Source organism: Lathyrus oleraceus, chromosome 5 (assembly GCF_024323335.1).
Source record: "Lathyrus oleraceus cultivar Zhongwan6 chromosome 5, CAAS_Psat_ZW6_1.0, whole genome shotgun sequence".
Lineage (NCBI taxonomy): Eukaryota > Viridiplantae > Streptophyta > Magnoliopsida > Fabales > Fabaceae > Lathyrus > Lathyrus oleraceus.
In genome coordinates this window covers 258629646-258701734 of record NC_066583.1, presented here as the reverse complement: position 1 = coordinate 258701734, position 72089 = coordinate 258629646, and the positions used below count along the sequence as shown (strand labels likewise).

The 72089-nt window shown below is 36.3% G+C and overlaps 3 protein-coding genes across 7 annotated transcripts; 2 read left to right on the top strand and 1 right to left on the bottom strand.

Annotated features, from left to right (window-relative positions):
- Window positions 1-25119: 25119 nt before the first annotated feature.
- LOC127080081 (secreted RxLR effector protein 161-like) lies at window positions 25120-25698 on the top strand. The gene has a single exon (XM_051020410.1). The coding sequence runs from the start codon at window positions 25120-25122 to the stop codon at window positions 25696-25698; it is 579 nt and encodes a 192-aa protein (XP_050876367.1).
- Window positions 25699-40330: 14632 nt separating this feature from the next.
- On the top strand, window positions 40331-43760 carry LOC127083673 (uncharacterized). 5 transcript variants are annotated; one of them, XM_051024005.1, is made up of 10 exons: window positions 40337-40654; window positions 40781-40883; window positions 40980-41136; window positions 41210-41309; window positions 41393-41514; window positions 41599-41790; window positions 42120-42392; window positions 42558-42778; window positions 43038-43253; window positions 43406-43760. In XM_051024005.1, the coding sequence occupies exons 1-10, from the start codon at window positions 40572-40574 to the stop codon at window positions 43520-43522; spliced, it is 1584 nt and encodes a 527-aa protein (XP_050879962.1). In that variant the 5' UTR covers window positions 40337-40571; the 3' UTR covers window positions 43523-43760. The 5 variants fall into 5 exon arrangements, with proteins under 5 accessions (XP_050879965.1, XP_050879962.1, XP_050879961.1 ...); XM_051024004.1 differs by having other exon boundaries at window positions 40339-40654; window positions 40778-40883; XM_051024006.1 differs by having other exon boundaries at window positions 40341-40654; window positions 40778-40883; window positions 41252-41309.
- A 6598-nt stretch (window positions 43761-50358) lies between these two features.
- On the bottom strand, window positions 50359-56898 carry LOC127083672 (FKBP12-interacting protein of 37 kDa). Its single transcript, XM_051024003.1, has 14 exons — window positions 56622-56898; window positions 56506-56545; window positions 56345-56412; window positions 55520-55587; window positions 55376-55412; window positions 55043-55130; window positions 54836-54900; window positions 54664-54741; window positions 53818-53865; window positions 52706-52759; window positions 51940-52101; window positions 51666-51735; window positions 51149-51204; window positions 50359-50655 (listed from the first exon to the last, which is right to left on the bottom strand). Exons 1-14 carry the CDS (start codon window positions 56646-56648, stop codon window positions 50482-50484), a joined length of 1035 nt encoding a protein of 344 aa, XP_050879960.1. The 5' UTR covers window positions 56649-56898; the 3' UTR covers window positions 50359-50481.
- Window positions 56899-72089: the final 15191 nt, after the last annotated feature.

The following is a 72089-nucleotide window of genomic DNA, read 5'->3' as shown; positions in this document are numbered from 1 at the left end:
CCAAGTATTTCTCAAGTTGGACCATTTTGCCCTTGGATTTTAATTAGTGCACTTGAAAATTGACCTTTTGCATTGACCATTTTTGATGAATTTTGATTATGCACCATGAAAGTACATGTGAAATGGAGTTTGCTCATAAAAAGATCACTCATTTTGGACACTCCATGTGAAAGTTATGCCACTTTGATTATAGGTTTTTTTTGAAATTGAATGGACCATAACTTGCCAACCATACATGGGAATTTCAAGTTCTTGGACTTTTTGGAAAGGTGAGACCAAGATCTACAACTTTCATGTTGAACAAATTTTCATTTGAAGCTTTTTTGGACATGTAATTTTGTGGTCAAAAACTTTCCATTTTTGGAAACTTCCATTACAAGTCACTTTCTATTTTTGGCAATTTTTGTCCTGACTTTATTTCCTCCATTCTTGAGCTTTGACATGTCAAATAACACTTGTTCCAACATGAATGAAGTGTCTCTTGCCCTCTCCCACCTCCAAATCCATAAAATCAAGCACAGTTGACCACAGTTGACTTTTTCAGCTGATAGATGAATTTGGCTATGCACTGATCAATCTGAGCCCCAATTCTCTGAAGAAATGGCTCAAGGGTGAAACCCTAGCCTCAATAAGCTCCATAAAATCATGGAATGATCCCCATATCCATCATAGACCCCATCTCCTTACCATGCCCTGATTGGCCCAATGCAACTGATTAGGGTTGACCAGTGGTCAAAACCCTAATCTCAAGGTATCTGATCAATCTTCTTGAATCTTCTGGATAATACAAGACCATGATGATGATGATGTATCACTTCAACCAAGATGAAGACCAATCCCCTTGAGAATCATGAAACCCTAATTTGGACCTCCACATCCTCAGATGATTAATGACCAGTCCAATGAAACCCTAGCTTGCACACAACCTCTTATCTCCTGATCAAGACTTATGAGGATGATTTGCACAATGTAACCACATGATATGCAATATGAAATGCCTAATGACCTAAAAAATGTTATGCAATATGTTATGCTAGTCCCAAGAGAGGAGGGCAAATTTTGAGGTGTTACAACATGCTGCAGTGGGTAACTGGAAGACGGTTTGTGCCTTGATTGCTTTGAGCATTTATGGTGTCATCATGTTTCCTAATCAGAAGAGCTTTGTGGACCATAATGCCATCAGATTGTTTATACAGGGGAACCCTATTCCTACTCTGATCGGAGATGTCTATTACTCGGTTCATAACAGGAACGAGAAGCGGCGTGGGGGTTTGATTTGGTGCTGTGCTCAGTTGCTATTCCGGTGGTTTATGGGATATTTGCCTTCCCGAGGTGCTTTTGCTCATATTGATCCTACGGTCAAGTGGTCTGTCAGATTGATGGGTTTGCGGGCTGATGACATTGCTTGGACTCATAATGGTATGGCTGGACGGGATTTCATATATAGCTGTGGGAGATTTCCCAATGTGCCTCTCATAGGGGTTCAGGGTTGCATTAATTACAACCCGACGCTTCTTAGGAGACAGATGGGGTTTGCCATGGAGGTTCCTCCTCTCGAGCGAGAGATTCAGAAGTCCTTTTACTTCTCAGCTGAGGGCGATCAGGCCAAGTTGATGCAAGTGTCTGGGTCATGGCGTAACATTCAGAGAAAGGGCAAGGTCCCGTTTGGCAAGGTCAACAGCCGGTCTTTTCCTCTATTTGATGATTGGTTGCGGAAGAGGATAGAGCTCACACTTCTACCATTTCCGGGAGGTGATCCTTGGTGTCCTATGATTGAGGGTCCGCGTTCTTCAGTCAGTATGGAAGAATTCCTCGAGATGAAGAGGGCCAGAGATCAGTTGCTTACAGAGAAAGCTGAATTGGAAATGAGTGTTGCTCAAATTCAGACGGCCAACCAGGAGATCAAAGTGAAGATGGAAGATCAAGACAAGCGACATGCCATGAAAGCAAAGCACTTTGAGATGGATACTGCCTATTATGGGAAGATCAGCCAAGCCTTGGCATCTTCAACAAAGGAGCATGACATCACCAAAGAGAGATTGGCTAGAGCTTCAAAGGTCATTGAAGATCAGAAGAGGAGGCAAATCCTCGTGAGAGATCAGAGGGACGACAGAGTCCGAGTTCTCATCGCTGAGTGGGAGTCAAAATTGAAGACCAAGGAAGCAGAGAATGTGAAGATCGTCGCAGAGAGAGATCATTACATGGCAGAGAGAGATCATTACTTCAGGCAGGTGAAGATTCATCAGAAAGAGGTGGGGAGATTACAGCAGGAGAAGACCGAGCTCAGGTTCGCCGCAGAGTTCGCGAAGATGGTTGATGAGATAGGGCCATCTGGGGGACCCTCATCAGGCTAGCCTGTCATTTGTGTGGATTACCGTCAGGCTTGTTGACGGAATTCTTTTGCTTGTATTTCTTTCCCGATTCTGGAGATTTGTATCTGACTTGATGTATGACTATGGCACTTATTGTGCAGTTTGCTATGAGATGGTTATTTTCATTCAGTGATTGATCCTCAAGCTTTATTTGCTTTACCGTATGCACTCACACAAGCACACACATGGTTGAGGGTATTTTGCTGAATCATATATTTCTGATCTGTATGATGAAATCAAATGCTGAATATCAGAATATTGTTGCCGGATTATTATTTGTCTCGATGAAGCCAGGATCAAGAGACGAAGTGTTCCTCATGGGGATGGACATTGCATTCATGCATAAACCATAATAACTTGTCTTTTGTTTTGCAGGTGTCAGTTTCTAACTTGTTTGATTGACACAGGAATGATGAATCCGCCCAACACAGACATTCTCGAGCTGAAAGAGAAGATGGGAGAGCTGATCAATGTCATGCAAGAGTTCGCCTTAGGGCAGAAAGCGATTGCCGAGAAGGTGGGGAGGATTGAAGACTGGCTGAAGATGGGGAACATACAAGGAAACACTTCGTCGTCTGGACCGAAGAAATCCTTTGGTGATGGTCAGCCTAAGAAGGAGGATGGCGCGAGTGCTGTGTCTGTGCATGCCCAGAGAGGACGTGGTAGGGATCGTTACTACCAGCACACTGCTGCGGTAACCATCCCTGCTGGTAAGCAGTCAGTCCGACAGCAACCTCAGCCAACTCCATAGAAAGCACAGGGAGTTGGGAGCCAAGTGAGAGGAAAGGGGGTCGATCGCCATTTTGACAAGCCACCTATGCCATATGTTGTTCTGTTTAAAAGGTTGGTGGATCTTGGGTTGGTTCGGCCAAGGATGTTAGCTCCATTGAGATCAGACCAGAGGCCACCTAACTATAATGAGAACGCCAGGTGTGAATTCCATTCTGGTGCGCCGGGACATAACATTGAGGGTTGTAGAGCCTTTAAGCATACTGTCCAAGACCTGGTGGATTCCAAGGCCCTCAGTTTTACACTATCATGGAATGTTAATGCCGATCCCATGTCGGTACAGGGTCAGGTGATGGGGGGTGTAATCGCTGAAAAATCAGATCGCGCCTATGCGGTGGGGGAAGAGACTGACAGTGACTGTGAACTGGAGTCGTGGATAAAAGCGTGCGTACCAGGGAACTGGAAGGCTTAGAAAAATCAGCACTGTCACTCATCCTGAAGAGTAATAATTTCTTGTTTTCAGTTTTATCTGCATGAAAGCCATACGTGTTGCCCGACGCGTAATGGTCCATTGTAAGGGCCACCTCATGTTTCATTTTGCAACATTTCTGCATTATTAATAAATGGATGTTTTTCAGTTAAAAGCGGTGTTCCCTGTTTTTCATTTATTTTGGCAGTTTTAAAACAAATAAAAATGGCAATGTTTGTTTTCTTTCTTTTTCCCTTGTGATTTGTCGCGTTCCGACTTCGAAAAGTAATTCTCCGGATCTCATTGATAACAATTCGGTTACACCTCTGTATGATTTCGACAATCTGATCTATCATGCCAAAGAAGAAGGCGAAGAAGATTGTGATCTGCTGGAATTAGCCAGGTTGTTTAAACAGGAGGAGAAGGTGATTAAGCCGCATGAAGAGCGTTTGAGATCGTGAACCGGGGTACCGCCGAGGTTAGAAAGAAAATGAAAATGGGAGCCGCTTCAGAGGCGAGTCGAAGGTGGAATGGTAGCCCTGTTAAAGGAGCATGTCGGTACCTTCACCTGGTCATGTCAGGATATGCCAGAGTCGGATACCGATATCGTTGGGCACAAGCTACCATGGAGAGAAGACTGTCCTCTAGAGAAGCAGAATGATGATGTCACGTATCAGAGTGACTTTGTTTCATGATATGATTCATCGTGAGATGGAAGGATATGTTGATGACATGATAGCAAAGTCCCAAACCGGAAGAGGGGCATCTGGCAGACTGGGGCAAGCTGTTGGACCGATTAAGACAATTCAAACTGAGGTTGGATTCAGATAAGTGCACTATCAGAGTGCGGTCTGGTTAGTTACTGGGGTTTATTGTAAGCGGGAAAGAGGAATCGAGGTTGATCCTGCTAAAAAAAAAGTGCCTGAACCGAGAACAGAAAAGAGAGGTTCGTGGTTTCTTAGATAGATTGAACTACATTTCATGGTTCACATCTCGTCTAACAGCCACGTGTGAACCTATATTCAAGATGTTGAAAAAAAAAGATCAAACGGTCAGGTGAAATAATGATTGCCAAGGGGCATGGAAAGAATAAAAGAATAAGCTGCAGGAACCTCCGATTCTGATGCCTCCTGTGAAGGGAAGACTGTTAATCTGGTACTTGACGGCCTTCGAAGGGTCTACGAGGTGTATTGGGTCAGCATGACGAGTCTTGTCGAAAAGAGCATGCAATTTACCTAAGCAAAAAGTTTATCGACCGTGAAACAATACATTCACGGCTCGAGGAAACTTGCTGTACTTTGGCATAGGCTGCTCGCCGGTTGAGACAGTATATGCTGGTTCATACCACTTTGTGGATTTCCAAGATGGATCCGATCGAGTATGTGTTTGAGAAGCCAGCATTGGCCGGACGGGTTGTGAAAGTGCAAAAGAATGTTGACTGATTTGTGATGCTCTCAGGAAGCAATCAAGGGGTGTATTGCCTGATTACATCTCTCTGCAACCCATTGAGGATTATCAACCGATGAAGTTTGAGTTCCCTGATGAGGACATCTCGAGGTGCTCTAATCGAAGGATTGAGAGTAGCCAATCCCGGAGGAGGGGCCTGACCCCGAGTCCGAACGGATTCTGATGTCTGATGGGGTTAATGCGAAGGAGTTGGTGCTGCTTTGGTGATGCCGAAAGGATCCCATGTTCCTTTTGTTGCCCGGATAACATTTGAATGCACCAACAATGGTGGCTGAGTACGAAGATCGTATCCTGGGTATTGATCGTCGGTGCGTACATCTACTAGGGCAACTCCTTTCTCATTGGTATATGGAATGGAAGCCGTGCTACCTGTTGAGGTTCAGATTCCCTCTTTGAGAGTCCTGATGGACGTGAAGTTGCAAGAGGCTGAATGGGTAAGGACCCGGTACGAAGAGTTGAGCCTGATTGAAGAAAAGAGGCTGGCGGCCATCTGTCATGGGCAGTTGTACCAGCAAAGGATGAAGCGTGCTTTTGATAAGAAGGTACGAACTCGGGTATATCACGTAGGTGATATGGTGCTGAAAAGGATCCTTCCTCCTCAAAACGATCGAAGGGGCAAATGGACACCCAATTATGAAGGTCCATTCGTGGTCAAGAAGGTTTTCTTTGGCGGAGCCTTGTTGTTAACGACCATGGATGGCGAGGATTTTCCATCCCCTGTGAATGCGGACGCAGTTAAAAAATACTTCGTATAATTGACCTGCTGGACGAAAAGAATAAAATAGTCCAGGCAAAAATGGGCATCCCGGCGAACCAAAAACAGAAAGAAAGGTTCGGGCAAAAATTAGGGATAAAAATGAAAAAATTGTACACCCGGCAAGTCGAAAACCTGAAGAGGCGACTTGGGCAAAAAGGGGTATCCCGGTGGACTGAAAACCCGAAAGGGCGGTCCAGGCAAAAGAGGGATTGAAACGAACAACTGCGTCTAGCATGATCGTTTGCGCTTTGGTTAAAGCATCATGGATAATACCCGGTAGGGATCAATCAGAAACGTCTTGTTCAGAAGGCAGAAAGCACGGAGAGTCTGAGGACATATGGGGTGTAATTGAGTTGGAACTCGATGAGATCACAGGTTTCACATTGCCATTAGGATAGATTTTTCCTTTTGTGCAGTTACCTCTTTTCAGGAATTGCTTCCTTTGTATTGCTCAATTTGAGCCACACTTTTCCAATCAATAAAATGCATATTCAGTCAAATAATTTTGTTTTTTGTTTTCATTGCCGCTTGGATTGCAAAAACATCTGATTATTTTGATAAAGAATTTTGCATTTTAAGACATACAGGTCCCTTCCAATGCATGTTTATAAGATTGAAAGCTTGAAATCTTATTTGGAAGGTTGAGTGACCCAAGTGTTAAAATCTTTGACACGCCTGGGGCACGATTTTATCTAACGGTCTGTTTTGCAGGTGCTGTTAGGTATTTTCACTCACTTGCAGGTTGTGATGGAAAACAATCCCCATGGAGTCCAATCAGGGACGAATGAATATGAAGGGATGACGAAGAGACGTTGAGACGTACGACGACCCTTGGATGATAATCAAGAAGACTCTTCAAAATCGGAAGATTGGAAAGTCTGTAGAAATTCCCCATGGGGTCCAATCAGGGACGAATGAATGGGTAGAGAAGCGATGAGAAGACGTCGAGACGTACGACGACCTTGAGTATTAATCAAGAAGACTCTTCAAAGTCTGAAGATTGAAAATCTGTATAAATCCCCAGGAGTTCGCTTTTCGTCGAGCGTGGAGCTATTGGGAATACAAGATGATGGAGCAGAAAAGGTCCAGACGAGTCGGGATGTATATCCCCAAGCAGAGTCATGAGGACCAAATTCCCAGCAGATCCAAGGTCTGTGTTTTCCCTAGCAGGGTCAGAATCTTTATCCCCAGCGGGTGTCAGATCCATGTTTCCCCGGTCTCCAGGTCTGGAGGTTGCTGTTTCCCCAGCAGAGCTATCTGTGAGCATTTCCCCAGTGAAGCTGGAGCAGGTATCTGTGGGGGTTTCCCAAGGCAGAGTTGGGATTGATATCCCCAGCAAGTCGAAGACTGTAGCTCCCCACAGAGCAGTGGTGGTTCGTATCCCCAGCAATTCCCCAAGCGGATTGGGTGCAAAGGAGGTTCTTCCCCAGCAAGGGTTACCTTTTCCCAGCAGCAGTGTTATTCCCCAGCGGGGTGGAGATCGAAGTATTGTCGAGTTCCTCGGCAGAGTGTCTCGAGCTCCTCAGAAGAGTCCCTTGAGGGGGATGCTTTTTATACATTCATCATGTAGAGTAAGCATAGCATGTTGCATAGAAAAAATAAATCGCGTAGCATTTCCATAAGTATGAAGCATTGCGCAGAAAAAGATCATGCATCATTATGGCAAGCATACGCTAGTCTCAAGCCGTGGTATTTGTTTGAGAGGTGGTTTTGCCCAAAGGTGAAGGCGTTACTCTGAAGAGTTTTGGCATCGTGATTTTGAATCAAAGTTTCTGTCGAGCAGAGATGGGAATGTTAATCAAAGAAAGTTTCGGGGTCCGAAAAGAAAAAACGAGAGAGAATAACCCCCAGCTAAAACGCAAAGTGTTCGTTGGCTAGGGTTGAAGGAAAGAATAGCCGGTTTGTGGGTGGTTATTCCCAGCATGGGCCTGTGGCATGTATGCCGGTTCACTTATCATTGTTTTGTTATCTTCGCCGATACTGATAGGTATGAAGAATTTTCCGGTATCCAGACCGAGGCGGTATCCAGACCGAAGTGGCATTCAGGCCAATTTTACGATTTTCAGATCGAAGAAGTTTCCGACGATCAGGTCGAAGTACTTATGGCATTCAGGCCAATTTTCCGGTATCCAGACCGAGGCGGTATCGAGACCGAAGTGGCGTTCAGGCCAATTTTCCGATTTTCAGATCGAAGAAGTTTCCGACGATCAGGTCGAAGTACTTATGGCATTCAGGCCAATTTTCTGGTATCCAGACCGAGGCGGTATCCAGACCGAAGTGGCGTTCAGGCCAATTTTCCGATTTTCAGATCGAAGAAGTTTCCGACGATCAGGTCGAAGTACTTATGGCATTCAGACCAATTTTCCGGTATCCAGACCGAGGCGGTATCCAGACCGAAGTGGCGTTCAGGCCAATTTTCCGATTTTCAGATCGAAGAAGTTTCCGACGATCAGGTCGAAGTACTTATGGCATTCAGGTCAATTTTCCGGTATCCAGACCGAGGCGGTATCCAGACCGAAGTGGCGTTCAGGCCAATTTCCCGATTCTCAGATCGAAGAAGTTTCCGACGATCAGGTCGAAGTACTTATGGCATTCAGGCCAATTTTCCGGTATCCAGACCGAGGTGGTGTTCAGACCATGAAAATGAAAAAGAAGAAAAATTTCGGGGTTAAAAAAAAAGCATAAAAAAGGAAGAAAGAGATAATAATCCCCAGCGGATGTGGTGTTCAGGCCATGGTTATCCCTGCGTTACCATTTATTTTGGTATCCAGGTCGATGTTCTGTTTCGGTGATCAGGCCGACTTTCTCCGTACCCGACGGATTTTTGTTTCGAGATTGTTTCTTCGCCGATTCTGACAGGCATTGTTAATTATTTTCCCATCAGAGTGCAAATTGTTCGTCTGTTCTTGGTATTCAATCACTCTTCATCCTGATCATCTGAAAGCCGAGGCTATTCATATCGACAGGTTCACAGTGGATTGAATAGGGGCAGCTGTAACACCTCAAAATTTGCCCTCCTCTCTTGGGACTAGCTTAACATATTGCATATCATTTTTAGGTCATTAGGCATTGCATAATTGCATATCATGTGGTTACATTGTGCAAGGTATCCTCCTAAAGTCTTGATCAGAAGATGGAGAGGTCATGATGCAAGTTAGGGTTTCATTGGACCGGATCATTAACCATTTGGGGGTGGTGGTCCCAATTAGGGTTTTGATTTCTCAAGGAAATTGGTCTTCATCTTGGTTGAAATGATACATCATCATCATCATGGTCTTGATATCATCAGAAGATTCAAGAGATTGATCATACACCTTGAGATTAGGGTTTTGACCACTGGTCAACCCTAATCAGTTGCATTGGGCCAATCAGGGTTTGTGAAGGAGATGAAGTCTATAATGGATATGGGGATCATCATGTGATTATAATGAGCTTGTGGAAGCTAGGGTTTCATCCTTGAGCCATTTCATCAGAAGATTGGGGCTCAGCTTGATCAGTGCATTGCCAAATTCATCTATCAGTTGAAAAAGTCAACTGTGGTCAACTGTGCTTGATTTTATGGATTTGGAGGTGGGAGAGAGTTGGATATATTTCATTCATGTTGAAACAAGTTTCATTTGACATGTCAAAGCTCAAGAATGAAGAAAATAAAGTCAGACAAAAAATTGCCAAAAATAGAAAGTGACTTGTAATGGAAGTTTCCAAAAATGGAAAGTTTTTCACCACAAAATTACATGTCCAAAAAAGCTTAAAATGGAAATTTGTTCAACATGAAAGTTGTAGATCTTGCTCTCACCTTTCCAAAAAGTCCAAGAACTTGAATTTCCCATGAATGGTTGACAAGTTATGGTCCATTCATTTTCCAAAAATGCCTATAATCAAAGTGGCATAACTTTCACATGGAATGTCCAATTTGAGTGATCTTTTTGTGAGCAAATCCCGTTTCACATGTACTTTCATGAGTTGTGATCAAAATTCATCAAAGATGGTTATAGCAAAAAGTCAAAATTCAAGTGGACTATGTTGAATTTTTGGTGTGAGATAGTGAAATTGAGATTTACAAGGCCAATGCTCATGAGATCAATGCCAACACACTCCAAATGCAAAATATGACTTGTGCCAACTGGTTTTTGCTGTCACATTGCATTATTTGGCAAGGTCATTTTTGGACTTTCACTTAAGTGCACATTAACACTGATCACTTGGTTTTTGATAATTGAGATTAAGAAATGGATTAAGGAGAGAGTATATATTGTTAATCATAACAGAAATGCTAAGGACAATTCCATATTCCAAGATCTAACAAACTTTTTCACCAAAACCTCTCAAATTCTCCAAGAACTTCATCCAACTTTTTCAACATTTCTTCACCAATTCTTCATCAATTTGGACGATTCTTCTTGGATTCATCTTCTACAAGCCTTGATACACATCTGTTTCATCAAATTCATGCCAAAATCTTCAAGATCGTGGACTGTCCAAAGTTTGCACAACAATGGCAAAGTGAAGATTCTTCCAATTGGAGCTGTTTCGAGCTAAGCTAATCATTCCTATCATCTTCCTGTACATCAATCATCATCTGTTTTTGACTTTTACACGTGGACAAGCACAAATCGAGCACTGCCATAACCACAAGGTGACTTTTCGAATTTCACCATTGCTCAAATCATGATATGCGTTTTAAAGATCTTTCAATGTAGGTTAACATGATGTTCATAGTTTGTGAATTGATTGAGTGTGGTGAGAGAAATCGTGATTTGAATATTTGATGTCCAATCTTCTTTCGCTCGATCCCGTCGCTATGCTTAGAATTAGGAGAAATCATTAGCATATTCTTAATCCTTGTTGGAAGACGGTTCTAATGATTATAAGTTTGTTGATTTTGGTTACGATTTGATGTTCTTCAATTTTCTGGAAAACTGGATTGTTCATGTTGAGGAACCAGTCAAGAACACGCGTAGATCCAAAATTTCGCCTGGCCTTGTTTAAATGTTGTTTCCCGCGCGCCTTGTCCAATAGCAACACGCCAGCGCTTCTAATTGAAGCGGCGTCGTTTTGGTCATGTTGATTAATATTACAAGTTTGCCATTATCTGAATTAATTTGTTTAATTCATCATTATTTCATTTTCTTTTTCTTATTTTATTTCATTTTTGATGCCACAACTTAGAAAATTCATAGATTCTTCATTTTTTATCCAAAATTGGTGAGGTTTTTTTCATGATGATCCTTATGATGTGTAGAATTTAATCATGATTTTTGTGATTTTTGTGCACGTGCAAAAAATTAATTGGCTTAGGGATTGATTGAATGTGTCACATTTGTACATACTATGCCATATCTTTCATAAAATGATGATGCTTTCAAAGAAATGGATGAAATGTTTTGTGCATGTTCTGGACACTTTGATGGTGATTTTCATGTAGAGTTTGTAATTTTTGGATACTTGGTTGAGGAGATATGAATTTTTGATTAGAGGTGTGACAATTTGTGTCACACCAAGCTTGATGAATTTCATGATTTTATTTGATGTGCTTAGAGATGCTGAATTGAGCTGAAATTTTGCATGAATGAACATATGTATGTTGAGATCACATGTGAATTTTTCTGGAATTTTTTATGGCATTTTATAATTGATTGTGATTTTCTCTTCTGTTGGCTCATTTTGTGACATTTTGTGACACGTGATTGTATTTTGTTTGTGAAATTCTCATGGTGTATTGGATGGATGTAAAATTTGACATGTGGATTGTAGACACATTATAGGTCATTATGGTTTTGATCCCATTCATTTATCATACATTGTCACTGTTTTGTGATTTATTGAAGTTGATGCTTGTTTTGATGCCTTGTGTTGGCTTGTTTGAACTTGTCTGAACTTCTTGATTTTCATTGACCTACTTCCTTTTGTCCAATTGAGCTGAAAATTGGCATGCTATCCATTGAATGTGTCCTGTTTAGGTGTGAAATTTTGTGGAATTAATTGAAATGTTTTGGTATGCGTTTGATTGAGATAGTTCTGTTTGGTCATTTGAAATTGCAAATTGCATGTTTGATACTAAATTGTGCATGAAATGATAATGGTGAATGATATGAGCATGGGACCAATTGCATTTGCTTTTGATTTGTTTGAATGTGATTTTGGATAATTTTCACTTGCTGTTTTGAATTTTTCATCTCCTTTGGACCCTAGGCTTGGCCTAGTGGTCTTGTTTCTCATGTTTGGTTTGGATTTTCAGGTTGAAATGCAAAAGGCTTAAGGAGAACAATGCAAGCTGATTAAATTGAGTTTGTTTGATGTTGTCAACTAACATTGATTTTGTGTTGTAGGGTTTGATGCTTGAGTTTGAGCTCATGGCTTGCACTTATGTGCATTAACTTGTGTTGACTGTACAAATTGACTGTTTGACTTTTGCTGTTTACTGTTGATTTGCCTGAGTACTGATGATACTTGATTGATTTCAGGTACATTAAGTTGCTTATAGTTCCTTGAGAACTTGCTTGTTGTTGCTTGGTTTTTAAACCAATTGAGGTAGAATTTCTATTCTCCATGTAGTCTGGAAGACCTGGCCTGTTACTTGGCCAGGAAACTGTCTGAAGTCCTCCTTAAGAGGCGATGTTTGTGCTTGTTTACTTTTGTGCCAAGCAGGTAAAGACCTTGATTAAGGCAATTGGTGGATCAAAGAGATATGCAATCTATCTCCCACTATTCTGTTGAGTCGTCCCTCTGCTCACACCACTGTGTTGATGCATTGGGGCACAAACCCAAGATCTTGTACAGTTGTACAGTTGTGTCAGAGTCTTGAGCGTAGAAGGGTTCCATCTTTCTGAACCCACGCTCCTTTGTCTGAAGCTCTCCCTGGCCAGGGATAAGAGCTGTGAAGTCTAATCTTCACTCACCTTTCATCAGCTTCACCTTAGCCCCTCAATGGCAAGGTTAAGAGCTAACGCTACCCTTGTACAGATGACTTGCTTCGGCAGTCGAACCCTTTGTTTGAGCCCACTTGACTGGATATAGTGTGTGCTATGTGAATATTTATTTGAAATGTTTGTTTTGATCTGTTGATACTTGCATGCTTGCTTTCTTCCTGGATAGGATTAGCTTGCTGTTGTGCAAGTAGGTAGAAACCATAACATAGGGCAATGATGCATGATAACACTAGGCTCGAGTACAGCTCCCTGGTAGTGTGTCTCCCTTTTGTCTCTGGCTAGAATTTCTTTCCCTTTCAGGGGAACTACGTCGCCCTAATCCTCGTTCCAGACGAGGTACGTAGGCAGGAGGTCGTGCGAGACTTCTCCGGGCACTTTTTTTCTCTTTGTGTGTGTTTGTCTGACAATTGCTAGGCTCGAGTTCCCGACTCCTTAGTAACTTGTTGTTTGTTTGTTCTTGTTGTGTGCTTGGAAGCCGGTGTAAGTCCATCAAGTGGCATCTGGGTTCCAGTGTGTGTCTGTTTTGGTTCGGATGTTGATGTAAGCCCAGTGATTGGCATTCAGGCTCCATGTTTGCCTGTTTGTGTGTTTGCGTTGTTTGGCGTGCGTGAGCCGAACTACAGTAGCTCTGATTCTCGTTCCAGACGAGATATGTAGGCATAGGATGCGATGTCCTAGCGAGCCCTCTTCCTCTTAACCTCACCTGTGTTCCTTGTGTGTGTGTGTGATGTCTTAGCAACCTTTTCTTTCTTTTAGAACGTGGATCCCGTCGAGTACGACGGACGTGAGGGGTGCTAATACCTTCCCCTTGCGTAACCGACTCCCTTACCCTTTCTCTTTGGTCGCGAGACCATGCTTTTTCCAGGTTTTCTCTGAGCGTTTCCTTTCCCTATTTTGGGATAAATAACGCACAGTGGCGGCTCTGTTTGTTTTTGTTTTAGCCCGCCGGTTGTTTTTTCGCGGATGCGACAATATTCATTGGCCGGACTTTATTGTCTTCATCCTCTCTTCAGTTCATTTAGAAAACAAAGTGGCTGATGAAGATACAAGTGCCCCTACTGAACCAACTCTTGAGGCGGAGGCAAATACTGAACAATTATCTCCTCAAAGAGTCGAAGAGCTAGATGACATCATTGTTTTTGTTCATGATAATTTGTCTTTCGAACAACCAACAACAAAGAGCACTGAAACCATGGAACAAGAACAACCCATCCCACATGTCGAAATTGTTTTGATAGAAAAGGAAAATCAACATACCATCATAATGGAGAAAAAAACCAGCATGTTATCTATTACTTATCATCCAATACCTCTTTGAGTCAAGAATAAATACTTGCTCTGAAAAGAAAAACTCCAACGGAAGCTCTGTGAAGACATGCTTCTCAAAGTGTTTTGATGAAGACACGCTCTACAAGCAAATGTGCATCACAAAAAGAATGATTCAAGACTCAAGCATAAGTCAAGCTTCACTTATAAAAGAATTTCAAGTCTTGAAGATTTCTATTGAATTGATCAAATTATTAAGGTATAAAGTTCTCGACCTCTCTATGTACATTCAACTGCTCAAGAGTTTCATTCATACATGTCATGTTTCATTTAGGCCTCTTAAATATTTTCATTTGGACTTACAATTCATTTTCAACTGAATTTGGTCACTATGCCTTGATGGTAATCGGTTACCATGTTTTGGGTAATCGATTACATGATGAAAATTTTCAAATTTTTTAACGTTGGTTTAGAGGTAACCGATTATACCATATTGGGTAACCGATTACCATTGAACTAGTGGCAGAAATAAATGCATTTTTTCATGAAAACATTTTCTGAATTATGTTCTTGAATCATGGCATCCATTCATGAATTATGACCATTTAGAAAGGTGTCTAAGGTTTATATATACCGCCTATTTTCAAATTTTGAATACACCTCCTTCACACTAATATTTCAAACAGTTTTTATCTTCATCTTTTCAAATTTTCTCAAGTGTTATTGATTAAATTTTCTGGTCAAACTTTCTACACAGAATTTTCAATATACATTCATATAGTTTCATCCATATCATTCTTAGAGCACTTGTATGTCATAAAGAGAATTGATTTCTTAAAAGGAGAATATCAATCAATAGATTGATATATTGTTCCATCTTTCAAAAGACTGGGCTATCTTGTCCATAGGATCTAACAATAAAGAGAGTTGATACATACCATTATTAGAGCACTTGTATGTCATAAAGACAATTGATTTCTTAAAAGGAGAATATCAATCAATATATTGATATATTATTCCATCTTTCAAAAGACTAGGATGTCTTGTCCATAAGATATAACAATAATAAAATCTCTTACATGTGATAAGGGGACTGGAGTACTCTCGGATTCTGAGGGGAACCAGTATACGTCTCGGTGTTCTTTACTTTCTGCACTTTATCGTTTCATTGCATAACCAAACCAGAAAAGAAAGAATAAGTTTTCATAAAATCGGAAAAAGTTTTCAAAGAACCTAATTCACCCCCCTCTTAGGTGCATACTTAACTTACATTTGGCATCAGAGTGGGTTGTTGGTAACTTACTCCATAGATCCAGAACATGGCTTCCACAAATAATCTGGTTTTCAAAGATGGCGGTAGTAGCAGCAAGCCTCCTCTATTCTCTAGTGAACATTTTAACTTTTGGAAAATCTGCATGAAGGCACATCTATAGGCACAAGGAAAAGGCATATGGGAAACCGTCGAAAATGGTCCACATATTCCAATTAGTGTGGTTAATGGTGTTGACACTCCTAAGGTTAAAGGCTCGTATGATGAAAATGACAAGAAAAAGATCCTAAATGAAAAGAAAACTATCAATATTCTTCAAAATGCATTACATATGGATGAGTTTTTTCGTATCTCTCAATGTAAATCGACAAAAGAAATTTAGGACACTTTGGTGGAGACTCATTAAGGAACTACTGAAGTGAAAAGATCCAGATTGAACATATTAAGTCAAGAATACAAAATATTCAGAATGCATCCCGGAGAATCCATCGTTGCATTGCAGAAGAGATTCGTCCATTTAACGAATCATTTGATTGCACTCAGAAAAACCTTCATAATTGACAAGAGAATGGCAACTGAAAGTAACTGCTATATCCGAGAAGAAGAGTCTCTCGACCATGACATTCGCATCATTGTTCGAAAAGCTTCAAGAACACGAATTGGAACTTAGAAGACTTGAACAACATGAAAATCAAGAGAAAAAGTCCAAAGGTATCGCTCTAAAAGTCGACTCAAAATAAGAGCGAACAAATGATGATCCTAAAGAAGATGAGAATTTTATGTTTCTTGTTAAAAGACTCGGTAAGATCTTTGGTAAAACTGATAAATCGTTTAACTATGCAAATAGAAAGAAATATTTCAGGAAAAATGAGGTTTCCACTTCTACACAGGATGTTACATGTTATGAATTTGGTAAGGAATATCATATAAAATCGGATTGTCCGAAACTTTCCAAGAAAGGTGGCTTCAAAAGCAAGAAGGAGACCAAGAATAAAAATGCTTATGTTACATGGGACGATAATGAGATAAGTTCTTCATCAAATTTAGATATTGACGAATATGCAAATATATCATTGATGGCTTCACACCACTCTAACGATGAAGAAGGGGTTAGTAATGAATTTTCCATTTATGATAATGATGCACAAGGTGCTATCAATGAACTCCTTAATAAATGCAAAATTTTGTACAAAATCATTTCAAGTCAAAAGAAACAAATTACATCTCTTGAAGAAAAAATTGACACTATGGAGAAAGAGTTTGAAATGGAAAAAAAATGTCATAAGTGAACAAAAAAAGGATTTTGTATGTAAAAATTGTGAGTCACTTTCATTTCAAATTGTCTAACCAAAAAGAGTTTTAGAAAGATATGAGAAAGGACAAGTTGGATTGGAAGGTGTTCTTAGCCATCAAAGATATTCAAATGATAAAAGTGGTCTTGGTTATTCAAAATTTTCTAAACCAAGTTCTAACCAAACCATTTTTGTTAAGGCTAGTGAACAATCTACCAAAGAGAAAGTGACCAAAGTAAATGTTGTTCATCATTATCCTAAAAGGAAAAGATTTGCTAAAAAGAAATCTTACGTTCCTAGTGACTAGTTCATTTTGATGTATATTCTTCTACTATTGTACTTAAACAACTCTAACGTTTATTCTACTATTTTTACTATTTTAGTATGATTTTATATTTAAGTTTCTTTTTAGTTTTATTTTAATTTTGTACTTTATTTTTAGCATAAATAGTTATTTGATATTTTGTCACTATGCAGATCATACCTTGAGTTACGATAATCAGATTGATGTGTTCTAATAGGCGTCGAAAAGCTGAGAGTTTATGCTAAAAGTTTCATGTTAAAGTCAGGAGCTGATTCGAAGTAAAGAAGGGACTAATAATTCTTTTTAGTTCCAAACTTAAGAAAATACCTAGTTTTTGGGTCAATTTTATATTTTTTTCGGGTCGGTTGCTATTAGGCCTGAATTCTCTTGCTCTATTTAAACAAATTAGTAGTTTTAGGATTAAACTATTTAGCATTCATGAAATAGAGAATAGGGCATACGAATACCATGGAGAGCTAATTCTCAAAAAGTTGATCTGCTGTATTCGAATTCCACTTTGAGGTTTTTATTAATTTCAGTTTAATTTCGATTTCTTTTCAATTCTTCCTATAAACTAGTTTGCTTAATTCAATTACTTTCGTTTTCTTAATTCAATTGTTTCTTATAGGATAGAGTTGATTAAATTTGATTGTTTGTATGATTCATAACTATAATCACGTTAGCGTAGCTTTTTCGTTATCGTGTTTGATTAAGTCGCATTTGTTTAATTTGCATCTGTTTAAATCTGTTTGCTTAACTCGCGTCTGCTTAAATCCATTTGCTTAATCGGAAATTAGGAACATACATCATATAATACCAATTGCACTTGTCAGTGGGTATTGTAATCGAATGGGATCGAATCCTCTAGGGAATTGAAATTATAAGAATTGATGATAAGTCGGAAATCGATATAATAGATTAAATTATTTATCAATTTTACTTTTACATTTAATCATCTTTGATTTAAGTTCTGAACCTTAAAACCCCCTTATTTTCATTCGTTTGGTTACAACATTTAAGAGTCCTTGTGATACGACATTCTGGTGTCGCTTCCGTTTTACTACACTTTTAAACTCGTTTTTGACTCGTGTGTGACAATGAATCAAATTGGTGTCGTTGTCGGGGAATCTTGTAGATTTTAATTATTTTTATAGTCATAGGTGTTGTGTTTCAGCGCTCTTACCCCAGCGTTCTTGTATTCTGGCCTTTTCACGTTTAGCATAAAAAAAATATGTTTGTAATAAAATCATCTCAAATTATTCTGATTCTTTGTCAATTCATTAGAAAAAAAGCAAGGGTCGAAAGCCTCTATTTTGAAACTAAATAGTGGAAGCCTCCCTAAAAATATGAAATTCCTTATTTTTCTATTTTTTATGATTGTTTTTCTGTTTTGGTAGTTTCAGAAAATTTCGCAAAAATTCTCAAAATTCTTAATTGACTTTATTAGATTATTTTTCTTGTTTTTGTATTTTTTATTTTATTTTAATCGTTCTTCTGTATTTTAATTGTTTTTACTTAATAGGGACATTGTCGATATTTTCCTATTTGTTGCTGCATTATTGAATTAGTTATGTGTTTTCTCATTGTTTGTTGGTTTTTTTCTATTGAGTTTAACATGGCTGACCAAAGAACCTGCAGAGAACTTGTTACCCCTGATGTTAATTATAATGCTTTGTGTATTTAATATCATGTTGTTGTTGTACCTTTCGAATTGAAATCTGGTTTAATACACTTGTTGTCAAGGTTTAATGGTCTTGCATGTGAGGATCTACGTTGGTATCTAAAAGAACTTTAGGTTATGTGTTCTACACCATTGAAGCCTCAAGGAATTACCGAAGATCATGTCAAGCTTAGAGCATTTACATTCTCACTACAAGGTGCTGCAAAAGATTGGTTATATTATCTTGAGCCAAATTCTATTACAAGTTGGAATAATATGAAGAAAATCTTCCTAGAAAGATTTTTCCATACTTCAAGAGCTTCTTCAATCATTAAAGAAATATGTGGTATTAGACAGGTTGACATGGAATCATTGGCCGAATACTGGGAGAGAGTCAAGTAATTAGTGTCGAGTTGTCCTCACCACCAGATTTCTGAACAATTGCTAATACAATACTTTTATGAGGGATTACTACCAATGGAAAGAAACATTTCAGATGTTGCTAGTGATGGAGCACTTGTTGATAAGACTTCAGCTACTGCCAAATCCTTTATTGAGAACATGTCACTTAACTCCCAACAGTTCACAACACGGGATAATTATGTGGTCCAAGCAAAAGGTGTGAATGAGATTCAGGTTTCTTCTTCCAACAAAGCTCTAGAAACCATAATTGATGAACTTACATATTTAATGAAACAATTAATGCTACCCTTTCCACCATCACCACCATATAACCCTCCACAAGTAATCGCCTTTTCACCTTTCGAACCTTCACTAGAGGAACTTGTCAAGCAAATAGTTGTAAATAGTCTCCAATTTCAGCAGCGAACAAATTCTAGTATTCAAACTTTGCAAACACAAATTAGACACTTGCCACTTCAATGAATGTCATGCAATAAGCTCAAGGATCAAACCAACTACCTGCTCAAACAGTAGTTAATCCAAAAGACCCTAATGTGAGTGCAATTTCCTTGAGATCCGAAAGAGTTACAGAACCAACCCCAGAAAAAAATAAAAAAAGTGTTAGTGTAACACCTGAAAATAAATGTGACCCTTCTATTGTTGTTGAGGCTAAAAAAAGTATGTATCACCAATCTCTTTCCCACAAAGAGTACTGAAAAATAAGAAGATTGACGAGGAAGAACATTTTGTTTTTCAAATATAGTTGCTTTCTGAAGTTGTTGATGAAGCTTATTCTGATTTGTTTTCAACTTGTTTTCCAAATTTTTCTAGTTTTGATGATATTTACTCATGTGATGATTGTACTAACACTAACCTTTGTGTTGTTTGTGCTAAGATTGATGTTGCCTTGCAGGGTGACAATGTAAATGAAGTTGTTTATGTAGCTGAATCTCTTGACATCCCGGATGCCCCAAACATACCGTCCATTGAACAACCACCTTCTTTAGAGCCTAAACCACTTCCTGAAGATTTATATTGTTCATCAAAGCTTCAACTTGAGCAGGAACATAAGAAGGGAATTGGATGGACCTTGGCTGACACTCATGATATTAGCCCATCCATATGTGTGCATATGATCTCACTTAAAGATAAAGTAAAAGTAGTGAGGAAACTCCATAATCCTTTGATTCTTGATGTTGTGAAAAATGAGATCACTTTCACGTGCACATTCAACACTTTTACTTATCTAAAATATTTTTTTGATCCTAGAATACAAGGCAAAGACACTAATCAAAATTTCAAGGTCAATGGACACTACACAAAGCTACTCCGTGAGATCCTGACTTTGAAAGAAGAGATTGTAGAGGAGTTCTCTTTGGGAAAGACTGCTTATGCGATCATTTATCTGTCTTGACTCCACGGGTGTGTTCTTTCCTTTCTCTCACTCTTATTTTATATTTATATTCTTTCATTGAGTATAATGTATGTTTCAAGTGTGGGGGAGAGAACCATTTACTTTGTTTTATTTCAGTCAGTTTATTTGTTTTTGTTTGTTTTCTTACATGAAAAAAATGCATGTTTTTTTCTGTGATTTTTGAGTTACAATTGTGAGGAGTTTCTTTGTTCTCTTGATTAAAGAATTATGGTGTGATGTGATCGATTTTTTTATGCATTCTTAGTATGATATGTAGGACTAAACTCTAAAGTGTATATCATTTGTGGTAGATCAATTAACCTTGTGAGATTTTGAGCCTTTTAATGGATGACATTCAAAAATCCATCTCTTTCTTTCTTGTGTGATTTCACTCATGTTTGTTAGTCTCTAGAACTTGAATTGACTCTTGTCGAAACTTTTTATTTACTTATGCACATTGATATGATAAAGGCAACTTGTTTTTGTTTTGTTTATTTTTTTAGCCATTAGCCAAAAAGTTAACCCTGAATAATATTATCCCTTGTTTAAAAATTCCCTTGAGCCTATCATCTCATTCTTTGTTTAAACTCACTACAAGCCTGAAAATAAAAAACAATGTTATCACTCATTCATAGGGTTGAAAGAGTCTTGTTTGGAGTTGTGTGGGGTTGAATAATTATAGTTGTGATATTCCATTCAAAAGTTGGCAGAAAAATAAAAAATATATATGTAGAAAAAGAAGAAAAAATTATTTAAAAAATGGAGAAAGCAAAGAAGGATGTTATTACATTTTCCTTCTGGAAGAAACACGAGAAAAAAAATTACGGAAAAGTTGTTGTTTGAAAGTGGATGAATGTAGCTCAACTCTTGCAAGTTCTTTCATGTCTACTTTCTCCCTTTGAGTCTTAGCCTAGTACCCCTTAGGATTTATCTCACCCATATCATGGCCAAGTTACAACCGAATAAAAATCATTTTGATCTTTGTGTGCATGTAATTCAAGTGTGGATGTTAGAGTCTTTTCAAGCTTATGGTAGTACTTTCTTTCATGATGTGCTTTGGGTGTAAATAGTCTACCTAAACACTTGAGAGTTGAGTAAATTTTATCTTGTGAGGATCTTGCTGCTTTTGATGTACTCTTTGATAATTTGTTTCCATATTTGCTTTGAATGTTACAAAAGAGTTACTTACTAATGTCATTTTATTGAACTTAGACTTAGAATTTTGCTTGCACTTTGTATCCTAAGAACCTTTGTAATTACATGTTTTGTTTTGCTCTTGTTTTTCTATTTAAATTTTGAATTTATAATTTTGCTCGGAGTGCAAAAGTCTAAGTGTGGGGGAATTTGATTAGTATATTTTGATGTATATTTTTCTACTATTATACTTAGGCAACTCTATAGTTTATTCTACTAATTTTACTATTTTAGTGTGATTTTATATTTACGTTTATTTTTGGCTTTATTTTAATTTCGTACTTTATTTTCAGCATAAATAGTTATTTAATATCTTGTCACTATGCAGATCATGACTTGAGCTACGAGAATCAGATTGACGCGTTCTAATAGGCGTTTGAAAGCTTAAAGGTTAAGCTAAAAGTTTCATGTTGAAGTCAGAAGCTGATTCCGAGTAAAAATGGGTCTAATAATTCATTTTAGTTCCAGACTTAAGAAAATACTTAGTTTTTGGGTCGGTTTTGTATTTTTTTGGGTCGGTTGTTATTAGCCCTGAATTCCCTTGCTCTATTTAAACAACTTAGTAGTTTTAGGATTAAATTATTCGGAATTAATGATATAGAGAATAGGGCATATGAATATCATGGAGAGCTATTTCTCAAAAAATTGATCTGCTGTATTCAAATTCCACTTTGAGGTTTTTATTAATTTCAGTTTAATTTCGATTTCTTTTCAATTCTTCCTATAAACTCATTTGCTTAATTCGATTACTTTCATTTTCTTAATTTGATTGTTTCGTATAAGATAGAGTTGATTAAATTTGATTGTTTGTATGATTCTTAACTATAATCACGTTAGTGTAGCTTTTTCGTTATCGTGTTTGATTAAGTCTTATTTGCTTAATTCGCGTCTGCTTAAATCCGTTTGCTTAATTTAAAAATTAGGAACATACATCATATAATACTAATTGCGCTTGTCAGTGGGTATTGCAATAGAATGTGATTGAATCCTCTAGGGAAATAAAATTATAAGAGTCGATGATAAATCAGAAATCGATACAATAGATTAACTTATTTATCAATTTTTCTTTTACCTTTAATCATCTTTGATTTAAGTTATGAACCTTAAAACCTCATTCTTTTCATTCGTTTGGTTACAAAATTCAAGAGTCCTTATGATACTACATTGGGATGTCGCTTTCATTTTACTCACTTTTAAACTCGTTTTTGACCCGTGTGCGACAACGAATCACCTAGATATAAAAGCAATTTTGTTCCAACTTGTTTTTATTGTGGTATAAGTGGCTATACACCTAATGCTTGCTATGTTAGAAACTTTAGTGTGGCAAGTGAGAATTACGTGTGGTAAAGAAAGGTACTAATTATGAAGGATCCAAAGCAATTTGGGTACCTAATAAAACTTAATTTGTTTTGTAGGTATGCTTGAAAGCCACATCAAATCTATGGTATCTAGATAGTGGTTGTTCCAAGCATATGACGAGAGACCCGAACAAATTTTCAAATCTAGTGCTTAAGGTTAAGGGTTATGTTACTTATGGAGATAACAACAAAGGAAAGATTCTTGGCATAGGCAAAGTTGAAGCACCACCTTTCACATCCATTGATATGTTCTTTATGTTGAAGGACTAAAGCACAATCTTCTAATCATTAGCCAACTTTGTGACAAAAGCTTCAAGATCAAGTTCACAAAAAAGATGAATGCTTGATTGAAGATGAAGTCACCAATGAGGTAAAACTCAAAGGTAAAATAACCAACAGTATATTTATGATTTCCCTTGATGATTTGTCTTTGAAGGTAAAATGTCTCGTGGTGAACAACAATGACACATGGTTGTGGCATAAGAGAATTGCTCACATTCATATGGAACACTTGAATAAACTAGTCAAGCATGATCTTGTATTGGATTGCCTAAGATGGAGTTTGTCAAATATAGATTATATAATGCATGTCAAAAGGGAAAACAAACTAAATCAACTTTCAAACCTAAGAATGTGGTGTCCACTTCAAGGCCACTACAATTGTTGCATATGGACTTATTTGGTCCATCAAGAACAAGAAGCTTCAATGGTAATGTATATGCTTTAGTTATTGTTGATGATTTTTCTAGATATACTTGGACATTCTTTTTAGTGCATAAAAGTGATGCATTCAAGGCGTTCAAGAAGTATGCAAGGCAAATCCAAAATGAGAAATCACTAAAAATTGCCTCCATAAGAAGCGACCATGGCGGAGAATTCCAAAACGCCTCTTTCGAAGAATTTTGCGAAGAACATGGAATATTTCACAATTTCTCGGCACCAAGGACTCCTCAACAAAATGGAGTGGTGGAGAGAAAGAATAGGTCACTCATGGAACTTGCAAGTACAATGCTTAGCGACTCGAGTCTTCCAAAATATTTTTAGGCGGATGCGGTAAGCACGACATGCTATATAAGTAAAAGAGTTATTATAAGACCTATTTTTAAAAATATTCCTTACGAACTTTTCAAATAAAGGAAACCAAACATTGCTTATTTTCACATTTTTGGATGCAAATGCTTTGTATTAAACAATGACAAAGACAACCTCAGTAAGTTTGATGAAAAGTCCGATGAAGATGTTCCTCAAGAAGATACTTCCAAAGTCAACAATGATAGTCAAACGGAACATCTTGATGAAACCATTTCAACAAGAGTCAAATTATAATGATGTACCTAAAGAATGGAGAACTCATAGAGATCATCCAATTGATAAAGTCATTGGTGATATTAGTCAAGGTGTTGCAACAAGATTAAATCTCAAAGATGCATGCTTGAATATGGAATTTGTTTCACAAATTGAACCTTTCAAAGTTGATGAAGCCTTAGGAGACGATCAATGGATAGTTGCAATGCAAGAAGAGTTAAACCAATTCGAAAGGAATCAAGTTTGGGAACTTATCCCTAGTCCAAGTGGTAAACACATCATAGGTACCAGATGGGTGTTTAAGAACAAGCTTGATGAGAATGGTATAATTGTTCGAAACAAAGCAAGGTTGGTGTTCCAAGGATACAATCTAGAGGAAGGCATTGATTTTGAAGAAACGTTCGCTCTGGTTGCAAGGTTAGAAGCTATCCGTTTATTACTTGCTTATGCTTGTTCACTAAATCTTCAGTTATTCCAAATGGATGTAAATAGCGCCTTCTTGAATGGCTACATCAATGAAGAATTCTATGTCAAACAACCCTCAGGCTTTTAAGACTTCAAGAATCCTTCGCATGTCTTCAAGTTGAAGAAAGCTCTTTATGGCTTAAAACAAGCACCAAGGGCATGGTATGATCGACTTAGCAACTTTCTTTGTGAATGAGGATTTGAAAAAGGTAAAGTTGACAAGATCTTGTTTATTAATAAAATAAAAGGTAACACTTTATTAGTTCAAGTCTATGTTGACGACATCATATTCAACTCAACAAACTAAGAAATGTGTGAAGATTTTTCATTGATGATGCAAGGAGAATTCAAGATGTCCATGATGGATAAGATGGACTAATTTCTTGGACTCCAAATTAAGAAACTAAAGGATGGCATCTTCATCAACCAATCAAAGTACAGCAAAGAGTTGTTGAAAAGATTCGACATGGATAGTTGCAAGGCAATGTCTACTCCAATGGGATCCAAAACTTATGTTGATCAAGATGAATCAGGTGTTTCGATTGATATCACAAAGTATCAAGGTATGATTGGTTCCTTGCTATATTTGACGGCAAGCCATCCTGACATAATGTTTAGTGTGTGTCTTTATGCGCAGTTTCAAGCCAATCCAAAGGAATCACATCTCACCATTGTTAAAAGGATCATGAAGTATCTCAAAGGAACAACGAATGTCGGTATATGGTATCCAAAAGGTAGTATATGTGATTTAGTTGGATATTCTAACTCGGATTATGCAGGTTGCAAAACTGATAGAAAAAGTACAAGTGAAACATGTCACATCCTGGGAAATGCATTAGTTTCTTGGGTGTGTAAGAAACAAGCATGTGTTTCTCTTAGCACCGCAGAAGCAGAATACATAGCAGCAGGAAGTTATTATGCTCAGATTCTATGGCTAAAGCAACAACTGAGTGATTTCAGACTAAATCTTGGATGCATACCACTTCGATGCGAAAACACAAGTGCAAAATATAACAAAGAATCCAATCATGCATTCTCGTACTAAACACATAGACATTCGACATCACTTCTTACGTGATCATGTGCTCAAAGGTGATGTTGAAGTCTCGTTCGTGGATACGTATAATCAGCTTACTGACATATTCACAAAACCTCTCTCGAAGGAATCATTTTACAAAATTCAGAGGGAACTTGGTATTTTAGATGATTGTGACATTTGATTCTTCAAAATTAATCAGTGAAAACACAAAGGTACACTCTCTCACTACCTCAAATTTTATTTAAAATTTTATGTATGTGTTTTCATACATGAGTTTTGAGAAAAATAATTTTTTGTGCCTTTATAATGTTTGTATGACATGTTTGGTTCATATAAAGTTGTCCAAGGATATTTAATAACATATGTAATTATTGGTTTCTTAAAATTCATTGCATGTTGATTCCGGTGAACATTCTATTTTTTTTATTGAGGTAATCAGTTGCCCCTTATTCAGTAATTGATTACATGCCTGCTTGCGTGACTCATTGCAGCGTTTTTGCATAGGGTAATCGATTACACCTGAACATTTTCCATATTTTTGCTTTTTATTAATGTGTTTGTTTCTTGTTTTTTGTGATGTTGAGTTTTCTTGTTTTTAAGTTTATGTTTTAATCATTATGTATGGACAAGTTGTTTTGTAGTAAGTTATGTGATTTTGGTTGCTTTGTTATTTGTTTATGTGTTCATATTATATGATATATTATCATATAACATATGGTTGTTCATTGTTTAGTCTTTCCCATCCTTTTTTCTAATGACAAAGGGGAAGAAGATATATTTGGTTGTTGTATGTCTCTAAAACAATGCAGTGAGCAATTACTTTAAAAATTCTCTCAATCATGGATCAAGGGGGAGCTTCGATCAAGGGGGAATTCCAATTGTTAGAGAAAGCAAGATTGGATAAAACTTTCAATTAAGAGTTGTCATCATCAAAAGGGGGGGAGAATGTGAAGACAAGCTTCTTAAAGTGTTTTGATTTAAGACATGTCCTACAAGCAAATGTGCATCGCAAAAAGAATGATTCAAGACTCAAGTACAAGTCAAGCTTCACTTATAAAAGAATTTAAAGTCTTGAAGATTTCTATTGAATTGATAAAATTATTAAGGTATAAAGTTCTCGACCTCTCTATGTATATTCAAGTGCTCAAGAGTTTCATTTGTAACACCCTTCTAAAATACCCCAAATTTTAAATAAAACAACAACATATAAATCATAGTAGATATGCAATTAAGGGTGTCACACTTGACACTTCACACCATTCACTAAAATAGTTTGTCATGCTCATTTATTCATCAAAATAAGATATTGCACAATTCGCAGCGGATATAAATCAAACAACATGCAAATCCATGTAACACATTACATGTAAGATTATTCAACCACCAAAATAAAAAAAAGGTAAAACATCCCGTCCCGATGTTACATATACCAGAGCACGACTCACTAAGGAACTACACTAGACTTCAAGCACTAGCTCCTACTCAATCACTGCTCGTTACCTGAAACATAGTTGTAAGGGTGAGTTCCTCAATCGATATAATAAGCATTATAAAATATCATGTAATGCTAAGTAATTTAACACATTTCATCACCCTAATCAGATCACACATTCAGCAACGACAACATCAACTCAAAATCATAATCATACTCAACCCAACACAAAACACACGTATAATATTGGAATACATCCATTCATATTATACGCCATACATACATTATGCAATGAGACTCCATGCATGCGGTACCGACTATTCGTGAACATATAGTTCAACCTCACCGATCAAATCCAGATACGGCTACCAAGCTCACTAGTCCCACTCATTTGAGACCTAGTGACTCACTCACTAATTCCTCACCATGGGAATTAGCTACCACCCCAAGGGCTATGCTATGCACGCTAAATCACCTAGCATGCAAACATCAACAACAATCCACAATACTCACTCACTAATTCCTCACCATGGGAATTAGCTACCACCATAAAGGCCATGCTATACACGCTAAATCACCTAGCATGCAAACATCAACAACAATCCACAATAGACATATGCTCACACTCTAAGCCATAGACAGTCCATTCACAATTGCATACATAACAGATACATTCATAGCATTATGCATACCATCATACATCACCAGCATGTTTATCACAGAATCATATCATATCATGTCAAATAATAAATCACAGTATTAGAACACTCTACTAATACCTATACTGTTCAAAACAACGGGAAACGATCCCTACTCTATCATACATCAGCTAAATTACATCACTCAGCTGAACGACCAAAAACTGCACAACCACAGCTCAGAAAAATCACAATTCTGCCCATACGCGTATGCCCCATATCCATACGCGTATGGTCCAATTCCTGGCCAAGCCCATACGCGTATTACCTGTCTCATACGCGTATGCTACGCGTACCACTTCTCCCATACGCGTACCAACAGAGACAAAACCACGTTTAAAACATTATCTTCTTCATCCATACGCGTATGGCCTCACCCCATACGCGTACCATTCACAGGCTACGCGTATTACACGCGTATGGCGCGTATCAGCGCCAGATCCTTCCCCTCCAAGCCATCTCATACGCGTACCAGGCCATCTAATACGCGTACCAGACCATCTCATACGCGTATTGCCTAGTGCCATACGCGTATGACCAGAAACCAAATTTCCAGATCTGCTATGGTTTTCTTTGCTACGAGATTCTCAGATCCAACCTTCCACAATCCAATTTCTACACAGCATTCGATCATATTGTCTAACCTAGATCATACATGTTCGATTTCACGATTCTAACCTTATTACACCTAATTCCTACGAATTTTCTTCAGTTATACTCATATCTCATTCATCCAAAATTTCACAATTCTCATCATTCATCATCTAATTAGAGTCAAATCAATGGTTTATCACTACCCATTACATGTTAACCCATAATACCCATCAAACGACGATAAACCCCCCTTACCTGAGTTAATCCGGCAATTGATTCTTTGACCTTCAACAACCGTGAATTCTCCTCTTGAGCCCTAGCCTCTTCTTCTCCCTTTCTCAGTTTCTTCTCTTTTCTCCCAATTGTTACGTGTTCTCTGCTTTCACGTGAAAAACCCTTTTTACCAAATGGGACCTTTTTACTGATTCCAACTTTTATTATTCCAATAATAATAATTCCAATAATATTCCAATAATAATCCAATTATTTAATTAAATTAATAAATATACTATTAACTTAAATTAAATAATTATCATATTTTATCGGGGTGTTACAACTCTCCCCCACTAAAAGAGTTTTCGTCCTCGAAAACATACCTCAGGCGAATAACTCTGGATAAGACTCCTTCATCTGACTCTCAAGTTCCCAAGTCACATTGCCACCTGCTGGTCCTCCCCAAGCTACCTTCACCAAAGCAATCTCTTTACCCCGCAACTGCTTCAACTCTCGATCCTCGATCCTCATAGGTGATGTTTCAACAGTCAGGTTATCTCTCACCTGTACATCATCTACTTGGACTACATGCGACGGATCAGGAATATACCTCCTCAACTGAGACACATGAAAAACCTCATGCAAATTCGCAAGTGACGGCGGTAAAGCGATACGATAGGCTACCTCCCCTATCCTCTCCAAAATCTGATAAGGACCAATAAATCGAGGTGTCAACTTCTTCGACTTCAAAGCTCTACCAACCCCAGTTATCGGAGTAACACGAAGAAACACATGATCTCCCTCTTGAAACTCAAGTGACTTCCTCCTCTTGTCGTGATAACTCTTCTGACGACTCTGAGCAATCCTCATCTTCTCCTGAATCATCTTGATCTTTTCCGTAGTTTGTTGAACAATCTCCGGTCCAACCACAACACTCTCACCGGACTCATACCAACATAAAGGTGTCCGACATCTCCTACCATACAAAGCTTCAAACGGTGCCATACCAATGCTCGAATGAAAACTATTGTTGTAGGTAAACTCAATCAAAGGTAAATAAAAATCCCAAGCACCTCCCTTTTCCAAAACACAAGCCCTCAAAAGATCCTCCAGTGACTGAATCGTCCTCTCAGTCTGACCATCAGTCTGCGGATGATATGCAGAACTCAATCTCAGCTTAGTTCCCAAATCCCTCTGCAAACCTTCCCAGAACTTCGATGTAAATCTAGGATCTCTGTCCGAAACAATACTCGACGGAATACCATGCAAACTTACAATTTTCTCAATATACAACTCAGCTAATCTCTCTAACGGATAATCCATTCTGATCGGAATGAAATGAGCCGATTTTGTCAACCTGTCAACAATCACCCAAATAGCTTCGAAATTCTTAATTGTCCTCGGTAAACCAGAAAAAAAATCCATACTGATACTATCCCACTTCCACTCTGGAATAGCCAACGGTTGCATTAGCCCAGACGGCTTCTGATGCTCAATCTTTGACTTCTGACAAGTCAAACAAGAATAAACAAAACTCGCAATTTCTCTTTTCATTCCCGGCCACCAAAACAACTTTTTCAAATCGTGATACATCTTCGTAGCCCCAGGATGAATACTCAAGCCACTACGATGTCCTTCCTCAAGAATACTCTTCTTAAGTTCGGTAACATCCGGAATACACACCCGATTACCAAATTTCAAAACACCATTCTCATCAACTCTGAATTCACCACCTTGACCTTGATTCACTAGAGTCAACTTATCAACCAAAAACACATCGGATTTCTGACCCTCTCTAATCTCATCCAGAATACCACTCGTTAACTTCAACATTCCCAATTTAACACTATTGTGAGTACTCTCACACACCAAACTCAAATCTCTAAACTGCTCAATTAAATCCAATTCCTTAACCATTAACATAGACATATGCAATGATTTCCGACTCAATGCGTCAGCCACTACGTTTGCTTTACCCGGATGGTAATTCAAACCAAAGTCATAATCCTTCAGAAACTCTAACCATCTCCTCTGTCTCATATTCAGCTCTTTCTGATCAAACAAATACTTTAAACTTTTATGGTCACTGAAAACCTCAAATCTTGACCCGTACAAGTAATGCCTCCATAACTTCAGAACAAATACCACAGCTGCCAACTCTAAATCGTGTGTCGGATAGTTCCTCTCATGAACCTTCAGTTGTCTCGAAGCATAAGCTACAACTTGCTTATTCTGCATCAAAACACCACCCAAACCCAACAATGAAGCATCACAGTAAACCTCAAATGGTTCCGACGGACTTGGTAATATCAGAACAGGAGCAGTAGTTAACCTTCTCTTTAACTCTTGGAAACTTTCTTCACATTTTGAGTCCCAAACAAACGCTTGCCCCTTTCTAGTCAACATAGTCAATGGTAACGCTAACTTAGAAAATCCCTCAATGAATTTCCGATAATAACCTGCAAGTCCAAGAAAACTTCTTATCTCAGAAACTGACTTCGGAGCTTCCCACTTAGATACCGCTTCTATCTTAGAAGGATCAACAACAACATCACCTCTTGAAATCACATGACCAAGAAAACTAACCTCTTCCAACCAAAATTCACACTTAGACAGTTTAGCAAATAACTTCTTTTCTCGTAGAACTCCTAAAACCACTCTCAAATGCTCTGCATGCTCTTCTTCAGATTTCGAATACACCAAAATATCGTCAATAAACACCACAACAAACTTGTCTAGGTACGGATGGAAAATCCTATTCATATACTCCATAAATACCCCAGGCGCATTAGTCACACCAAAAGGCATTACAGAATACTCATAATGTACATACCTTGTTCTAAAAGCAGTCTTCTGAATATCCTCAGTTTTCACACGTATCTGATGATACCCCGATCTCAAATCTATTTTGCTGAACACACTCGCACCAACCAACTGATCCATCAAATCATCAATCCTCGGCAAAGGATACCGATTCTTGATCGTCACTTTATTCAGTTGCCTGTAGTCCACACACAACCTCATAGTACCTTCTTTCTTCTTAACCAATAACACTGGTGCACCCCACGGTGACACACTCGGACGAATAAATTTCTTATCCAACAGATCTTCCAGCTGACTCTTCAATTAAGTTAACTCAACAGCAGACATACGGTACGGAGCCATCGATATCGGCCTAGTACCAGGTACCAAATCAATCGAGAACTCAACTTCACACTCTGGTGGTAATTCATTCACTTCTTCAGGAAACACATCAGGAAAATCACACACCACGGCTAGATCGCAAATCACCAGTTTATCTTTAGCCTCCAAAGTCGCTAACAGCATAAACAACTCTGCCTCATCTGCTACTGCCTCATTCACCTGCCTTGCTGATAGAAACAAACTCTTTCCTTCCTCAATCTCAGGAAAGATCACAGTCTTATCAAAACAGTTGATATAAACTCGGTTAAACGTCAACCAGTTCATACCCAGGATAACATCAATCTGCACTAGTGGAAGACACACGAGGTCCATCCCAAAGTCTCTACCAAAAATACTCAAAGGATAATTTAAACAAACTGAAGTAGTAGTCAATGAACCCTTCGCAGGAGTATCAATCACCATACTCCCATGCATCTCAGATATCTCTAATTTAAGTTTCACAGCACAATCCAAAGATATAAAGGAATGAGTCGCACCTGTGTCAATAATAGCTACAAGAGGAAAGCCATTAATATAACACGTACCTCGGATCAAACGATCATCTGCAGAAGTCTCAGAACCCGATAAAGCAAAGACCTTGCCTCCCGACTGGTTCTCTTTCTTCGGCTTAAGACACTGTGGACTGATATGACCCACTTCTCCACAGTTGAAACAAGTCATAGTCTTCAACCGGCACTCTACAGCCAAGTGACCACCTTTTCCACACTTGAAACACTTCTTCTCAGTACTGGTACACTCATGGATACGATGTCCAGCCTGACCACATCTGAAACACTTAGCAGGGGCACTGGAGTCTCCCCCACTAGGTCTCTTCATCCCACTCTGTCTCTGGAAACCCTTGCCAGCTGCATACGGTTTTCCACGATCATTCTGATTCTTGCCTTTCCTATCAACCCTCTGCTGATAGCTCTCTGCTCTGGCCTTGGTATCCTATTCAAAAATCCTGCAACAGTCAACCAAGTCAGAAAACACTCTGATCCGCTGATACCCAATAGCCTGCTTGATCTCGGGACGTAACCCATTCTCAAACTTCACACATTTTGAAAATTCCCCAGTAGCCTCATTATAGGGAGTGTAATACTTCGACAGCTCTGTGAACTTAGCAGCATACTCAGTAACAGACTGGTTGCCCTGCTTCAATTCTAAGAACTCTATCTCTTTCTTTCCTCTGACATCCTCTGGAAAGTACTTCCTCAGGAATCTCTCTCTGAACACCGCCCAAGTGATCTCAGCATTCCCAGCAGCTTCCAACTCAGTGCGGGTAGCAACCCACCAATCATCTGCTTCCTCTGACAGCATATGCGTACCGAACCTGACCTTCTGGTTATCGGCACACTCAGTCACTCGGAAGATCCTTTCGATCTCCTTCAACCACTTCTGAGCACCATCTGGATCGTATGCTCCCTTGAACATTGGAGGATTGTTCTTCTGGAACTCACTCAGTTGACGAGCAGCTCCCAATCCCACAACATTCGGATTCCCTCCAAGTACTCCAGCTAGCATACCCAGAGCCTCAGCAATCGCAGCATCGTCTCTACCTCTTCCAGCCATTTCTATTCTGAAAACCCAACAAGCTAAAACAATAAGTACTGATAGGGTTACACAACACCTATCACGTACGGGGAAACAGAATAATTACGACTCGACTCGACCGACTATGCTCTGATACCACTAATGTAACACCCTTCTAAAATACCCCAAATTTTAAATAAAACAACAACATATAAATCAGAGTAGATATGCAATTAAGGGTGTCACACTTGACACTTCACACCATTCACTAAAATAGTTTGTCATGCTCATTTATTCATCAAAATAAGATATTGCACAATTCGCAGCGGATATAAATCTAACAACATGCAAATCCATGTAACACATTACATGTAAGATTATTCAACCACCAAAATAAAAACAAGGTAAAACATCCCGTCCCGATGTTAAATATACCAGAGCACGACTCACTAAGGAACTACACTAGACTTCAAGCACTAGCTCCTACTCAATCATTGCTCGTTACCTGAAACATAGTTGTAAGGGTGAGTTCCTCAATCGATATAATAAGCATTATAAAATATCATGTAATGCTAAGTAATTTAACACATTTCATCACCCTAATCAGATCACACATTCAGCAACGACAACATCAACTCAAAATCATAATCATACTCAACCCAACACAAAACACACGTATAATATTGGAATACATCCATTCATATTATACGCCATACATACATTATGCAATGAGACTCCATGCATGCGGTACCGACTATTCGTGAACATATAGTTCAACCTCACCGATCAAATCCAGATACGGCTACCAAGCTCACTAGTCCCACTCATTTGAGACCTAGTGACTCACTCACTAATTCCTCACCATGGGAATTAGCTACCACCCCAAGGGCTATGCTATGCACGCTAAATCACCTAGCATGCAAACATCAACAACAATCCACAATACTCACTCACTAATTCCTCACCATGAGAATTAGCTACCACCATAAAGGCCATGCTATACACGCTAAATCACCTAGCATGCAAACATCAACAACAATCCACAATAGACATATGCTCACACTCTAAGCCATAGACAGTCCATTCACAATTGCATACATAACAGATACATTCACAGCATTATGCATACCATCATACATCACCAGCATGTTTATCACAGAATCATATCATATCATGCCAAATAATAAATCACAGTATTAGCACACTCTACTAATACCTATACTGCTCAAAACAACGGGAAACGATCCCTACTCTATCATACATCAGCTAAATTACATCACTCAGCTGAACGACCAAAAACTGCACAACCACAGCTCAGAAAAATCACAATTCTGCCCATACGCGTATGCCCCATATCCATACGCGTATGGTCCAATTCCTGGCCAAGCCCATACGCGTATTACCTGTCTCATACGCGTATGCTACGCGTACCACTTCTCCCATACGCGTACCAACAGAGACAAAACCACGTTTAAAACATCATCTTCTTCATCCATACGCGTATGGCCTCACCCCATACGCGTACCACTCACAGGCTATGCGTATTACACGCGTATGGCGCGTATCAGCGCCAGATCCTTCCCCTCCAAGCCATCTCATACGCGTACCAGGCCATCTAATACGCGTACCAGACCATCTCATACGCGTATTGCCTAGTGCCATACGCGTATGACCAAAAACCAAATTTCCAGATCTGCTATGGTTTTCTTTGCTACGAGATTCTCAGATCCAACCTTCCACAATCCAATTTCTACACAGCATTCGATCATATTGTCTAACCTAGATCATACATGTTCGATTTCACGATTCTAACCTTATTACACCTAATTCCTATGAATTTTCTTCAGTTATACTCATATCTCATTCATCCAAAATTTCACAATTCTCATCATTCATCATCTAATTAGAGTCAAATCAATGGTTTATCACTACCCATTACATGTTAACCCATAATACCCATCAAACGACGATAAACCCCCTTACCTGAGTTAATCCGGCAATTGATTCTTTGACCTTCAACAACCGTGAATTCTCCTCTTGAGCCCTAGCTTCTTCTTCTCCCTTTCTCAGTTTCTTCTCTTTTCTCCCAATTGTTACGTGTTCTCTGCTTTCACGTGAAAAACCCTTTTTACCAAATGGGACCTTTTTACTGATTCCAACTTTTATTATTCCAATAATAATAATTCCAATAATATTCCAATAATAATCCAATTATTTAATTAAATTAATAAATATACTATTAACTTAAATTAAATAATTATCATATTTTATCGGGGTGTTACATCATTCATACATGTCATGTTTCATTTAGGCCTCTTAAATATTTTCATTTGGCCTTACAATTCATTTCAACTGCATTTGGTCATTTTGCCTTGACGGTAATCGGTTACCATGTTTTGGGTAATCGATTACATGGTGAAAATTTTCAAATTTTTTAACATTGGTTCAGGTGTAACCGATTACACCATATTGGGTAACCGATTACCAGTGAACCAGTGGCATAAATAAATGCATTTTTTCAGGAAACATTTTCTGAATTGTGTTCTTGAATCATGGCATCCATTCATGAATTATGACCATTTAGAAAGGTGTCTAAGGGTTATATATACCACATATTTTCAGAATTTGAATACACCTCATTCACACTAATATTTCAAACAATTTTTCTCTTCATCTTTTCAAATTTTCTCAAGTGTTCTTGATTAAATTTTCTGGTGAAATTTTCTACACAGAATTTTCAATATACATTCATAAAGTTTCATCCATACCATTATTAGAGCACTTGTATGTCATAAAGAGAATTGATTTCTTAAAATGAGAAGATCAATCAATAATTTGATATATTGTTCAATCTTTCAAAAACTTGTAAAAACTCATATTGTTCTTGTTATCCTTGTTGTCCAGGACTGTTGGAAACAAGAAAGTCATTAAGAGAGAATTGTTCTCTTAGTGGACTTAGTGAAAAATCCAAGAGGATTGTTCTTGATGTTCTTGTTAGAGTCTGTATAGAAAGACTATGATGTCTTGTCCATGAGATATAACAATAATAAAATCTCTTACATATGGTAAGGGGAGTGTAGTAGTCTTGGATTGTGAGGGGAACCAGTACACGTCTCGGTGTTCTTTATTTTCCTCACTTTACCGTTTCGTTGCATAACCAAACCAAAAAAGAAAGAACAGGTTTTCGTAAAACCGGAAAAAGTTTTCAAAGAACCTAATTCACCCCCCCCCCCCCCCTCTTAGGCGCATACTCAACTTACAAGCTCTCAACTGGTTTCACATCTTCTCAGTCTTCTGATGCTTCATTAGTCGACACAGGCAATGACTCAGTGGATATCTTGATTCAGCAACTAAAGGCAAACATCTTTGAAGTTGATCTTCTTACTGCTATTGAAAGAGACGCCCGACTTGGTATTGATATTTGATTGTTATTGGCTAAGCTCAACCAACACCGTGTCTCTGATTCTATGGTCCAATTCTTGTTCGACTTTGAAGCTTACTTTGTTCGATCAAGTCTGTCGAGAGATCGATCTCAAAAGAAACAACATCACGTAACTCCAACAGATAAAAGAGGCTATGTTTGTAGCCTGGGACGTGATTGATGCATATGAGAATAAAGTCGATAGGCTCGAAGCTAAACTTCAAAAGTACATAGATAAGAAAGCTTCCCTTGACAAACAAGTTGAACAATATTGTGCCAAGATTCTCGAATTGGCCAAAGAAATTGATAACCTGGAAAAGCAGAAAGTTGAACTTTCCTGGGGGAAATTATTTCCTACCCAATAAATAATTGATCCAGAGGCCACCAAAGGTGATGAAAATGTTGAAATCGCTCTCAACCTAGGCCTTGAAGTCGGATCTCTGGAAGAAACTCATGATCGATTAACGACAAGACTCAACTTTTCAAAGATCTAACTCGAAGAGTTCAAATCCAAATGTCATTTTTAACTTATACTTTCAATTTTCTTACTTTCGTTATTTTGATATCTTTGTAATGACTTTGCCATTTTCGCACTTTTAATGAATACCATTGTGGCGCTTTCGCATCCATGTATGTTATTCTATTGCTATTCGAATTTCCTGTAGCATAGTTTTATAATTTTTCAAGTATTTTCCATTTACTCTCAGTATTCGATGATCAAATGTTAATTCTACAATATCATAATCATTTGAAAATGCTTGAAGGATTCGAAATGGACCTTCCCAATTAGGAGACCATTTACCCAAAGTCGTTTCTCTTTGATCCATAGGTAAAATAATCTTCCAAACATAGTCTCCGACTGAGAAGGTTTTTATCCTGACCTTTTTATTGTAGGCCTTACCTACTCTCTCTTTTTGCCTTATTGAGACATCCAACATTGTTAACCTTTCTTCATTCAAAACAACCACTACGTCCAACATCATATTCCAATAATGGTCTGACGAAATCTCACTTTGCCTTTGAATTCTCATTGATTGCAAATATATTTTGACAGGTAAAACAACCTCATGCCCATAAGTCAATCGAAAGGGATTTGTATTCGTCGCCTCTTTAGGAGACGTTCTACATGCTCATAACACTTGATCCAAGGTTTTATGCCAATTTTTTGGCTTTTCCCCCACATGTTTCTTAACCAACCCAATAATTATTTTGTTGGCCGCCTCGACCTGACCATTGGCTTGAGCATAATAGGGCGTACACGTCAACAACTTAATCCCCATCTCAGAAGCGAACTCTGGAATCTTTCGTTCAATGAATATCGATCCCTGATTATTCGTAATGGTCTCGGGAGTTCCGAACCTATAAACAATATGTTTATCAATAAACTTGATTATCGCTTCTTGGTCGGCATTAACTAAGGGAATTACTTCTATCCACTTAGTAAAATAATCAATACCCGCCAAAATATACTTTTGACTTTTAGATGATGGCCGAATTTCGCCAATTCGATCCAATGCCCAACCTCTAAATAGCCATGGATTCACAAGTGCATGTAATTCGCTTGTAGGGACATGTTGAATGCTTGCATGCTCTTGACACTCTTGACAATCCTTAGCTAATTTGATTCAATCATTTAGCATAGTATGCCAATAAACGCCTTGTCGATACAACAACCATCTCATCTTGTGACCCACTTGATAGGCACCACATGCTCCGCTATGAACATTCGACACAACTAAATACGCCTTACTCTCACCAAGGCATTTGAGCAGAACACCCTCATGCGTCTTCTTGAACAATTTGTTCTCTATGATAACATAGCTCAGAGATATGTACTTAACCTTTCGATCAGTCGATCTTGTAGGGTCTCTAAGTATTCGACTACTGGTTTTCGCCAGTTAGAATCAGTTAAAACTTTGATGGCAAAGACTTCAAAAATTTCAGGATCAGATGACCCCAACTTTGTCATTGTTAAATCTGAAGGAGACAACCTCGTCTATTTTACTCTTCCTCGTTCCTCAACCAAATCCTTTAACTTCTCTTTTGATATTTTGTATCCTGAAGCAATTTGTGCTAACCCATTCTCCTTTTGATTGTCCAATCGAGGAACATGTTGAATATCCATAAAATTGAAGCATTTGATTAGTCGATTAGCTATAACAGAGTACATGATCAAATTTCCCTTAATACATCTACATTCCTTTGTTATCTGCTTAACAACCAATTCGAAGTCTTCTCTTATTTTGACTCTTTTTGCCTCCAAATCTAACAAGATCTCGAGATCAGCTATCCAAGCTTCGTACTTGGCCTCATTGTTTGAGCATAAGTCGTCAATTCTATATTTGAACTTCGTTGGAATCTTGTCGGGTAAAATTATCAAAATTCCAATGCCAAATCCATTTTTATGGTTGGAGCCATCGAAGTATATCTTTCAAGGACCTGGCTCCAAATAATTTTGAGGCGCCTCGACTATCGCATGATCAACGATAAAGTCGACAACTACATGTCCTTTCATTACCTTTAAAGGCACATATGTTAAGGAATATTTTGTCAGAGCAATGACCCATTTTCAAATTCGACTATGCAAATTTGGTTTAGATAACATGTTTGTAATAACGTCGAAATGTGAAGACACATACACATCAACTGGTTTTATATAATGTTTCAATTTCATACATGAGAAATACAAGCAAAGATACGTCTATTCTATAAGACTATACATATTTTATGCATCGTTCAAGACTCGACTGAGGTGATAAATGGCATTTTCGACACAATTATCATCCTCGTGTGCTAACATACTCCTTATAGTCGAGTCCGACACAAAAATATACAAAATAGAATTATCAATGTGATGAAAACGTCTGCTCCTCACCTGTTTGGGGTAAGTAATATTTTTCGTCGATTAACACAAAATAGTTTTTTCTAAAATCGACCAACAAACAAGCATTTTCTATCCAGAACTATGTATGTCTTGAGTTCTCCATCGCACCCGGAGATACGTAGGAGCAAGACCCGCTACCTTGTCAGAACATTAATAAAAACATTTTTGCGATCCCTTTCTTTTTCTCTTTTTCCTTTAATTTATTCGAAGAAAATAATTAACATAAGCTAACATCTAATCGCAAATTTAACTAAAAGGTTCTCGTTGAGTACAACGGACGTGAGTGGTGTTAATATATTTCCTTTGCGTAATCGACTTTCGAACCCAAATATGATTGAGACGATCCTGTTTTTTCAAAGGTTTTATCTATATTTTCCTATTCATTCATTGGAATAAATAAAATTCGGTGACGACTATATTCGAACATATTTTTTCTACGGGTGACCTCAGTCACACTGGAATAAGTATCAATTTGTCTCTTCTACATCTCAGAAGAAGACACCTTATCGAGGTCAAACTCAAAAAACACAAATCTTCTTTCAAAGATGTTTCATCAGGGGAAAGAGGGCCTAACTTAGTGCGGTAGAAATGGTCCAGACAAAAATGTGTTGAGGATGAAATATCATTAAGCTTTGGGTTGTATTCAATTTTATTTAACGAGTTTACAATTTTTATTTCAATTATTTTAGATGTGAAAAACATTCTCATTAGATCCTTTATTATTTTCTTCTTCCTTTTGAGTGGAACCAAACAGAGGAACCTTGTACTTCCAAGAACCGTCTATCTTATTTTCCTTCCTTCTGCAACCAAACAGAGTCTAAGGAGACAACTCAAATCAAATAGTTTGATATTTTAATTTTGTATCGGCTGATTCAAATCGAACGCGAAATTCAGTAATTCAGCAACTGAATCACAGAATCTATGGACCCAGAACCTCAAAATTCAGAAAATAGCGATTCTGTCTTTGTTTGGGACGAAAACTCGCAGCTTTATTTCCACGCCAGGTTCCTTCCTCCCTTCATTTCAAACCATGCTTCTCATCAATGAATTTCAATTATAAAACTTGTATATTTTACATGAAACTATGATTTTTTTGATTTTATTTGTAATGGTTTGCATTTGTGCAGTAGTGGATTTTATCATGACCCTAATGCTGGTTGGTACTATAGCACCAATGATGGTGTTTATTACAAATTTGAAGATGGGAATTATGTACCTTTAGATTCCAATAAGGTAGGTTTAGCCTTCTAATTCCTTTACATTACCTTTAGATGAATAGTTGTTTGTAATTTCAAGTTGGTGATTCAAGTTTTATTGCATGTGTCTTAGGATAATTGTGAAGAAACATATGTGTGCGAGGAAACCAAATCCGAAAGCCCTCGGCAAATACATGACATTAATAACAATGAGGATTGCCCTTCCTTTCTCGGAAACGAATTTGAAACTAACCAACGGACTGGAACGTTGGCTGAGGAAGCTGCGGTCGGTAAGTGATGTTAACCTGCAGACTGTATTGTTTTATTTTAATGGAACATCGATGTTCATGTTATCAAGGATAGTTCTGTCAACAATGTTACAGTATGTAGATGTCTTTGTAATAGATGCCCCGAACTCCACCAACAGTCCAACTTGTGAAAACCCTCCACCACCATCGGAATGGTATCCTCCTTCCGCATTCTTATTCTTTTGATGATTATAAGTTCAAGATAATTCAGGGAATTAATCATTTTGCTAATGAACAGGTTGGAGGACACGCTTATTGATCTTTACTTGTCTGGCTACAACAACATAGCGCTCAGTGCAACTGATACAGTGACACTGCCCCTGGAAACCGATGGATATAACTCCACATTAGAAGCTAACGGTTTGTTCTTAGCCTACTTAACTTTTCTGTAAAAAAAGTGATAACTGAGATCACTCCTAAATGAATATGTTTCTCAATATATAGCTCACAGCAACACTTATGAAGTGGAAGGCGAGTGGAACACGGGCCTAGAGGATGAAAATGGCATGGCTGATGATAAAAGAATTGTAGATGAATTTGTAGCTTACAGTGATATGTATGAACTTGAAGAAGGTGAGTGGATCCCAGATCCAGAGGACGAAAATCACATAGCTGATACAAGTACCATAGATGAAGGTATTTCCCTTTGCTCGCATATCTAAATAATCATCTTAAAGCTTGTGTCTACCATTAACTAGCACGTACTATTTCAGTCTATACACTATATACTTAGAAATAATTTGCCAATAAATCATTATGATGTGCGCTATGAGTTCACCACAAGAATCAATGAGCTGTTTCGTTGAAGGTTCAAGTATCTAACAAGAGTTTGTTTCCTTCTATATTCAGTAATCAACTTTGCCTCAAGTTCCCAATAAATTGCTTTTGTTTCTCTGCATGGATTTTATAATACTTTTATCATACCATGAATGAGATTGCATGACGCTTGATGTAAACCATTATAGGCATGTTGTTGGATGAAGAAAAATGGAGAGCTCAGTATGGTCAAGTCATTGAATCAAGGAAAGATTTGGCTTTAGAGTTTCCAGTTGTGGACTTGTGGGATTGGGAAATGGTTAGAGCTTCCAAAAAAGATGAAAAGGGTAGGGTGGTAAAGTTGGTCGGAAGACTGGTTAAACAATCTGCAAAGCGACATCCATCTATCTCATCTGGTGAAAAGAAATTTAAATCTGCTCCTATCTGTGAAGTGCATCTCGATCTGGTACGAGTCAAAACAGGTTTGCATTTTACTCTTATACTTGCCATTGCATATCTTTCTCCATGTCATGGGATATTGCTTGCATTGGATGTTTTAAAATGAAGCAGTATTAGGATTTTTCCGTAGTAGTACTAGAAGTACTTTCCTGGACTGAATGTGACTTCTTGCCATGCTCTTTTATCAGGACAAGTGTATAGATTGCGAAATCCTAGTGCAAGATATGTGGCTTCATTATCAAGTTACGATTCTTCCGATCCTACAAAAGATTGGGATTTTCCTCAGCTATCGTCTAATACAAATAGCGCACATGTATCCAAGTCCGGTGAAAGTACTCCGTCCACTTCAAATGAAATTTCTACAGAGAAGGATTTGCCTATGTTGCCGAGTCAGCTTTCTGCATCCAAGGTGTGTAATATCGAAATCTGACAATTACTTGCTGCATTTTGTTCCTTGTATAATAGATGGATATCCAACTTACGGAGAAACATAAATAAATGATAGTTCTAGTGATAGACATGGATGTAAAACATATGTAACAATTGTCTTCTAACTGTCATGATTTGTTGATTATGGAAGCTGAAGGGATTGCCATGTAATTCACTCCATAAAAGAGCATCTTCCGAATCTGTTAGATTTCGACTCATTTACTGTTTTATTATTCCAGCAAATGAAAAACCAATACAGAGATCGGGCGGCAGAAAGAAGAATCTTGCATGGCGGCTTTGGTGTGGGTCCAGGACAGAAGAATCTTGGTGGCGGTTTTGATTTGGCACCATCACCTGATGCTAGTCCACAAGAAGCTAAAGAAGAGGCCTTGAAGATGTCATTTGGACCGGATAGTTATGCGAGGAAACTTTTAGAAGGCATGGGCTGGAAGGAGGTATGGACCAAGTTCTCAAGTGGAAAATGTTTCATTTTTGTTTATTGAAATGAAATTCTTGAAGACTTTATTACATTGTTGGAGGAGTCAAATTTATGATTTTGGCAACTCAATTACCATTCTATAGTTACTGCTTTCTCATCCTTGTGCAGGGAGAAGGGCTTGGAAACTCTACAAAGGGCATGGTGGAACCTATTCAACCAGTTGGAAACACAGGCAGTGCAGGCTTGGGATGGCCTCGTCGAGATCAACAAAAGGATCAAGGCTAACTATGCGGCAGCACCATAGAGAAACATACCTCCATCCACCAGACCAATGTAGCCTATGTTTTCTTGTACCATATGCCTGTATAAAGGTGTCTGGGATTTTGAGAAATATATTTTTGTTTCTAAAATTTACTCCACTCAACAATTTGTAGTTTTATAAAAAAAGTTTGACTGATAATAATTAGATTATTCAGTAACCATCTCTTGATTAATGCATTCTCAAAGTGTATTGTTTCTCCAACTTTTAGTTTATTTGACTAATTGTTCTTGTTTTAAAGTGCAAATGAGGAAGGCTTTAACACATTGTTCAATGAAATTGTAATGTTTGTTGTTGTAAAAGCAATTCCTTGGATAATCGGAGAAAAACCAAACACACTAAATATACATAAATTAATTAGAATCACTTTTGAAATGTTACTTAACATTTTAATGATTAAATAAACATTTTTTTTGTGTGAAAAAAATAAATAAGTTAGATTCATACACATCTTTTGTTACATAGCTCCAATATTATTCAAAATCAACATAAAAACATTTTGGCTAATTTGCTATACTCCAAAATTTGTCATATTTAATTCCTACGATTCATCTCACTTTTGATTCTAAGTTTATTGGAATATTCATGGCATATTCATCCATACGCATTATTGATTCAGATGACGGTCTTTATGGTTAAAGCGTTGGGCAGTTCCTGTTATGGTGTTCTTAAAAATCAAATATGTGGTATTTTGGTACTACGATTAATTTCGGTTTGAGATACTTGTGGATCAAGTGGACTGCATCATGGCATCGGATATGGGTATGAACTGTAAGCGGGATTGATTAATCTTTTGTGAAGTTGAGCGTTTGATATGGATTCAAGACAAGGTTGTGCAAATCAGATTCAAGTCAAACAATTCATTATTTCATGCAAGTTTCATTCAAATACAAATTCAGATGTTCAATAAAAAAACATGTTATAAAACTATTTCTCTTTACAAAAAGAAAACGTCTCATTCCGTCATAAAAGAGTCAAAAAAACAAAATTACATACTTTTACATCATTTGACCCACAGTTGACTTTTGGTCAACTGTTGACTTTTTTGTCAAACGGTTGACCAAAGTCAACTGATCATACTAGACCCTACTAGTTTCGTTTCTCCATCAGCCCCTTATATTCAAGCTTCTGCATCATGACAGAGTGTTGATCAATACCACATCACAAGTCAGACCTGCAAAAACATACCAGAAAACATACACAATGAGTCGCGATCCCAACATGCCACAAAATAGTGAAAATGAGAAAAAAAAATACTTTTTTCATGCATGTAATCAATTATGCAAAATCAGATAACCAGTTACACATGCAAAAATTAGCATTTTTACACTAGTTTTCAGGTGTGTAATCGGTTACGCAAAATCAGGTAACCGGTTACACAGACAAAGATCAAAATTTTTACACTAGTTTTTAGGTGTGTAATCGGATATGCAAAATCAGGTAACCGGTTACACCTGGGACAGCACCAAAAATACTGCATTTTTCAGCATTGTAGAATTTTGTTTTCACTCTCAAACCAAGTCCAATACATCTTGCAATTTGTGTTCAATTATGCAACAACATTACACTACACTAATTCACTCTCAACAACACTTCAAGTCATAAAAAATCCAACAATTGAGCTATTCTAACATCCCCCAACTATCATAACAGTCTCAACTAACATTTAACAGAAAATTTAACAATGTTAACATCACTAACCAATTTGTTCATTGAATCACCTAAATATTGGTTGCCCTAACTTCCAACCGCCACCGCCCGAAAATATGACCGAAATAGTTCAAACTCACATCTATATAAACTCATCACTCTCATCAAATTGAAGCTAGCAATCACCAAAATCATAATCACTCTCAAATCACTCATTGCGAATTCAACTTTTCTCCTCTCAGTTCATCTTCTCCAATTCTCCAACCTACACTAAAGCTCTTTGTCTCTCACCATTAGAGCAAGCTTCACATTGAAGCTTGTTATCAATTGAGCTAAAACTCCTACCTTTTACACTACTTATATTCACAAAAATCAACATCAAGAACAACAATTCAATTCAACATTTTCATAGTTAAATCACTAAAGAGAAGAAGTAGAAGATCAAAGAAGCATACCTTTGTTTTCTTCATCTTCATCAGCTTCAAATTACAACAAGTTCCAAGGCAATCCTCCGTCTTGTAGATCGGCGATTTTTTATCCTTCCTTGTTTGCTAAATTTTTGATACCACAATGTAGCTTGTGCATTGGAGAATCAAAGCACCAAGATTTAGGGACTTGATTATCCTTCATCTCCGTTTAATTTTAATTTGTGTGCTTAGGGTTCTTAGCTTTAATGCTCTAACTTTCAAAATTGAATAACTCTTGATTAGAAGTGATGAGAGATTAGGATAGATGAGGTTGAGAGGAGTAAAAATGTGGTGTTATTTCTTGATTTCGGTCAACTCCCCCGCCTCCAGGGCAGTGGTTTTTGACATGAAAAATTGAACATAGTATGTAGAGATGATGAAGCATTGTTGCTGAATTTTTCTCTCATTTCCTTGCAAGTTCTATTGGGCTTAGGTCATTAAGCCCAATATTTTGCTTTATGCACCTCTGTTTTGCTCAATAACATACTTGTTGAACCCAACAACTACACTTGACTTTGGGCCTCAATCTGTTAGGTCCAATGCCTATGTTTCTAGGTTGCACTCCCTTCTGGTTTGTACACCCCTCTAGAGTAGTTTATTTTTATTGAATTAATACTTGTTTTCTTTAATTCTTTTGTTGCATTTTTTATGATTTAATTTATTTTAATCCATGTTAATACTTATTTCTACACATTATTTTGACATAAAAATTGCTTAGAAAATTAAATAAAATAATAATAATAATGCATGTTAATTAATTAAATTTTAATTAGGATTAATTATAGATTAGTCCCTTTGATTAGAATTTAATGCACATATGCTCACCTTAATTTTAGATTAATTTTTAGAAATTGATGTGCTTGTTTAGTTTTGATTTCCTTAGAGTTTTAGACTTTTTAGAAATCCATTCTACATAGTTCATAATGGATTTACATACCAATTGATCATGTTGATCAAAGTTTACTTAGATCAACCAAACCTTCTGTATTATGCTTAATTCCCCCAGTCTGTTCAAGTGATCAAAAGATCTTTGATCATTTTATAGGGCAGGTCCCTTGTGTTCAAGTTGTACTGGATCTCAGGAGCTCAAGACCTCAAGATTCAAGATCAAGAGTTCAAGACTTCAAGTCAGTACAAGGTCTTCACATTGAAGACATAGTGGACTACTGTTCAAGCACAACAAAGGTATCAACACTTGTCAATCATGACTCAAGTTGTGTGTCATGAGCCTTAAGCAATGGAGAAGGAGTGAGAGTGGAGAATTCGTATCCTCATTCTGAATATCTTTGGGTACGGGACGAATGACACAATTGCTCATCGTATTTACCTTTATTCATATACTTTAGCATAACTTGAATCAAATGATTGTCAAGTCTCTCTTCACATGCAACTTTGCACTACAAGATCAGCAAGGACAGTATTCCTCAGCAACTTGTAAGTTATGATGAGGATCACATGTCACGAGCCTTAAGTAGTAAAGAAGGGGTAAGAGTCGAGAATTCCTATCCTCATTTTGAATATCTTTGGGTACGGGGCGAATGACCCAGTTTCTCATCGTATTCACCTTTACTCATAAACTTTAGTATGGTTCATATCTAATGACTATCAAGTCTTCTAATTCCATCGTTATCATCCCTCAACAGTGTTATATTGTCTTCTCTTTGGAACCAAATACCATATCCCTTTGTATTCCATATATACCTTTTGGGCCAATAATCAATGTCCACCTTTGAACTAAGAGCTTCTTGTCTTGTATAGACAAACATTTCTTTTGTTTTCTTTTTTGCCAATATGTCTGTTTACTCTTTGCTTCAGAATTTATTCCTTCATGGATTCAATATATCATTATCTTTTGATTTCAAATTGCTTGTTCCCCTACAGTGATATATTGTTTCCTTGGACCAAACCTCATTTTCCTTATGGTCCAATACATATACTTTTAGGACAAATAACCAGTGCCCACCTTGTGAACCAAGAGATATTTGTCTTGATGTCAAACACTTGATTCCTTTTCTTTTTGGCCAATATTCATGTTTACTTTGTGGTTCAAAGTTCATTCACTTTGATAGGTTCCTATGATACCATTGTCTTTTGGTACAAGTTATATTCTTCATCATTTCTTATCCAATCTCTTTTTCCTTATCAAATCTCTTTTTCCTTATCAAATCTCTTATTGTCCTTGTTCCGCATTAGTTTTACGAACTACGGAACTCTGACTTTCTTATTGTAGTGTGAGAATACGTAGGCACGAGGATGTGAATATTTGACGAGCATAATTATTTTTTCTTTTGCCTTAAAGCATCATTCATATCTCCCATGATCCATCATCTATCATCAATCATAACCATTCATTTCAGTGACACATTGTCTTTCTATGAAACCAAATATCATTTTCTTTAGGATTCCATACTTACCTTTTTAGGACAAATAACCAGTTTCCACATTTGTACCGAGAGTTGTTTCTCTTGATGCCAAACATTTTATTCATTCTTTTTTCGGTCAATATTCATGCTTTACTATTGGGTCCAATATGCATGCTTTACTCTTGGGTCCAAATTCATTACCTTTATGGATTCCAACAATACATTTATCTTTTAGTTCCAAATTATACCCTTCTGTCACTTTTACCAAATCTTTCAATTCCTTCTACCTTAATTATTTCTCTTTATCCTACCATTCATGTCTATTATTCACTATTCACTATCTTCATTCAATATCTTATATCGATCATTCACTCCATGTGATACATTATTCTCTTTTGAGCCAAATACACTATTGTTTAGCTCCATATATACTTTTGGACCAATAATCAATGCTCGTATCTGATCCAAGAGTTGTGTGACTTGTATAGACATAAACTTTCTTTTATGCCCTTGTAAGTCCTTATATAGACAATACTCTTTATTTTTCTGCCAATATGTCAGTTTTTCTCATTTGTTCAGATATACATACTCTATGGGTTCAAACCATACATTTATCACTCTTCTTTCATCTTCCACCATTAGTTCTATGAACTACGGAGCTCTGAATTTTTTATTGCACTATAAGGATACGTAGGTATGAGAGCCATAATTCTCATCGAACACTTTATATATTCCATCACTTTTCCCTTATCCTTTTGCGAATAATCTTTAGATATCACACTCATTTGAGCATAGAACAATCAAAATGATTTTCGTTGAGTATAACGGATATGAGAGGTGTTAATATCTTCCCCTTACATAACCGACTTTCTTACCTTATTTTTCTTTTTCTGTGTTTTATCGATGTTTTCTCTTTCCTTCAAAAATAAATAAAATTCGATAAGGACTATGTTATATTTTCGAGCGTATGATGCGTTCGGGTATATTTTCGCTAGCTTTAATTTGTATATAATATTTCTTAAAAATTAAAAGATAACTTCTTAACTATATATATACACTTTAGATTATAAAAAACTACCATAAACATTTTGATACATCAGAACAATTGATATATCATATCAGATTCAAACCAACAATTCTCTATTTTTCAACTCTATAACGGCTAAAATAAGAAAATGTACTTTTAAATACACATGTTTCAACAATTACACATGATTAAGTCCAACAAAAAAAAATACACATATTTCAATAAAGAAAATATAAAACGCATTTTCAGTTATTGTATATTTAAACATAGATATACTTTAAACTATATAACTATCTTTGGTCTAGCTTTTGACTGACTTAAAAACAATTTTAAAAATGAAATTTTGATTTTGGAATTATTCTGAGGGGTTTGATTCTTTCTGAAAATTTAAACGTAATTTTTATTTTGAAATTTGATATTCAATTCACTTTTACATGGATATTCAATTCACTTTTAACTAAATTCATTCATCATCAATTTTCTTCATTGCATAACCAAACACACTAAATATACATAAATTAATTAAAATCACTTTTGAAATTTAGTCAAACATAAATCAATTTATATTCAAATCATGTTTAATTAAAATTAATTTAATCAAAATAAATTCTATAAAATGAATTTTCACAACACATATAGGATCCATTTGGTTTATCTTTTCTTAAAAATAATTTATATATTCTAATTTAATTTTGTGCAAAAAAAAAATTTAAAAACCTTTTATAAAAATTTCAAATAAAAATTTGATTTAATTAATTATTCTTAAAATATTATTTTAGATATTTTTTATTTTATTAAAAAAATTGAATATCAAAATTTTAAAAAATCACTTAATTTTAAAATTATTTATAATAACTTTCAACTATGTTTTAATCTTCAATAATATAAATTTATATTATAAAATATCAAAATTAGACTTTCAATTATGAAAAAATGAATATAAAAAAAATTATAATATTTTAAAAACTATTCTATAAAATTTATTTTTAAAAATACAAAGAAAGAATACTTTTTTTAAGTTAAAATAAACATACCCATAGTATCATGGTTTAAGGGAACAATTACATTTTAAGAGACTGAACTATCTATAGTGTCCGCTCTTTTCTTTTTTTAATTTTACCAACTTACTTTCTATCTCCCTTGGATTGTAGCAAACTAAATAGAACCACAAAATGTTACAAAGTAGCACCATCTTCCATGAGGATCATATTCCAATTGGAGCAGAGCAGGATCAAAATCGTTTCTTAAGAAATTAATTTCACAACTGCATCAAGTTTGCATAGAAAAAAGAGGTATATCAAATCGAATAAATCAAGATCGATATAATCCTTTTCAAAAATATTTAGATCAAGATCAATCAATATAATATACAACCACAGGTAGAAACTTATAAAAAAAACGTTTCCTGGGTAAACAAATTAAACAGAAGTTAATTCATTTGCAGCCTCCTCGGTCATCATCTTATCACCCTCACTCTTATTTAAAGTTTCATCAGATCTTCCATCCTCTGTTAAGTTATTTTGCTGGAGTTCATTTTTCAGTCTTTGGATCTCCTGATCTTTCTCTTCTAGCTTCTCTTGAAACATAAGAACCTGCGCGTAAAATATAATTATTGTTAGTTACTTATTAATTTCAAAATAGTTTTGGTGTCAGAAGTCAGAACATATTCATGCATGGTAAACCACTTTTACAGATCACTCTCCAAACATGCACTTGGGGATTTGTTTCGGTATTGAGATGAGATGTTACATTTTTATACTCCCTCCAACCTATATAAGTAAATCCTATCTTTCTGTAGCTACATAATGATACCGTTCTTATAAATACTTTTATATTAATTAAACATTCAAGATCCCAAACAAGATATTCTCATGAAACAAATAACAACGAAAAATAGTTCGAAGGATGCAATTATCTTTTTTATCACATTTAAGAAAATTTAGTGTGCTAATTTTCTTATAAGGTTTTAAGGTAGTTTAATTTTCTCCATTCTCATATTCATCCATAACCAAATCCAATGAAGCGTTTTAAAACTGAACATGCATCACAACTTGCATAAAGTAAGAAACAGGGAGAAGTAAAAACCGTTTCATTTGATCTCTCCACATCATTTGTCAGTCCTTCCATATGCTTCTGCAATCCTGTAGTCAATGTTAAGGATTAATGTTTACATGAATTGCAAGTGTGTGGCTGGCCACATAAATAGACATTAGCTAGATCAATATGCAAACAACTTTCAATTCTCAAAAAAATATCACATTATTTCAGCCCCAATAATCTCCAATTTTCTAGACAAGAGACTATGACGCAACTACTTCTAACAAACTAATCTAACATGCTCAGAAGATCATGATATAAACATATATAATGATATGTCCAGCACATTATTATGAATCAAATGAATAGCTTCAAAATCACACACAATAACATTATTATATTTATCCTGCATAATGTTTGATATGAAAATAAACACAACTACAAATACAAATGCACTTATTAATCCGCCATGAAAGATGACAGCAGTTACTGAGTTGCTGGAAAGTGTAAAAGGATCCAAAAAAAAACAGAACATAATGAAATGAATTCCATTCAGCAAAAAAACCTTCAAATTGAATTCTGAGTTGTGCATTTTGGGACTTCTGCAATGCAAGCTTCATTGTTAATTCATGTATCTGCGCACCAAAAGAAATGGACAAGAGCAACACAATATCAATTTAGCAGCAATGAATACCAAAAAATGCTTAGGACACATTGAGCTTCTAGTTTTATTGTTATGTACATGCAAGTGTAAAATTACATCCTGTTACTAGTACAGCAAGTGAATGGAAAGGGAAAAGATGACAACTAAAGGCATAAAGAAAATAAGATGATGGCACCTTTCCCTCAGAAGCTTGATTTCCAATCTCCTCATTTTCTTCTTGCAGGGTTCTACATTTAGCCATCAGCATCTTCCCCATCTTACTTTGGGAAGTAAAAGTTATTGCAGAAATGTTATCTTGCAACTCCTTTACTTTTTTTTCCTTTTCCTCCACTAAGTTCTAATAAACAAAGAACTCTTGTAAGAACTACTAAAATGGAGAATGTGCGTGCAGGAAATGTTGAATGAGGACGGAGATGTATAAATGAAATTAAAGAAACACGGGAGTATCTTGAGCCACAAGACAATACATAGAAAATATGTGCAATTTAAAGGTACTTCCCTATTCTAATATGCCATCAGAAATCCCTAATGAAACATTCAAAACCACCCACACTCATAAAAGTTATCAACTTTGCATCACTTTCCAAACCCTGTTTGCATAGCTAAAGTACAGAGCTTGGATATGCTCTTCTATAGTGTTAGGCTAGCTTTGTTCCATCTCATTCTGTGACTTCCAAAGAAAAACAAAATCTTAATAAATTCCTCCAGTGGCCATGGGATGAAACACTACTGCTACATAACAGCATTGTTCATATGTTACAAGGTTTTCTTCACTTTGTTTTTAGGTGACAATCCCAATAACAACTTGAACCAACCTTTACCTAGTGCAACTAGAGGATGACATCCAATTTTCCCCACCTCCATCTGTATGTCCGTGAAAACGAGAAAGAGATAAATAGAACTTGATTCCATAAATGTGATTGTTAAGTTAAATTGCAAACCTTCAATCGTGTGAACTCTTCATGAACAGCTGGATCTAGTAACAACCTTCTTGCCTGAAATATACATCACAAAGAACATCAAGGTGTTCTGTTTTGAGCAAAATCATTTTAAAAGAAAAACAAAAATGGAATGCAAGATACAGCCAACTTGATACAGTCAGTCAGCTAACAAAGATGCCACAGTTGTGCAACAGAATAGACAACAATAGTGTCAGCACATAAGAACCACTACAACAACAGATTCAATCTTATTCCTCCTTTGAAACAGCCATTGAATTTCTGTAAGTTAAGTTAAAAGGAACAGACTAAGCACTTCACCACTAAGTGGAGTCAGACGCATGGATCAAACAATGCCAAGACAAGAATGCTAGACCATAAATGTTGTGCTAAGACTAAGACAATTTTGAGGCAACGAGGGACGGCAAAACAAGACCCCATCTGTTGTTACTTGATAGATGGGTGTTTTTTGCCCTTGAAGTACATGCAACATGTACCACTTCCAGTGAAATTGAGGTTATAGATATAATTATACGGGTGCTTTTAATTTATTTAACAAGCCAAAAACAGTACATTGTCTGACAAAACTAGATGATAACTTAGTATTTCAATCTTTCAAATTCTTTTATCTATTGTAAATGATTGTGGAATAATACATTTAGCCAGTGAATTTACTGAGAATGTTGTCACTGTTGGAAAAACAAAAATACAACTATTTTTCTAAAAAAAATTGTATTTTTAAACAAACAAATTAAAAATACAATTATTTTTCTAAAACAAACTGAAATTTTAAGACAGCCAAACAGGTTATAAATAAATTCCAAGTAAAGAAGAAATAACTAATGTGGTTCACTATCCATGGTGTACATGTTACTTCAGCACTTAATAAAATGCAAACACATTTCTGCAAAGCAATATGCAGACTAAAAAACAAAAAGAAATGAAGGAAGGTAATCACAACTCACATGCAGTCTCTATATTGCTAAAAAGAATCTAAAATATCAATTGGGCTTAAAAATGAATCTATAAAGAAAAAGCATCGGTGAGTAAAAAAAATTCATTGGTGGCCAAATTTATTTCTATAGATACACTTAAACATGTTTTTACAAGCATACCTGCATCGATGGCGGCTTGAGTTGTATTTTCAGATCACGAACAGCAGACTGAAAGTTTCAGACAGCCATAACCAAAATGAAAAAATAATAATATAAATAACAGCAATAATAGTAGATAGGAAATTATTGCGAAAAACCTAAGTCCCCGCATTGAAAAGAGATTTGGTCTGAAAAAAGTTTATAAAGAGTGACATTCATATAATTACAAGTTGATTTTGTAAGGATGAGCTAGGTCTAATAAAATAACTAATATGGTACCAAAGTCTATCCATTGGTTACCCACCAAATTATCCATGCACCATGCTTAATAGCACTGGATGTGAGGTGTATTATGAAAAACCCAAGTCCCACATTGAAAAGAGATGAGACTTAAAAAAAGTTGATAAATAGTGGCACATCTCACCTTACAAGTTGGTTTTTTAATGATGAGTTAGATCCAATATAAAAACCTAATAGAAATATGTCAAATCTATAGCTTTAGTAGCCAAACTCGTGATGAAAGGATTTCAGGATGATTATGATATTATGATATATTGGTGCCATTAAAAGCCAGCCATCAATTAAGTAAAAGACGCTTTGTTGAGAATTATTAAGCACACTACCGTAAAACCTCAACAAAATAGTTTGATGTTCTCTGTTGTTTGATGTAAATGAGAGAGTGCAAGATTAAGAAAGACTGCATTTCGCAGTTATTCTTACTCTATCCTTACTATACTTTAAAGGAAAACATAGGGAACATACTTAGGTTGTTGATCTGGATGCCAAAAAGAAAATCATACACGTCACACAGTCAAGCTAATTGCTAAACCAAACAAGAAAACAAAAAAATTGTGTTCAGAATATTACTTTCAACTCTGCTATCTCTTGTTCCCGTTTTGCAAATGTTTTAATGAACGCCGATTCTTTTTTCTTCGCTTTTTCAAGCTAACAACCAGGAGAAAAATTGTAATGAGTCAATGAAACCTAGTCCATAGATAATGTACTATTTTGATGAGAAAATGGAAGTTTGATTCAAAACCTGCTCTCTCAATGACTCTTCAGATGATTTCAGGGCATGAAGATAATCAATCAACATTTTTGGCTCTAGCAAGAGGAAAGATTAAACAATAGTTTAGGTGTAAATTTAAAATACAGAAAATAATTGTCAAAAGAGCTAAATCTTGAACAATTGAAACAGATATTTGGTATATACTACTTGCAAAAGACACAATACAAACAAACAAACCTGGAGTAGCCCCGGCACGCACAACAGGCTCATTTTGAATTGATGAGTGCCAACTCTGAATCTCAGACTTTGCAGCCTCGAGCTCATTCTGGAAATGCAGTTATCTCTATCAAATATTCTAAGAAAGAAAAACGTGAAACTAAACCATATATATGACAACTATCATGTGTGCAACAAAACAAAGCAACCCTCAATTCTAACTGATTAGAAACAGCTACAGGAATGAGGGAAGGATGCGAGAACATTCTATTCAAAATCATTACCATCCAAAAATTACACATGAAGATTAAAGAAGAAAACAATACAATGTGAATTCTTTAGAGGAGAACGTACTTGGCATGTTGCAAGCTGATCTTTACAGATCTGGAGGCTGCAAAATAAGAAGAAAAAAAGGTGACAAAGTAAAACAGGCCCAAATACTGTACTCCAATCTAGGCACAGTACAATATGTTTCACAGTAGCTATGGTGAGAAATACCTTTCTCGAAGTGACAAGATCATTCCTGTTGTTACACCAGAAGCAGTTTCTTCAGCTTTAGTTTTGGCCTACATCACAAGTGGTGGTAAATGTTAAAAGTGCCCCAAATTCCAAGCCAGTTTTGTAAGATTGAGTTAGGCCTAACCCAAATTCTAAGTGTAAAGAATCTAAGAGAAATTGAATTTTGTATATTGAGCTGAAAATTGAATTGCTAAACAATTACAATATAGATTTCATTTTATGTTACTAAACTGCTAAGGAACCTAACAAACTAACAACTGTCAGTTAGTTTATAATTACAAGGACAGTTCATTTAGTTTAGTTACAAGGAAAGTTCAGCGGAAATATAACCTACAATAGGACCTATGTGAGCTCTCATAAGCTCGAGTAGATGTGCTCCCTTAATTATTATTTTTTTTAATTTTTGACTAAGCTATGCTCCCTTAATGTTTTGTTTATTTTAATATATAAAGTTAAACAAAGCAACTCGCTTCACTCCTGCCAACTTCCATTGCTCACCAATACATCAACAAATAACCACCCCCAATATAACCAGCATGATAAATCCATAATGTACTTGAAATTTATGACAAGAAAGACGAAGCATGTAAGACACCAAAGCTCAACCACCGCTCTGGTCATACAAAAATGATCAAATTGCATTACTGCAAGAACACAGTAACATGTTGAAGTTGCCTCAATTTCATATATCCAACTACTTATTAACTATCAATCCAACATAATTAATGAACGAGAGAGTACCATAAGCCGTAATATCCTAAGCTAAACACAAGCATTTCATAACAGATTCAAGTGAAAAATTACCTTCTTCGGTGCAAAAGGATCGTTGTCATAATCTTCATCATCGAAATCCGGCGATGGTCTCTTATTACCTGTATTTTCCAAACAACAAAGAAATCAGGACAGAATTAACAAATAAACCATTAAATTTAAGAAAACACAATTTCAGTAACAAAATCAAAAACCTGATTGTCTTCCGCCAATTTCACCTCCGAAATCGAAATCCTACATTTGAAATAATCCAAATTAAGATCAAACAGAATTGCAGAAAGCAATGGTGAGAAGAATTGACAGCACTTACATCGTCGAAACGAGCAGGGGAAGCCATGAAGTTCGAAAAAACCTAGATACAGCAGAGATCGGGAAGAAGCGCGGAGTTGCAGTACGGTTAGGTTACCGGCGAAGGAAGGGGAATTGGGTGGAGAAGCAGCCCTTAACCAAGCACGTGACCGTTAAACCTTTGTTGCTCGTTGCTCGTTACTCGTTACTCCCTCCGGAGACACGCCGCGTATAAGGATGAAGACTTGTGAAGTGGACACTGAACACCTCTAGGATGTGAGAAAATCAAAATAAAATGTTTAAATAAAAGAAAAACGCAGGGTATGTTTTTATGTGGGATTTAGTTTTGGATTTGCTATAAAAATTGAAAGAAAAGATTTAAAAATAATAATAAATTTAAGTTGAATTAGTAATATATATAAAAGATAAAAGATAAATAACAAGATCAAGAATAATATAATTAAAAATAAAAATATTAAAAGTTGTATTAATTTTTTTAAATAATATAATTATTTTATATGAGAGAATATAATTTTTAAATATTTAGTCAATCTTTTTTAAAACGCTCTTTTAATTTTTTTTATATATTTAAAAAAATTATTGATAAATTTTTATTATTCAATATTTGGATCATTAAATAAAAATATTTTAATCAATAATATATTTTTTTCTTGTATATAAATAGTATTTTCTTTTAATTTTATTTGAATTAATAGTAAAATGATCCAAATATATAAAAATATTTTAATAAACAGTATTTTTTTCTTTATATAAATATTATTTTTGTTTTAAAAATATTTAAATTAATTATAAAGTTGTTCTCGTTTATAACATGGTTAATAATATAAATTTTTCTGTTTTAAATAATTCTCACGATATGAGAAAAAAATATTAAAATTTTATAAAATTAGTAATTTAATTTTTTATGTTTCATTTAATTTTTAATATTAAGCTAATTACATAATTAAATTATTTATAGACTAATAAATTATCTAGGTAATGCTCAGGACCGGCCCTGTGGGTGTGCGAGGTGTGTCACCGCAAAGGGCCTCAAAAATTAGGGGGTCTCAAATATTAAAAATACATCAAATATTTATTATATACATAGTTTATTAAATATTTTTTTTATGTTTATGTAGTGGTTTGGTACTGTATTAATTTTTTGATGATCATGAACTTCTACCATTCTAAAATCTGATCTACTTTATTTTACAAAAAGTGCAATAGAAAGGAATCGAACACCATTATTCAAAACTAAAATATTATATAGTTTAACCTTTTCAGTATACAAATTCTAAAACAAAGAGAATAGTCACTATTTTAAAAAAAAATTAAATAATAATTTTTAAATAATATTAAAGATCAATCATATAATTCATTCATTTATTATTAAATTTTTATGATAAATTATCATACAATATTATTTATGACTCGATGTTTTTTATATAGAAAGAAATATAACTTTTCTAAAGATGTATTATTGTTGAATTTTATTTTTATAATTATTTTTTACTGTATCTTTTAATACTATTTACAATTTAAATAGAACTTTAATTTTTTTTAATATTTTTTTATTAGAGTTTAATATGAAAGATTATATCAGGGCCTCGAAATGTTTTGGCCGGCCCTAGTAATGTTAATTTATGTTTTTGGGGCATAAGATAAGAAATTCATTTATAAATAATTTGTATCGAAAAAAATAATTAAAAATAATAATTTAAAACTTTTATTAAAATCAATACACAATTTATAACTCAATATTATTTTTTTTAATTCTTAACTTGTCTCTTTAGTATAGTTAATTTGTTTCTTATAAATTTTATTAAGAAAATGAATAATGTAGAATTAAAATGAATAATGTAGAATTAAAATAAATTTTATTAAGAAAATGAATAATGTAGAATTAAAATGGAATGGTTCTGGTAAGGCTAAGTGGTAGTTACTCTAACCAAGTCAATCATAAGGATTGACTTTGTTGTTAGTACGGAGTACTAAAGATCAAAATAGGTTATCCTTATTTTAGTGTAGTTGTAGGTGGTAAAGTTATGGATTTGTGTAGATTTACATTAACGAGGATGTAGACTTCATAAGTGTGTTGGTTTAATGTAGTATTAAAGAATATGAATAATGATTTTGTATTCGGTGTAGAGCAGTCAAAATGGGTTGAAGTTCATGGGCCGATCCATCAAGCCCGAAAAAAGTTAGGGTCTGGGCCTTATTTTTTGAGTTCATATTTTTTCGGGTTTTTTTTGTTCGATCCGAAAAAACCCTTAAAAAATGGGCTGACCCGTATGGGCTATGAGTAGTCCAGCAACCCGAAATAAATTTTTTAAAAAATTAATTAACTTATTTAGCACATGAATTTGGTATATCTATTAGTATTCAATTATTCAACAATTTCATTAATAAATGTAATTACGCTTTATTCAATTACTTAGCCCATTAAAAATTATACTTATTTAATTATTATTTAGTACATATAAGTTTGAGATTCAAACAACAACACCATAGCATCTCTATCAGATGCTTTTGAATTCGGTTTTATACGTATTTGACGACATCTATATTTAGTTATGATGTTTTCATATTTATTATATTATTATAATATATATTTTTATTCATGATTTTACTACCAGAATTTTTGATGTTTTTAAATGGTATGAAATGTGCTAAAGATTTTTCAATTATGCAAATAAATAGTTTTTTATTTTAATTTGTTTTTTTACGTGTATTTACATTGTAGGACTGACAATACAATAAAACTAATTATGAAGTAGTTTGGAATTCATTCGGCAACTAATTAGTTGAATTTCCTTCATAAGACAAGTTAAGTTTTGACCTAAATCTTTTGTAACTAAATGAGTTAATTGGTAATAAATCTCTAGTCTTGAGTTGGAGATTTTTTTTTATTTATGCAATTTGAACAAAGAGTTGAAGTCATTTATTTGTAAACTTAAAATGATTTTAGTAATAGAGTAAAAATAATTTTAAAAAAGGATAATATGGTTATGTACAAAATAAGGAGAATTATTTTATTTTTTTTAAATGGGCTCGTTTAGGGTCGGGTAGTCCACAGTCCAGACAGGGTTGGGTCTGAGTAGTAAAATTGGAGCTCATATTCAATATGGGCTTTTTAGGCCCGACTCGAAAAAATCTGAGGCCCGCCAGGGCCAGCCCGTTTAGGACCGGGTAGCCCATTTTGACAGCTCTAATTGGGGGCAACAATGTAGCAATTGACATGCATGTGACAAAAAGTTATTTTGCCAATTAAGATTGCTTCAAAAGTGCAAGGTTTTATGGTGCAAAGTAGGGTAACCGTGTAGCTTTGTTAATGTCCAGGATATTTGATTCCTAGTGTTTTGTGTGTTAGTCACTTTATTCCTTATTACTCCCCTTGTGTTCATCTTAAGAGTCGGTTCACATAATTGACCACTTCATAGAATCGGGGCTAATTTAAGTCTAAACTAAGTTTCTACAATGGTCTCAAACAAACCAATTGCATTTGATTTCCCTTTTATTGGAAATCCACCAAAATCTATAGAGAATTTCAATCAATCTTGATGAACAAGATTTGTTATTACTCATACAATAGCAATGAAAAGAGAAGAACAATAGAGAAAGAAAGAGTGTAAAGAACGATGAAGAAGAAGAAGAATTAAAATTCTGTAAAGTTTCTCTCTCTCCACAAACTGTGGAAAACTTCTTATTCATTTTGCAACTGCAAAATACTGTGAATTACAAGTGTTATGAATACTCTATTCACTTCATTACAAAAATAAGGGTTACTCCCTTTATTTATAGATTTAGGTTAACTTGTACCTCAAGCCATAGCCCAAAACTATAAAAGCCCAAAAATAGCTAACACTACTAAAATAGGCATAAGTCGAAATCCTGTGTGAAGCAACATGCTTCAACACTTCGACACACTAACACAACTTAACACACTAGGTGGTTCGACACTTCTTTGTTCCTGTCGAGCAACATGCTTCAACACAAGGAATTACAATTCAACACACCACCTAATTCATTGTGTCTAAGCTATCTGCATTCATCATAGCTCTTAATCTTCTGAACACTTCGACTTAGACTCCCTTTGTCATGATGTCTGCAATCTAATTCTCAATTTTGCAGTGTTCCACATTCATCTTCCCATCTGCTGCCTGCTCTCGAAGATAATGAAACCTCATCTCGATGTGCTTGCTTCGACCATGTGCTATCAGATTCTTCACCAGATTAATAGCTGAAATGATGTCGATCTTCATGGTAATTACTTTATGACTCTTCGTTGTTATCTCTTCGACCAGATTCATCATCCACGTTACTTGACATTCACAAAGAGAATCAACTATATATTCTACTTCGCACGACGATAATGCCACTACTGGCTCCTTTCTCGAACTCCAAGCAACTGGTGCACCACCTAGCATAAACATATAGCCCGCTGTAGATTTTCGATCCTCAGCATCACTACACCAACTTGAGTCGGTGTATCCCACTAATTTGCATTCTTTTCCTTCATCAGCTGCAGGAAACAAAATGCCAGAGTCGAAAGTTCCTTTTAGCTACCTTAGTATCCTTTTCGTCGCTGCTAGATGTGATACATTTGGCTTCTGCATGAACCTACTCATCATACCTACATTGTATGTTAAGTTAGGCCTTGTATGACATTGGTATCGAAGTGACCCAATAAGTCTTCTAAATTGGGTTGGGTCGACATCATTATCATCTGAATCTTTCAACAGTTGTAATCTGGGCTCAGCTGGAGTCAAAGTTGGGTTGCAATCTTGCATCTCAAATCTCTTGAGTATTTCGCCTGCATACCTTCTTTGGTGCATCATCAAACCTCTACCACTCTTGTAGAATTCGATGCCAAGGAAATATGAAATGTCACCTAAATCTGACATTTTGAATTCCTTGTTGAGATCACCTTTGAAGTATTCGATCTCCTTCTTACAACTACCTTTTATCAACAGGTCATTGACATAGAGACATGGTATAAGCAATTCACTATTGCTTCTTCTTACATATACTCCATGTTCAGATTTACACTTCACAAATTCCTTCTCCCTTAGAAAACCATCTATCTTCTTGTTTGCTCTTGGAGCTTATTTAAGTATGTATAGGGCTTTATGCAGCCTATACACTTTTCTTTCTTCGCCATGTTTCACAACCCAACTAGTTGTGCAACATAAACCTCTTCTTCTAAGGGGTCTTTAAGGAATGTGCATTTCACATCCATCTGACACATCTATCAGTTGTTCATGTTTGCTAGATCAACAACCAACCTGATTGTTTTGATCCTGACAGCAGGTGCAAAAACTTCATCAAAGTCGATTCCTTCTTTTTAAATAAATCCTTTCGCCACAAGTCTCACCTTGTGTCGAGTCACTTCTCCTCTGGGATTTAACTTCACCCTGTATACCCACTTCACGTCGATTATTGCCTTCTTGTCTTGGGGAAATTCGACAAGTGACCAAGTGTTGTTGATTTCGATTGACTTCATCTCTTCGTCCATTGCTTTCATCCACTTCAAATCTTTCAATACCTCAACTGCATTGACAGGTTCGACATCTGTGTAGAAAGCATAATGTACCAACTCACCTTCTTCATTGACCACATACACATTCTTGCAGTTTTACAGGCATGTGTCTTGTTCTCTGAGGTCTGCTTAGGCCTGCTTCACCTCTGACTTCTTTCTGTCGAACTTCTCTTTCGACTTTAGTAGTTGGTTCATCACAAAAGATTCTCACTAAATCTTTCTTGACATTCTCAGTCCAATCTCACTCCTTAAGAGCATTTATGATCACGTCCTTGTTGATCACTACTTGCTTATTCTCTGGGATGAACAACTTGTATCCTTCAATTGAATGATATCCTAGAAGGATCATCTGACTCGACTTGTCATCAAGTTTTCTTCTCAATTGATCTGGCACATGTCTATGTGATATAGATCCAAACACCCTCAGATGACTCAAGCTAGGCTTGACACCAGACCAACATTATTCTGGCGTGATTCGTTCTAACTTCTTCGACTGACATCTGTTCAGGATATATGTCGCAGTCGACACAGCTTCTCCCCATAACTCTTTGGGTACATGCTTTCCTTTCAGCATACTTCTAACCATATTCATAATGGTTCTATTCTTCCTTTCTGCGACTTCATTCTGCTATGGAATGTAGGGTGACACCACCTCATGCATAATCCCTTCTTTCACACATAATGCGTCGAAGTCTTTCGACACATATTCTCCACCACCATCAGTCCTTAAAATCTTGATCTTTCGATCGCTCTGTCGTTCGACCATAGATTTAAACTTGGAAAATACCTCGATCACTTCACTTTTCTTCTGGATCAGGTAAGACCATGGTTTTCGACAGAAATCATCTACGAATGTAACAAAATATTTGTTACTCTAATCGAATCCACCTGGAGATGACCACATACATCAGAGTATATGACTTCAAGAATTTCCTTTGACCTGGTTCATGCATCCTTACTGAAGTTGTTCTTATGATGCTTTGCCTGACCACATTCTTCACACACTTCGTTTGGAATGTCGATTTCTGATAATCCTGAAACCATATTTCTACACTTCAAATCTCTGATGTCTTTGAAATTGAGATGGTCAAGTCTATAATTCCATATCCATTCATCTCTGATGGCTACTGTTGCGAGGCACTTATGCTCCATCACATTAAGCTCAATCTTGAAGGTTCTATTCCGAGACATTGAAGCCTTCAAGATCAATCTTCCATTTGAGTCGAGAACTCTCGTCATCTTGTCTTTGATCAACACCTTATAGTTATTTTTGACTATCTGCCCTATGCTGAGCAAATTTCTTTTCATGTTTGGTATATACAACACATTTGAAATTAATGACCTTTTGCCATCTTTCCTCATAACCAGAACATCACCAACACCTTCAGATGCTAGAGTGTTGTCATTTGAAAATTTCACCATGTTCTTCATTGAGGGCTTTATGTTGACAAACTAATCTTTCCTTCCAGACATGTGTGATGAGCATCTTGAGTCCAAGTACCATTGGTCCTTGAATCTCTCTTTTTCTCTTGTTGTAACCATCAACAACGTTTTTTCTTCTTCATGTTTCGCCAGTTTTTCATGAGTTTTTTTATTCTTCTACTTTTCTGGACAATCACTAGATTAATGACCATACTTCTGACAATTGTAACACTAAATGTGACTCTTGTCTGGCTTTTGACCACCACATCTTCCTCTACCTGCAACACCACCTCTTTGGTTGCCTTGGTTCCATGGTTTTCTCTTATTCGACCAGTTTCCTTCTTGTTGATTTCGACCAGTCGAATTATTGTAACCTCATATGCCTTTGTTGACATTCCAACTTCCTTTTCTTTCTTTTACTAATTAAGCATGTAAAGTCATATCACTCTTCGACTTTCCTGCAGCTCTTTCAGTCATTCTTTGTTCATGAGATTCAAGCGTCTCTAGAAGTTCTTCCTTTGTCAATTTTGACAAATCTTTCGACTCTTCTATGGCTACTACCACGTGGTCGAACTTTGGAGCCAACGACCTCAAGATCTTTCCAACAACAGATCTTGATGTCAATACTTCTCCACATACCTTGATTTCATTCACTAGTTTCGTAATCTTGATGAAGAAATCAGTTATGTTTTCATTGTCTTTCATCTAAAGCAATTCATACGTTCTTTTGTGAGTTTGTAACCTGACCTTTTTCACCTTCTCTGCGCCTCCAAACAATTTCTCTAGAATTTCCCATGCTTCTAACCTTTTCAAAGTTATCTGCATCAACACATTGATGGATTATAAAGAAAGATTTATAATCTTTCTTCTTCAATTTTTTATGTGCAGTCTTTTCTTGATCCGTCGCGTTTTCTGCAAGCGTTGTTACTCCTTCCTTCACAAGATCCCAAAAGATCTTGATAATAGAACACAACCTTTATCTGCTTGCACCAATTCTCATAATTGTTGTTCTTGAGAATCAGAAGGTTTGCTGGAAAATGTTTGTTTGGATGATTCGTTGCCATGGTGATTTTCTTCCCACGAATCGATTAAACCGGAGTTCTTGATACCAGATGTTGGAAATCCATCAAAATCTATGGAGAATTTCAATCGATCTTGATGAACAAGATTGTTATTAGCCACATAATAGTAATGAAAATAGAAGAACAATGGAGAAAGAAAGAGTGTAAAAAATGATGGAGGAGAAAAATAATTAAAATTTTGCAGAGTTTCTCTCTGCCCAAAAACTGCGGAAAACTTCTTATTCACTTTGCAACTGCAAAATACTGTGAATTACAAGTGTTATGAATATATTATTCACTTCATTACAAAAATAAGGGTTACTCCCTCTATTTATAGATTTAGGTTAACTTGGACCTCAAGCCAAAACCCAAAACTATAAAAGCCCAAAAATAGCTAACACTATTAAAATATGCATAAGTCAAAATCCTACGTGAAACAACATGCTTCAACACTTCGACACACTAACACAACTCAACACACTAGGTAGTTCGACACTTCCTTGTTCCTGTCGAGCAACATGCTTCGACACAAGGAATTACAATTCAACACCTCTAACACCCTGCAACATGTTTCTTTTTACATCGAGAACCTCAAACATCTATCCTCTAACACCCTCTGTTTATATTTGCATCTTCCATAAAAAAACATTATCTTACTTTTAAGAAATTCACTTTCTGCATCATACATTGGAATGGAAACACAAGATCATTACCTTTTTAATTTTTAATCTCTTTCATATCTCTCTTCCACCTTCTTCCTGTCATTTTTATGCTTTCCCTTTTCTTCTCATCTTTAACTCTTTATTTTATATTAATCATTTTACTTGTTTCTTCTTTTTTTATTTTTTAATATAGTTTTAGTGTAATTAAAGTTATATTTTAGTTTAGAATATTTGGTGTTTTTTTAATTTTAATATTTTAATATTCTTTTTGTACAAAATAATAATTAATGTTATTCAAATTAAATTTTTATTAGTTCTTTCTCAACTTATAAAAGATAAATGAAACAAATTATTATTATTATAAAAAAATAGATTGCTAGGAAATTAAAAAATATCTCATTTATAAAAGGAAAATATCTATTTATAAAATGGGGGTGAAAAATAGTTTTAAAATTTTTTAAAATAGATTGTTAGGAAATTAAGAGAATTTTTTACCAAAATAATCCAATTTTTCAAAAAAAATTCTAAAGTACCTCACTTTTAGGAGGAGACGTCAATCCAATTGGTGACTCTTCTTAAAAATAGAGTGGAGGCGCCAATTCGATTGGCTAGGGCACATGGTGCAGCCAATCCAATTGGCGCCAGTGTGTATTTTTTCAAAAGAGATGCCAATTGGATTGACACCTCAGTGTATTATGCATTTTTTTTGTTATAAATAGAGGTGTTGTATGAATCATTTTTCCACATCTCATTTTGTCATTTGGCAATCATGTTTGGTGTTCGTCGCCGCTATGGAAAAGTGATTTATGCAAGAGACAAACCTCAGATGTTGATGCTCTTCTGGAGCATCACTATTTTCGATCAACTGAAGAGGGAGTTGGTTCGTTTGTTAGATGGGAAAATACCAGAGGGGATAAAAATTAGAAGTATTAAGAGACTCGACAGTATCTTTGGTTGGGTGCGAATGAAAACTGATAAGGATGCTAGGGAAATGATGTTCAGACGAGATGACATCACTTTGATTATTGTAATCAGTTAGAAATATTTTGTTTTCAGTTTGCTTATGTTGTAGTGATGTTTGTTGTGAACCTCGTAGTAACAAAAACTTAATGATATATAAAAATTGAAGGTTACAAAAATACAAAGTTACAAAAAGATTATGACCCAGATTATGCTCTTCGATTGAGACAGTTGTGTCTTGTTGTGTCCTGATTGACGACAGATACTATATAGTCTTATCATTTTCTTTGTCGTATCCATTTCTGTCATGATACGTGTGTTGTTTGGCCTTCCTTTTTTCTTTCTAAGCATTTTGTCGTTGTGCCAAACTATGTCACCTTCGTATGGAGGCCAGTATTCCTCCATTGGTAGCACCGAAAAGCTTTTATTATATACATTCATAATGATGACAACCTTGTACACATCAGATAAATGGTTGTAAGTGTCTTGACTAGTATATGCGCATGCTGCAATGGTATGGGAGCAAGGAATGCGGAAGGCCTGAAATTTTCCATAGTCGCACCAACTTCTGTTTAGTCTGACAACATAGGCTAAATTTGGTCTCCCCTTGTTGTGGTCCATTGTTTCCTAGACGCTGAAATTTTGTTTATGACGGTCAAAGATTGTTACATCGTGTGTGCTAGCTTTAATGCTCTCTTCTTTCATAACTTTCATGCAACATTCACTGAATACTTGCCCAGACATTAACACTGCACTTCATCTTTCACCTCTGGTTGCGAACATAGAAGCCAACCTATAATAGGTTGATTTGACTAAGGCGGTTATTGGCAGATTTCTGATGCCTTTGAATACCCCGTTCATGCATTCCACAAGGTTTGTTGTCATGTGGCCCTATCGACAACCTTCGTCAAATGCCCTTGTCTGCTGCTCTACTGGTATGTTATTCAGCCATCTTCCTGCGTCTTCATTAGAAATTCTAATTTCATCACGATAATATTGAAATGATGGCTGAGTTAGAGCATACCCAGCATTCACCACCTTCTTGTGAATATTCTTATCTTTTATTGCGCGTATGAAGTTTTGTGCAATATGTCTAATGCAATAGACATGGGTAGAAGGAGGATCATGTCATCCGTTGTCATGGTTGTTGTAAGCACTCTCAATGACAGCATGTCTATCAGAAATCAAACAGAGATTGACTTGTGGAGCCACATGGGTTCTAAGATGTCGAAGAAAAAAACCCCAACCACCATCTGTTTCAACTTAAACCAGAGCAAAGTCAATGGAAAAGACATTGTTGTTGTCGTCTTGTGCAACCGCCATAAGCAAAGTACCCTTGTATTTGTCGTATAACCAAGTGCCATCAATTTGAATAATAGGTTTGCAGAATGCAAAACCTTTGATGCATGGTTCAAACTCCCAAAATAGACGGTGAAAGATTATATAACCTATAACACAGGTTCCGTCTGGCGTCATTGTTGGCAATGTCTCCATAATTGCCACAGTTCATGGGACATATGTTTTTAGTGCCCATAAAAACCATGGCAATTCTTTGTATGAATCCTCCCAGTTGTCGAATACCTGTTCAACAACCTTTGCCCTTGCAATCCAGGATTTCTTGTAAGACGGAGTTTAATTATATCTTGTTCTGATATGGGATATAATTATACTCACCTTCACTGATGAGTCTTTGTTAACAAGCGACAAAATGTATTGACATATCAATGCAACGCTTAATTTACGGTGATCTTGTTCAATGTTAGTTGCAATGCAATTGTGAGGTGGGTCTATTGAAGCTATCTCCCAAGAGTCGTTTTACTTTTTGTAAGATGCAGCCAACCGAAACTTACAAAGGATGTTACGACATTCAATGACATACCTTCTCGAATTAGTGTGTTTCACTGTAAAATCAACAAAGTTGTTCATGTGGAATTTTTTGATAGCTCACATACATTCTTCTTTAGTGTGTAACATGCCTCCCACCTTTAAATCATCTTATGATCATGGATACGGGTTATAGAAAGCACTGTTGTATGTTTCATAGTCATGCATATCCATATTTTTCATATGTTGAGGCGGATTGTAGACATGACTATGAGGTATTGGCGCTGGTTGATCATCATCTTCAATGTCATTGTTTAACATATGATCGACCTGTATCTCACTCTCCTCTTCTTCTTCATCAACGACATTGGCTTTTGCTTTTGCTTCTGGGTCGACGTCATCTGAGCATTGTGAATCAAATTCACCAAATTCATCCTGATTGGTTATTTGAGATTGTTGTGATGGTATACATGGTTGAAGAGTAATATACAACTCAATACAATTGCAGCCTGAATGTTCATGACTAACAAACATGTATTCAACATCTTCATCATCTCGTACCTTAAGCGGGAAAAACTTGCATTGACTGTTCTAAAAAAATATTGGATTTTGATACGTGATCTTTGACACAATACCCGATCATATGCAAGATTGTATTCTTTTTTTCAAATGCAAGAAATTTGCATTTCTCTTGATCGTAAGTCGAATGGTATCGGTGTTTTAAAAACAAAATCCATATAACTCATACTCGTAGGTCTCACTATTGCAGTGAACATTGACACTATATTTCGGTGAAGATGACATTGTAATATTTCTGGTGCAGATGAAAATTAATTTGTTGTTGCAAATGAATGTGTGTTGAGTGTTGGATGTTGATAGTAAGACACTTAAATAGGTAAGTGATTTGTCACACATGCAAGCTAGTCCGAAGTGATGTGTCACACATGCAAGCTAGTCCAAAATGATGTGTCAAACATGCAAGCTACTCTGAAGTGATGTGTCCAACACGTAAGAGAGAGGAAAGCCACATGTCACACATACAAGCACTAGCTCCAAATGAATTGGTGCCTCTTTACAATCCTTGCACATGGGCGCCAATCCATTTGGCTACACCATGTCTTGAATGCATGCATACCTCGTAACCAAGCATTCAGACCTAGTTGTGTCATGCATGTGCCTAAGGAGGCGCCAATTTGAATGGCGACACCATGTACAAAATGCACATGGGCGCCAATTCATTTGGCTACCACATGCAAACACATTTTTCTATGCTCCACACTTTTGCCTATAAATAGGAAGGTAACTCTAACACTTCTTCCACACCATCACTCACTACTTCCTCTACAACATTAAATCTTTCATCTGCAATAACCTTTTTCATCTGCACCAACCTCTTTCATCTCCGACAAGATGTTTATCCTCATAATGGGCGAATCGCACAGAGGAACAGTTACAAACATAGTAACTTGAGTAAGCGTTTTATTATTTTGTTATTTGTCTAGAGGACCTTTTAATAGAGTACCTTTTAATAACATATCAACTTAGTAAAGTATTTTTCTTGTTTCTTTTATAGAATGTTTCAAGGTTCCGTACTCAGGTCCACGAATATGTCCATATGGACTTGATGATTCAACCTTATGTCGAGCTCGCCGGTTTTGGACATATAAGAAAAATTATGTCCTGGTCGATGGATAATAAATCCATTTTTGCTTTATGCGAAAGATGGCGTCCTGAGACACACACATTCTGGTTTCCAACTGGTGAGTGTACCGTGACGTTAGAAGACGTCTACATGCTTTTGGGACTGTCTATTGAAGGTAAAGTTGTAAATGGTAAAACCAACTATGCGAATTCAATTTGCATGGACCTATTGGATACTGATTTGTTAGATGATAACTCAAGAGGTCAAGGTATACTCCTTTCACGCCTTAAGTCATATTATAACAGTTTACATTTAGATGAGCATTCTACCGAAGAGGTTCGAATAATAAAAACTAGGTGTTACATTATGCTTTTAATTGGTTCTTTTTTATTTCCCGAAGATAGTGGTTCTAGTATGTATGTTATGTATTTACCTTTACTAAGAAACGTAGATAGAATAGGAAGTTATAGTTGGGGATTCGCTTGTCTGGCCTATCTTTATAGTTCGTTGTGTAAAAATTCACACAAAGACACATCTACATTTTCTGGATGTGCTGTTTTGCTCCAAGCATGGAGTTGGTCAAGACTACAATCCCTAGCGCCCGTCAACAACAACCATTTCACATTCCCGTGTGCACAAAAGTAAGTTGTTTAAAATGCTATATATTTACTTACTTTAACGATTATTATCTCTAACTAATATTTTTACCTTTTTGGTGCAGATGGTCGACACATGCTATGAGTTATAACAAATATCCTAGACACTGTATTACCCAGTATCGCAATCTCTTGGATCACCTTCGACCGACAAACGTATAGATAATAACCCCATTATTTCATTATAATTTGTTAACTTCTTCTACCAAGTTTATAATCCAAATTACTTCCACATTTCAGTTCATTTGGCGTCCATACCTAAATTTGGATCATGACCATGAAGTCAACGAAGAAGACGCAGCCGTATGGACTGCATGCACACCGATAATAAGATTCAAAATTGTGGAGATGGACAACAGTGATCGTGTGAAGTTGCAGTTCGGTATGCTTTAACACATCCCAGATCCCCCAGCAATCCTAGGAGAATGACATATGTGCAAAGTTAACGACCAATGGAACTTCAATCCATGGCAAAGCTTCGCAAGATCTGAGTGTCGCAAATGGAAGCACCGCCATGACCATGTCTTAACTGACGCAGTGATGCCAAATAAAGAAAAACCAAGTCGTACTTATATGGCTTGGTACAGATTGGTTGGTTTTGAGTTCATCGTCGATGATATGTATCTATACGACCCACGCCAACAAACTTACACACCAGACGCCTCAACATCTAACCCCCAACAACATTGTCAGCCCGACTACACACAACCCCTTATCCGTCAAACTTTCCATTCCACAAACACACAAACATACAACCCTAACATGCCATACACCCAATCACAATACCAAGAGCATACCCCGTACCAGCACCAACAAATATATCATCAACCAGAGACCCAACATCGCTTTGCACCCAACACATCACCCTACCAAAGTCGCCTTAGCCAGAACACTCAACAATCATTCAAAACGAACTGTCTCTCCTCCTACCATAGCCAAGAAGCCCAAACCTCACAAAATTGAAACCTTCAACAACCTTATCTCTACCAAACACCCCAACAATCTTTCCAACCTTTCCTCGACACATCATTCACACCCATGTCTCCCTTTAACCGTCTCGGTCGCCAATCAATAAGTCAAACATAACCTAACTACTCTGGCATGGGTCATGAACTCAGCTATGGCGGTACACCTTCGATGCATACTCAAGACTATGCTGATTTGTCTGACTATCTCAACAAGTCATCTCTTGTAGTTGGTAGTGATGCTCCTGGCCCCTCAGATGCTCAAACACCAACGGTGAATCATCAACGCGGGTTAGGGCCACGGGTTCGGGTAGCTAGAGGATGTAGGACCGGAGGTCGATTAGGTGATCTTGGTCATCAACATTAGGCTTTTTTGTGTAAACGAAAATTTATATTAATATCAACTGGTCCTATTTCGAAATTATGTATCACGTAGACTATTTAATAAAAAAAAATTGCAAAATACACTGAGGTGTCAATCCAATTGACGTGTCCTTTCAATTGATACACATGGGCTCCAATTGAATTGGCTGCACTATGTGCCATAGCCAATCCAATTGACGCATGCACTCTATTTTTAAGAGGAGGCGCCAATTGGATTGACGTCTCCTCCTAAAAGTGGGGTACTTTTGGAATTTTTTAAAAACAAGGTTATTTTGATTTATTTTTTTTTGAAAAACTGGGTTATTTTTGTAAAAATTTCAAATTAAAAAACATCTCATTTATAATAATATCATTATTATTAAAAAAAATTAAAAA

Excerpts from the sequence above, each read along its gene's own strand:
- LOC127080081 (XM_051020410.1), top strand. The coding sequence starts at position 25,120 with ATGGATAGTTGCAAGGCAATGTCTACTCCAATGGGATCCAAAACTTAT.
- LOC127083672 (XM_051024003.1), bottom strand. The coding sequence starts at position 56,648 with ATGGCTTCCCCTGCTCGTTTCGACGAT. Across the intron at positions 55,588-56,344 it reads ATCCTTTTGCACCGAAGAAG|GCCAAAACTAAAGCTGAAGA; the intron begins GTAATTTTTCAC and ends CTTGTGATGTAG. Across the intron at positions 54,742-54,835 it reads AAGAGTCATTGAGAGAGCAG|CTTGAAAAAGCGAAGAAAAA; the intron begins GTTTTGAATCAA and ends CCTGGTTGTTAG.
- LOC127083673 (XM_051024004.1), top strand. The coding sequence starts at position 40,572 with ATGGACCCAGAACCTCAAAATTCAGAAAATAGCGATTCTGTCTTTGTT. Across the intron at positions 40,655-40,777 it reads CAGCTTTATTTCCACGCCAG|TAGTGGATTTTATCATGACC; the intron begins GTTCCTTCCTCC and ends GCATTTGTGCAG. Across the intron at positions 42,393-42,557 it reads TCTGGTACGAGTCAAAACAG|GACAAGTGTATAGATTGCGA; the intron begins GTTTGCATTTTA and ends CTCTTTTATCAG.